The sequence below is a fragment of the Lissotriton helveticus genome, chromosome 3_2, assembly GCF_964261635.1.
Source record: "Lissotriton helveticus chromosome 3_2, aLisHel1.1, whole genome shotgun sequence".
In the NCBI taxonomy this organism is placed as follows: domain Eukaryota; kingdom Metazoa; phylum Chordata; class Amphibia; order Caudata; family Salamandridae; genus Lissotriton; species Lissotriton helveticus.
The window spans coordinates 348,298,084-348,370,172 of NC_136062.1; positions in this window are offsets into that span (position 1 = coordinate 348,298,084).

Genomic DNA, 72,089 nt, shown 5'->3' on the forward strand with positions numbered 1-72,089 from the left:
CGTTAAACCGCAAATACAATATTATGCTTAAATTACTAGCTTTAAATGACACCCTGCAAACTAAGAATCGCGTAAGATAGATTAGGGTGGTGAACGACAAGACAATACAATATATATGTTCCCGCAAGATTTACTTTGATTAAGTATAGGACTTATGACCTAGCGACATGCTAAAGTTGATTGAATCTAAAATTGCATTGAAATATTGGTTGTTTGCATGTTACAAAATGGCCGCCGCCATTTCACGAATATTTACTATGTGCACTAGGGTGGTGTTTAAATAACGTGATTGAATGCTACTAGACGAGCGTGACAAAGCCGTAATGGCGAAACGCGTCGCTGAACTTTCTTCACTTGCCTAATAAACTCCTTGAGGATTGCAGCCCTGGGTGTCTCGTTTTTCATCGGTAAATATTACGATGGTATCGGAGTGAAAATATATATATATATATATATATTACCTACTGGCGATAGCCAGTAGGTATATATAGTTAGGATTTTTTCTCTATGGGATTTCTGAAAATTCTATGTCTAATAACTTTGGCGTTTGTGGACGGAATTGGCTGAAATTTTCAGGAAAATGGCACATTTTGTTTCTGAGCAGCCCCTGAAAATTTGGGGGGCTTTTGTTAAGGGGGGGCCGAGAAAAAAGGGGGGTCCCAAAACGTATTTTTAACATTGAGTTTTCCATAGGGCGGTTGGCCTCACTTTTAGCTCGAACAGCTGAATGGATTTCCACAAAACTTGGCAAAATTGTAGGGACTGGTAGCCCGATGTGCCTTTGCTATGTCTCAAGATATATGCTCCAGTGGTTTTTACGAAAATTAACTTTGAAAAATATATATTGGGCTACATTGGGCTATATATATGTTGGAGCCCAAATGTAGCCCAATATAGCCCAATGTAGCCCAATGTAGCCCAAAGATGGCCACCAGAGACAAAAGAGCCCAAATGTAGCCCAAATATCAGCCAGATGTAGCCCAACTATAGCCCAGTGACAGAATGTCCCAGAGTGTTCTAAAGAACAACTAGAGCGCTAACAGACTTACTTATGACAAAAGTATGGCACACCTGAAGTCATCTTGATTGGAATAAAGTGTTAACACTTAAAACATTTAATTTGCAAAGGAACAAAATGAGGGCGTTCATTTTGCCATAGAAATGTCATATATATATATATATATATATATATATATATATATATATATATATATATATATATATATATATATATATTACCTACTGGCCGTCGCCAGTAGGTATATATAGTTAGGTTTTTTTTTAATAGGGATTTCTGAAAATTCTATGTTGAATAACTTTGGCGTTGATGGACGGAATTGGCTGAAATTTTCAGGAAAATGGCACATTTTGTTTCTGAGCAGCCCCTAAAAATTTGGGGGGCTTTCGTTAAGGGGGGCCGAGAAAAAAGGGGGGTCCCAAAACGTATTTTTAACATTGAATTTTCCATAGGGCGGTTGGCCTCACTTTTACCTCGAACGGCTGAATGGATTTCCACAAAACTTGGCAAAATTGTAGGGACTGGTAGCCCGATGTGCCTTTGCTATGTCTCAAGATATATGCTCCAGTGGTTTTTACGAAAATTAACTTTGAAAAATATATATTGGGCTACATTGGGCTATATATATGTTGGAGCCCAAATGTAGCCCAATATAGCCCAATGTAGCCCAATGTAGCCCAAAGATGGCCACCAGAGACAAAAGAGCCCAAATGTAGCCCAAATATCAGCCAGATGTAGCCCAACTATAGCCCAGTGACAGAATGTCCCAGAGTGTTCTAAAGAACAACTAGAGCGCTAACAGTCTTACTTATGACAAAAGTATGGCACACCTGAAGTCATCTTGATTGGAATAAAGTGTTAACACTTAAAACATTTAATTTGCAAAGGAACAAAATGAGGGCGTTCATTTTGCCATAGAAATGTCATATAATATATATATATATATATATATATATATATATATATATATATATATATATATATTACCTACTGGCCGTCGCCAGTAGGTATATATAGTTAGGTTTTTTTTTAATAGGGATTTCTGAAAATTCTATGTTGAATAACTTTGGCGTTGATGGACGGAATTGGCTGAAATTTTCAGGAAAATGGCACATTTGGTTTCTGAGCGTCCCCTGAAAGGTTGGGGGGGGTTTCGTCAAGCGGGGGCCGAGAAAAAAGGGGGGTCCCAAAATGTGTTTTTAACATTGAGTTTTCCATAGGGCGGTTGGCCTCACTTTTAGCTCGAACGGCTGAATGGATTTCCACAAAACTTGGCAAAATTGTAGGGACTGGTAGCCCGAAGTGCCTTTGCTATGTCTCATGATATATGCTCCAGTGGTTTTTACGAAAATTAACTTTGAAAAATATATATTGGGCTACATTGGGCTATATATATGTTGGAGCCCAAATGTAGCCCAATGTAGCCCAATGTAGCCCAATGTAGCCCAAAGATGGCCACCAGAGACAAAAGAGCCCAAATGTAGCCCAAATATCAGCCAGATGTAGCCCAACTATAGCCCAGTGACAGAATGTCCCAGAGTGTTCTAAAGAACAACTAGAGCGCTAACAGTCTTACTTATGACAAAAGTATGGCACACCTGAAGTCATCTTGATTGGAATAAAGTGTTAACACTTAAAACATTTAATTTGCAAAGGAACAAAATGAGGGCGTTCATTTTGCCATAGAAATGTCATATATATATATATATATATATATATATATATATATATATATATATATATATATATATATTACCTACTGGCCGTCGCCAGTAGGTATATATAGTTAGGTTTTTTTTGAATAGGGATTTCTGAAAATTCTATGTTGAATAACTTTGGCGTTGATGGACGGAATTGGCTGAAATTTTCAGGAAAATGGCACATTTTGTTTCTGAGCGTCCCCTGAAAGTTTGAGGGGGTTTCGTCAAGCGGGGGCTGAGAAAAAAGGGGGGTCCCAAAATGTGTTTTTAACATTGAGTTTTCCATAGGGCGGTTGGACTCACTTTTAGCTCGAACGGCTGAATGGATTTCTATGAAACTTGGCAAAATTGTAGAGACTGTTTGCCCGATGTACCTTTGCTAGGTCTCAAGATATGTGCTCCAGTGGATTTTGAGAAATTAACGTTAAAAAAAAAATATATATCTGTGACAGCGTCCCGGTTAGCGCCCCGGTTCACGTACCAGACGCGTAACGGAACTTCGCGAGGAGAAGCGGATTGGCTCTCCGGTGACTCTCAACATTCTAAACAGTCCGGAGCGGCCACCATCTTGTCTCTCGGTAGGATCGAGAGACAATAGGTGGAAATAAACGAAGGGGGAAATGAATGAAAGGGGCAAGGTAGACCCCTCCTGACCCCCTAGGATTGATGTGGGGGCTATTAAAGGGCCCCGCGGGGCAAAAGAATAAAATACATTTTTTTTCGATTTTTCGCGGTGGAAGCGCTACCCGGTACGCGAACCGGGTAGCTCACCGGTAGCGTAACGGGAGTCCGCCATCTTGTGTTTCGGACGAATTTAGTCACAAGATGGAGGATAAACAATGTTGGGAATGGGTATAAGGGGGCACGGGAGACATATCCTGACCCCCTAGGTTTTCTGAGGGTGGCTGAGTAGGCCCATATATGTAAAAAAAAAAAACACCTTTTTTTTTCAAATTTTCGCACGGTTAGCGCCCGGACCGCGCACCGGGTAGGGTTCCGGAAAGCGTAACAAGGGAAAAACCAAGGGAAATAGTAAAATAATATTTTAGAGTGCTTTGAGGTAGGGTAGCTCTGAATAGAGCTGTTGTGTTGTGTGGGTGATGTAAGTACTAACATGTAGGTACCAATGAAGAGTCTAAAATTCAATGTACACCGTCTCCTCTGTAGATATTTTGTATGGTCTAATATGGGTTATTTAAATGTAAATGTGTGGAAAAGCACTTCATGCTTTAAAGCAATTGTATTTTTGAACTGATTGTTCTTTCCTCTTAGTCCTCCTCTTTGTTTTTTTTCCCCCACACTCTTCTTCAGCATGATAGTTGATAAATTTGTTCCCTCAAAAAATTTATATACATAAAAAAATTATATTAAATAGATATAAAATATATTTTTCCTTTAAAAGAAGAATACATTTTACAGCTTTTGATATTTGCTATTAAAAAACCATTGAAATTCACTGAAAAAAACATAGGTTATAGACCATATATAGTTAGGAATTAGCATTTACAAAACCTTGAAAATTCACTGAAAATACCATAGGTTATAGACCATATATAGTTAGGAATTAGCATTTACAAAACCTTATTTTACTCACACAAAACCATTGAAATTCGCATATATAGTTAGTTGCACTAACTATATATCGCGCACCCGCAATCCACTGCTGATCATGTCACATATTACATCATTCATGACATGGTCAGTGACATCACTGATGACATCACTGATGACATCTCAAATGACATCACTGATGACATCACTGATGACAACATCCAGTGACTGTATGTTTCTGTAAAGTTAAAATATGTCTTACATATTGAAGAATGAGTTGATGTATAAGTGTCTGGATGAAGGATTTAGTAGGTGCATGACTGACTGTATGAGTGAGTGATTAAATGTGTCTCACTGAGTGCATGGGTTAGTGACTAAACTGTTTTAATTTGTGCATCATTATGTCTGTTGTTCTGTAAACTGCTGCATGTGTTGATCAGTAGCTATATGAGTAACTATATGGGTTATTGATTGGTTGCCCAAGTATTTGTATGGGAGACTGAGTGTGTGTGTGGGTGGCTGGGAGGTGTATGACTCTGTGCATAGATGTGTGAGCAGTTGATTCACTAGATGTATGGGTTCAAAAGTGCATGTGGAAACAGCTGTATAGGCGGTTGACTGTGTGCATGAGTGTATTGGTGAGTGAATGGATATCTCAGTGCTACATGTCAAAGTAAGTACATGTGTAAAACACAGTACATGTGAGAGTTGACATATATAAATAACTATGCATAAGAGCCAGTGAATGTGTGAGTGGCTGTATGGATCATTGTGAACTTGTATCAGGGATTGTATAAGAGAGTAAATATGTGTTAGTATATGTTTGAATAAGTAAGGTGTGTATAACTGTATAGTTGAGGAAATGGAGGTGTGATTGATTCTTTGCATGACTGACTAGGTGTGTGAGTAACTCCATGGATGAGTGACAGTCTGTGAGTGTCTGTTTACACTGAGTGTATCTAAGGTTATATTAGAGTCTGAAGAGGTTCATCGTATTATCACATGAATGATGTCATCAGTGATGTGATCAGTAATGTCAAATGAGATGTCATCAGTGATGTCACCAGTGATGTCATTTGAGATGTCATCAGTGATGTCATCAGTGGTCATTTGAGATGTCATCAGTGATGTCATCAGTAATGTCATTTGAGATGTCATCAGTGATGTCATCAGTGATGTCACTGACCATGTCATGAATGATGTAATATGTGACATGATCAGCAGTGGATTGCGGGTGCGCGATATATAGTTAGTGCAACTAACTATATATGCGAATTTCAATGGTTTTGTGTGAGTAAAATAAGGTTTTGTAAATGCTAATTCCTAACTATATATGGTCTATAACCTATGGTTTTTTCAGTGAATATATATATATATATATATATATATATATATATATATATATATATATATATATATATATATATATATATATATATATATTGTTTTCAGACGGTGAGATGATCAGGATTACCTTTTTCACTCATGTCTCAGACAAGTTAAAGCAGCACAGAGATCAGTGCTTGGGGTATTTTTCTGCCCCTGAGCAATGATAACAAAAGGAGAGGTACTGGACGACCTGGAATCGCTTCATGAGGTGCCCCTTGAGCAGGGATTCACCCACAAGCCTCCAGGAATAAGATTAAAGAAAGGGAGCAGCCACCAGGCCTGGATAAGTGTCCCCCTCTCCTACCTAAGGAGATCTTTAATCTTTATGCCCCTCCACTTGGATTGCGGATGGTGGTGGAGGGTAAATTGCCCTCCAGAGCCCATCCAGATTTCAGCCCACATCCTTTAACCCCTTGTGTGCTACGGAGGGCCCCCGGCCGTCCGACGTCACGTAGGCATGTGCTGACAACGGCCCCCGGCTGTCTGAATCCTACCCACTCAATAAAATCCCCCGCACAGCGCAAAAATGTGCGCAGTGTGGAAGGGGTTAAGCCCTGAATAGTCTTTGTGCCTTCCCTGAGGAGCAGATTGAGTGGTTTACCCACAAACGTCGTTGCTCGGGGGGATGGATTAAAAGCCCACTATTCTCCAATGAAGTTTAAATTTGCATAGAAAAAATGATGAGGGCCTGCAACGTTCCAGCATCAGGCTTCAGTCCCCCGTTAAAAAAAACAACACCCTAGGAATTTTTACAAATTCTACAATAAGCCACTCTTTTTTTACAATTCCTACATTTATACTTGGAGAGGTACAAATCCTCCAGGTGAACATCTGTCTTGTTACTACAGATCAGAACATCTATTAAGTCCCACCACTTTAAAAGATCTCCAGCTTCAACTACAAATAATGCAAATTTTTCCTATACTATCCCTGGTGTTTTGAATGGCTTATGCTACGTAGACTCCAGTTTCTGTCTAGCAGAACTGCTCCTCATGTAGCCCCTAGACGCATTTACTGCAATCCCCCCAGCCTTGTCTGTTACTTCTTTCATTCAGACCCGGACCCATCTCCCGTCTCTAGTCCAGGTGTGCCATGGACCTTGACTGCTACAAATACACTTTAGTTGCCCTTCCCAGCCTGTCCTGCTGACACCATACTTGTGCTGGTGGTTGGTCTCCTCTCTTTGCCTCACAACTCTATAGTTTTGTATTGAGGAACAGGACTAGATTAGACAAAATTACCCACCATCAAGATAATCTGATTGGGTTCCTGTAGTGACTGGATGGCTGAGTATCAAACTGGATCTATTGATAATAGCATGAGAGCAGTGCCGGATTGCACAGGGGTCTATGTTGCTGTCTCAGTCTCTTCTGGGACAAGGAAGCAGCGGGATCCAAGGCACAAGGTGGTCGGCAGCTTCAGGTAAGTCTTTTTTTAATTATTATTAAACCCATCCTGCTCCCCCCACCCCTGCAGTCCCTCTCCTGCACTCCCCCTGCAGTCCCCCTCCTGCACTCCCCCTGCAAGTTTCGACCCCCATTCACTCCATCCACTCGCCCCAACACTTTCTGATTAAGTTGGCCGCTACTACAAATAAATCTACTATTTAAAGTGCTATGAGTATTTGCTGATTGTGTTGTATTTCTTTAGAATACTAGAACCTACGAAGTCCACCAAGTCACCCTGTGTATGGTAGGAAAATGCTCGTTAGAGACTCCTTTTTTTAATTATAATATTGCTGTTGCAGGAAAAAAATATATAAATTCACCACAAATAGAAATGGCTTTATCGAAGCTTATTAAAGCTACATTTGGATACTCTTCACCTGGTGGATGCCAGACAGCTGGAGTTTTAAATAGTTTTTGTATTACTCTCATTTCTGAAAGTTTAATTAATAATTCAGTACTGTTGGCATAACAAGGACTTACATTGGCTAAAAATGTGTTTTAGATTCAAAGCTTTTCTGAACAGCAAAATATGTTTTGCCTGGGGCCCCAAAAATATGGTGGAACTTATGTTTTAACACCTGCATTTAATGATTCATTATTAGAATCAAGAGCTCACCCTGGGACACCTCCTGGTAGAAAGCAGGACTAGCACCTACTAACATCCCATCAAAGAAGCCAGAAACCTAGGACTAATCAAGGACAATAAAGTCACCATAGCACCACCTCTTGCTTCCTCATCCTACAAATGCTGCATTGTTATGTTGCTAAATAAAGCGCAACATCTACCCAGCAATGGCCTCCCAGCACTGATAGAAGGAACTAACTGAGACATCGACATATCTGAGGATATTCTCCAAAATGATGTAAAAAGGTACGTTTTCAGTTGCCTTCTAAAAAACGTAACAGATTATTGTTTAACTTGAGCTGAACAGAAAAAGTATTCAACAATTTGGGGGTGAAGCAAGCAAATGAGCGACCTACTCCTCTTGCTCTCTTGACCCTGGGGATGTCAAGAAAGGCGAGACTGTTTGATGTCAACACTTTGGGGGCTATCTGTGGAGTGATATGATGCTGAAGAATATGTGTGCCTGAGGAATATTGTAGCCTATAGCTATGCATAAGAATTTTAAATCAATTCTTTGTTTGAATGGGAAACAAATAAAGTTCTGTGAGCGTCAGATGTGAAGAGTTCCTTTTCACCTGTTTTTTACCACAGATGCTGGGCTTCCAAAATATAGGGAACTACCATAGTCCAGGCGCAAGAGAGTCTTGGATCACCATCCTCCGACAATCCAAGGGAAACCATTTAAGCATTTTTCTAAGGGATATTAACAACCCTAAGCATGTGCCTGATACCCTCTTAGCGTGGGAGACAATGGTCAGGTACTTTTCCAAGGTGACACCAGGGCACTTAACTTCAGGTTTAGGAAGGTGAGGCTCTCCCAAACAAGGGGGCCAGAGGAGTTGGTCCCAAAGCGAGGGATTGTGTCCCACCACCAACACCTCTGTTTGTTCAATTTTAAATGGTTTTGCTGCCTCCCATCTGGCCACCAGTCCCACACATGTGGTGAGCTTCTTAGAGGTAGAAATGGTATCGGGTGACAGCGAGATGACAATCTGCGTGTTGTCTGCATAGGATACCATTGTGCGGCCTTGGAAACAGATGATATCCGAGAGTCGACCGATATATATGTTGAAGAGTGTAGGGCTCAAAGAAGAGCCCTGTGGTGATACACTCTTTAGCTCGTGAATTTTTAACAAAAAAAGGCACTACACTCACTTGAAAACGTCTGTTTGCCAGAAATGAAGTTAGCTGCCCCTGAGATCCCTACAGCCTCCAATCTTTCACCCAAGGCTGGATGTATGACGTTACAATGCATGCATTTACATCGCATGCCTTTACAACGTAAGTATTACAACGCAGTCCATTACAACGCATAGTGCTTTTGGGCGCTGGATAGTGAATAGTTTAATTTACTATTCCAACTCCAGTCCCCGTGGACACTAGGGAAGGTTATTGGATAGTAAATTAACCTATTCCCTATTCTAGAGCGCCCCCCAGAGGAATGCGTTGTAATAGTTTGCGTTGTAATGCTTGCGTTGTAAAGGCTCTGCAATGTAAAAGTTGCGTTGTAAGTGTTGTTCACCCCCAAGGCTACATGTGAGATGGTGCCGAAAGCTGCGCTCAAGTCGTTTAGAATGAGTGCAGCGGACCTGCCATGGTACAGAGTTCTTTTTAGGTTCTCAGTGGCCAACAGGAGAGCAGTCTCCGTACTGCAGCCATTCTGTGTGTGATATAGCAGATTATTGGTCTCCAGATTGTTTGAGGAAAAGCAATTTAAGAACTTATCTAGAATTTTGCATATCCTGGAAACAATAAAATAGGTCTCTAGTTTTCTGGTTTATCAGGGTCCATGTTTCCATGCAACAGGAACACAGCCCACCTCCAGTGAGAAGTTGTATAAGGCTGTTAAGGCAGCAGATATGGTCTCTCCTCCTTTCAGCAAAATGTTCATTGGGGAAGGGTTATGAGGAGATCCTAATGTTATTGTATTTGCTGCTCCTCGTATATCAGAATTGCTCAACTTAGGGCATGATGAGAGGTCTACTGTGGGCTTCTCGTATGTGCCGCTGGATTCCGAAGTGGTTGGGAGGTCTGGCGACCATCTTAGAGTCATAGATTGGTGTGCATTTGCCCAAAAAATAGTTTGTCAGCTGCTCACAACGCTCCATAGAAGGAAGGAGGAGGGCCTTTCCCTCTAACATCAGGTTTTAGGAATGAATTAACAATCACAGATATATCTTTGGCGGGATGTGTAGCCTGGCTGATCTTGTCAGAAAAATTATAAGTTTAGCCCTACGAATTGCAGGGTGATACTTGTTTATTATGGAGGCGTAATTCACTTACCAGTTGCTGCACACGGCCGGGCTCGGCTCCGCTGTGTGTTTGCGGCCGGGCTTGGCTCCGCTGTGGTGTTCCTGGCCGGGCTTGGCTCCGCCATTCTCAGTCCTTTGCTGTAGGTGCTCCTGGTCGGGCTTGGCTCCGCCGGGGGACGCTTTTGACCACAACCCCCAGCAGCCTCATCGCGGCAAGGACGCCGCCGCCCTCGCAATCGGGAAGCGCCGGGAGGCGCATAAAGGAGAACACGCCACTGAGTCCTGTGGGAGGCGTAATTCACTTACCAGTTGCTGCACACGGCCGGGCTCGGCTCCGCTGTGTGTTTTCGGCCGGGCTTGGCTCCGCTGTGGTGTTCCTGGCCGGGCTTGGCTCCGCCATTCTCAGTCCTTTGCTGTAGGTGCTCCTGGCCGGGCTTGGCTCCGCCGGGGGACGCTTGTGACCACAACCCCCAGCAGCCTCATCGCGGCAAGGACGCCGCCGCCCTCGCAATCAGGAAGCGCCGGGAGGCGCATAAAGGAGAACACACCTCCTCGTCCCGCGGGACGCGCGCGGGCGCGCCCGGGAGAAGCCTGGGACAAGGGCGAGACAGTCTATGACAGTCATAGACAGGAAGAGGCAGGGCTGGGCCATACTCCCTGTCCAATTCTGCACCGGTTCTCTTGGACTCTAAAAGACTTTCAAAGACGGTAAAGTGCCCTCTGGATTATTGTTCTATATCCTTGGCTGCATTGTACTGGTTGTATTGGTTGTATCTGTGGCTTTGCCATCATCCTAGTGCACTAGCCTAGGTTTAGGTCTGACTATGCCAAGTTCTAAAGAGAAATTTGTATCGGGGTCAGGGCCTATTGACAATTACCTGGTAAAAATGGTTACCAAAATCAATAGTGATAGAAGGGCCTCCCTGGGAAGAGATACTCTTTCTAACACTACACTAGAGTCACCAATCACTGTGGAGAGCCCCCCAGAGTCTGTTACCCTAGACTCGGTTCCTGGTGTGCTCACTACGGTTACGGCTCAGGTTCATGTAGAGCCACCAGACGTAGACAGACATAGTGTTAGTGAAGATAGTGAGGAAGCACTGCCTGTTGCCAGACCTGTAAGAAACTGCAGGAAACACCAAACCAAAAGGGGAGGGAAACATTAAAAAAAGGGTAGATATCCCCCACAAACGCTCACCAATCCAGATGAGCATAATAATGTACAGATAGCTCTGCGTCTAACAGCTCCTTAAGTACTGACCAATTATCTAAACTACTTCACTCCTTGGAAGCAATGTTTGAAGCTAAATTGGATCAGCTCGTCAACCCCTAGTGCAGAAACTCGATAGTGTTACTGCCGAAGTTAAGAGGTTGGGGGGGTTGCTTTCTAAGCATTTAACAACGGCTGAGAGTCCCAAGGAGGTGGTGATGGTTACAGGGGGGTCTGAGCAGGTATCCAAAGTGGTAATCCAGCAGCGAGATACTGAGGTTTCCAAAAATATTATCCCTACCACAACAGTCCCACATAGCGGAGCGAGGGGAGCTGCTCAAATACCAACAGGGCCTGCTAGTCCACCCAGTTATAACCGGGTTAGGAGAACAAGGTCTACGAACCTACCACCAGCATGTTCCCCCTATGTTGTTGGTTTAACAAATGTTCCACCACTAGAAACGCAATTAGCCCAGTCACATGAGGAATCGCACGAGGCACTTAAAAATAAGACCGTGTCATGGTTAAGCAGGAACTGTGGTTTCCCTACAAAATTTGCCCCGGACATTATTTCTACTAGAAGGGCCAATTGGATCGGGTCTTCTAAAAAGACCTGTAAAGGGGAGTGTATAATTATTAATTTTAGATACCCACAACACGCAGCCACAGTCCTGTCGAGAGCAGCCTCATTGACGCATGATGTCAATAATATCTGGGTGCGTCCTCTAGGGTTCTTTTACAATCATTTAGCTGGGGAGCAGTCATCTAGTGTTAGAAGGAGACCTTACACTCCCGCTATGGCCCAGATACCGAACTTAACCCCGGGACATTGCGGAGAGAACCTTCTGAGTACTGGTATGAGAAGGAGACCCTGTACTCCCGTTATGGCTCAGACGCCGGCTTTGTTTCAGGGACCTGGTGGAGAGAACTACTTTAACTTTGGGCCAAACATTCCTACCCATAATAGATTTGATGCGCTCTCTACCTTGGAGCTGTGCGATTGACGGGACGCTAAAAAGGGATCTGGGGAAGTGTCACATCTAGCCTCCGTCCCTCTGGAACAGGTCCACTCTGGTTTGACCCCGCCGGCTACCCATTGTAACCCTGTAATTTTGTGTAAAGCTAAAGGGGCAACGGTTAAGATGGTAAGCTGGAATGTCGCTGGTTTCCGTTCAAAGAAAGATGACATCATATGGTTAAACCAAGTGAAACAATATGACATTGTGGTTCTCCAAGAAACTTGGGACAGAGACTGTGACTTCTGGTTGGATGGCTATACCTCTTACTTCGTCCCTGCAGTAAAATCGCTGGCGGGGAGAGATAAAGGGGGACTTGTGTTACTGGTCTCTGTTAATGTAAGAGGGACAGTTAGCAGGGTAGAATGTGCCTCTAATAATTTTTTCATTCTGGAATTTAAACTTCCTAATAACACTAAACTAATTCTAGTAAACTGTTACAATTCCCAGGACGGGGACTCCCCAAATGTACACCTGTTGTGGTTATCAAATTTTTTAAACATTTATATTGAAAAGCAAACCACGTTATGCCAACTTATTCTGTTGGGAGATTTTAACGTCCAATTATGTAGTCAAAACTGTTCATTAGCTGACATTGATGGGCCAGACTTCACATCCCCGCAACATTTTGAGCATTCTAGCAAGGGGGAAGCACTGGAGAAACTCTTATCTAACAATGATTTGTTTGAAGCAGAATTTTTTTATAAAAGTTCTCGTGTCCCCACTTTCAGAGGGAGGGATTGTGAAACCATAATTGACTACATATTTCTTTCTTCTGCACTTTCAAAATATGTTGTTTTTTATAATGCTATACCCTCTTGTTTTAGTGATCATAACCCTGTGGCTATTGAATTGGTAAATGGTTTTTTGCTATTTAATATAATCACCTCACCTCCAGTGTTGGCTGAAGTAAAAGTAAAAGACCAGGGGAGGAGGTTAAATTGTAGCAAGGTGGTGCCTGAGGAGTTCTTTAACATCATTACTGTCAAGGCCGCCCAGGACTTAAACATCTGTGGAGATCTCCACTCAACAAGGGAGCAAGTAATTTCTTCTTACGAAGCAATCTGCGCCCAAGTGGCCAAAGAACTCACAACCAATAATCGTCCAGCTAAAAATAAGGAGGTTGCGGGCTGGTTTGATCACATATGCACTAAATCCCATAACCGCCTGAAAAAAGCTCTCCAGGAGCGACCAAGGAATAAAGCTCTGGTTGCCCAGCTCAGAAGTGAGTAGTACAGGAAAGAAAAAATAAAATCAAACATGATGCGTGGGTAGAGCGTATGGACAAAGCAACCTTAAAAGATAGTGCAAAATTTTGGTCCATTATTAACACGCCCCTGTTCTCAAATAGCAAAAACCAAGTTTTAGAAGTAAACATCGCAGAGGAGGACTGGTTGAGCCATTTTGAACAAATTTACGGTAGTCATCTAGAGTTAGAAAACTTTGTGGCCCCAGTCTCAGACCCTTCTGTCTTGCCAGTAAGGTTTCACCTGGAGGAAGTTGTAAAAGCAATTGAAGATTCCGCAGAACGAAAAGCTCCTGGACCAGATGGTGTTCCCACAGACATGTACAAGGCAAACCCACTATCCTGGGCTAGCATCCTGACAAATGTTTTTAACACCTCGGCCCGAGTTGTATTCCCCAAATCTTGGTCCCGATCAACAATAATCCCAGTCTTTAAGAAGGGCCAAAGGGCTGATCCTAGATGTTATAGGCCCATATCCTTGCTAGATTCCTCAATTAAAATTCTGGGGAAAGTGATTCTAGCAAGGATAACAGGGTGGGCCTCAGACAATAACATTCTGTCTGACGCCCAATATGGTTTTAGAGCTGGGAGGAGCACGGAGGACCAATGTTTGAACTTACACTTAATAACAGCTAAGTACACCAAGGCTGCTAGGGGGTCTATTCATCTGGGGTTTATGGACTTGTCCACAGCTTTTGATCTTGTTAATAGGTCAAAGCTGCGGACTATGCTCCTGGAACTGGGACTTGATCGGCCCCTTGTGTATTTTCTAGCCGAGCTGCACAGAGAACTGAACGCCTCAATCAGGATGACAAATGAGGGGAAATGTACGTCCAGTTTTAAGTCCGGCAGAGGGGTGCGTCAAGGATGCATCTTGGCCCCTATGTTATTTACATTATACGTTAACTCATTGGAGCTAAACCTATTACCAGCGACCCCAGACATTCCGCGTATGTGAGGTACACCGGTTCCGGTACTCCTATACGCTGATGACGCTGTTTTGTTGGCTATAACCCCACTGGGCCTGCAAAGACTGCTGGACTCGTTTGGGGCTTTTATGAAAAATCTGGATCTGGTAGTCAATAACAGCAAATCGCACGTGATGTCTCTGGGGCCTTCAAAAAACAAAGTTAAGACCTTTTTTTGTGGCAGTGAAGTAATCACCAGGTTGAAGGTATTTACCTACTTGGGAGTAGTTTTTGATGACAAGGGTTCTTGGTCCCCCCAACTTTCAATCAAGGTAAATTCGGTGAGAAATTCTTCAGCTGCAGTGCTAGGCTTTGCTAAAAGGCTGGGGGGAAACCTTGTGAGGCAATTCTAACAATCTACAAAGCCAAAACCATTTCCATCGCAAGGTATGGGGCCTCAATTTGGGGTTATACTAAACCCGATGCTATCCAAATTGAAGAAAACAAATTCCTAAGGTCCCTCCTTGGCCTCCCTCAATCCACTGCTACCCACTCTGTACACCTAGAATTGGGGATTGGTTATCTAGCAGACATAATTAAAATTGCCCCAATGCTGCTATGGATTAAAACCTGGTTAAATCCGAACCTCTCCCTAAACCATAAGATCTTAAAGGACTGCATCATGCTCGATAATATGTACAAAATCGATTGGTTGTTGTACATAAAAATGGTAGCAACTTATATGGGGCGACAAGAGATCTTTTTCAACCCGGAATCTCTTTGTACGGCAGACCTTGAGTGGGTAAAAATTAACTTTATTAAGTTAAGGGAGGCAGAATGGGAAGGTGCAGAACTATGCAAACCCTTGGTTAGGGGCCATGTTTTGGTCACCCAGTCAATAGCAATGTCACCGTATTTGTCCATTGTGTCAAATTCTTTCCATAGATGGTTATTGACGAAATTTCGGTTTAACCAAATTTACACAGTACTATGGGATCTGGAGGGGTGGAGTAGACCTGAAGATGTTGCCCCATGTAAATGCGATGATTTTTCCCCGCAAGACACTATGCACTTTATGATTTTTTGCCCATTGTACAAAGATGCCAGGAAAAGGTTTATTCTTCCATTGCTGAAAAAGATGAATTTCAATCAGTGTAAACCTGCTTTATTGTTTCTACAATTGTTAGAATCCCCACTAACTATGTTTTGTGTTGCAAGCTTTCTTGCAGCGTCTGTTAGAAGCAAGAGAGTTAGACAGAAAGCTATTTTAGATCTTGAATCCTCTTAAACTTGGATGCTAAGGCCCTGGAAAGATTTATTAACACTTTCCATTGAAATCAATGGAAACTCCATGACGAGTTACCCTTGTCATTAGCATCCAAGTGGTTAACATTCCGATGTTGTATTTCTATTAACTGCCTTAACATGGGAATGATGATATGTGTTTTATTTGACCCAAAAATGTATTTTTATCTTGTATACCATACTTTTTAAATGATATTTTTAATGTTTTGGTATTTGTACAGCATACTTTTATGATTTTAAATAATCGAATAAAGTGGTTTTTGACTTGACTTGACTTGTTTATTATGTTCAAAATGTTTTATTTCCCTCATCAAATTGGCATCTCCATTTCCTCTCCTGTGTTTTACATTCCTTCTTTATTTCTCTTAGTTCAGGTGAAAATCAAGTGCCAATTATTCTAGCGCCTAAGGGTCCACTGGATGCTTGTGGGGAACAAGGTCTCCACTGTAGAGTTTATCAAGTCCCTAAAAGTAAGATAGAATGTGCAAACCTCTCCATCTAGTCTAGGGATGGACTTGCTTAGACCAGCTTGCCAGTTCAAAGTATCTAGTTTCGACCATTGCCTTTGGGATTTTGCTAGGACTCTGTCAGGTTTAGTTATTGCAGTTTTTGTAATGTAGAACTGTACTAACAAGTGATCAGACCATAATATTGGCCGAGGGGTGCATGTCTTCATGGATGTAACATTTTGAAAATATGGGGTGTAAAAAATTACCATTAGGATGAGTGGGATGAGGCACCAGCTGTGTAAGCAGTAATGCCGGGAGACCTTGTATGAAACCATTAGCCAGTGTGCACAAACTATCCTCAAAATGAATGTTTAGATCCCCTAGTGTGTGAAGTTAGCTGTTTACAGACTGTGTCCTGCTATCATTTCAGGAAAATTCTGTACAAATGTTCCTGCAGACTCTGCAGGTCGGTATAAAAGCATATCTGAGAAGGTAAATGTATGAGAGGGGTTTTAATGAAACAAATAGAATATCACAGCCTGAGATAGTGATGGGAGACGATTTGCACTGGAAGTGCTCTTTAAAAATAATGGCCATGCCCTTTGATTTGGCCATTTCTGATAATTGCACAGCCAGGTGGAAGAGCAACCGCATTGTCTGGCCAACTATCTTCCCACAGCGATGTTTCAGGTAGAAAGAGGGTAGCTTGGCGTTGTTCTTCTAGAAGTGTAAATAGCTCCAACTTGTGAGGGCTGTCTGAATGCTCACAAGACTTGAAAATTCCAAGTGAAAATAACCTCCTGGGGTATACTATCGGATGGCTGCAGTATAAACACCTACTGGGCAAAGACATTACGTCCAGTGGATGATGTCATACTTCCTTGGATAACTGCATCATCTGAAGATGTATCATATATGATCCCCCTGGAAAGGACCAGGATTTCTGGCACTTGGCCGGCCATTGACAGGCGCAGATGTGCTTGCTTTTGGCACACATTCAGTGCACCAGCGGCGCGCCCACACACCTGACCTCAATAAATTAGAGCTAGCTGAGTGCTGCGTTAACACGGAAAAAAGAGCTGGACTGTCAGCCAAGATGGCGTCAGCTCAAGTGTTTCTCAGCTGAACTGGCTCAAACAAGGCCATGGAGAACTAGTCTCCAAACACCCTAGAGCACTGTTATCGGGTAAACAATGCCAATGTGAGTCTGCCTGTAAATACCTCCCGCAGGTAAAGAAAATACTCCCTTTTGTTCCCTCCTCCCGATTCTACCCAAGACCTCTGATACTGAGTGGCAGCTTAATGTAGTGTAAATAGCACAGAGCAAACACATTTACAGAAATGTGCAGAGCAGAGTAAATCACTGCAAATAAAATTCAGTAAAATAGTATAAAAATGCATCAAAGTAAAATCAGTTATGCACTTCTATCCACATTAGACCTACAAGTATCTACCCCCAAACTACCAGATGCACCATGACTCAAGCCCTCATGATGAGCTTCCTAGACTATGGTAATGCATTAAGCGCCGGAATCCCAACCCACCTCACAAAGAGACTCCAGACAATTCAGAACGTTGCCTCCAGACTCTTCTTCAACCTCCCTTGCTGCACTCACATCTCCACTCACCTCAGTGAGCTCCACTGGCTCCCTATCCAGAAACGCTGCCAATTCAAGCTGCTCACCATGTATTCAAGACCCTCCACATCACTGGACTTGCTTACCTTAAGCAACTCCTACACTTCTACTAACCCACCAGAAAACTGCAATCTACGTCTCCGTCTTTCTCTCTTGCACATACCCCATGAATCCACAGGAGCAGAGCTGGATGTCACGCTTTTTCCTACATCACTGCCAAGACCTGGAATGACCTCCCTCAAAACATCAGGGCCTCTCTTTCAGTACTAAACTTCCACAGGAAGCTGAAGACCTTACCCTTCTACTAATCCAGCAAATCTTCTTCAGATGACCTGAAGCACCTGGATAACCTCATGGATGACAAGTTCACTTAACAAATCTATTTACCATAACGTAACACAACATAACATGAACACTATCTATTACACGGCCCCACCACCAGAGCTCTTTTAAAGGCCAAGGCCCATTATACAAGGGATTCTCACCTCCTTCCTAAAGCTTTCTAGTGTTTGGTGACAGCCTGCCTTCAAACCCTCAACTGTTGCATTAACACAGATGTTATACATATATAGTATATGTTTTTGTTTTTCGTTTGTTTTTCTTTCTTTTGTTTTTGTCAGTGGATGGGCAGGGGAAATTTGAAGGTTAAGTCTTCTTTCCAGTTTTTAAAAGAAATGCAAATGATATGATAAGTTTTCTTAGATCACATCTATGGGCCCGATTAACAGAACTAACTAAATATATAATCCTAAACTTACTACTTTTGATATTCACAGGAGGCATTTAGTAGTCTTAAATTAGGATTTTGTCTTAAGTTAGGATTTTGTCTTAAGTTAGGATTTTGTCCTAAATTAGGATTTTGTCCTAAATTAGGAGTTTGTCTTAAATTAGGATTTTGTCTTAAATTAGGATTTTGACTTACGTTAGGATTTTGTTTTATGTTAGGAATTTGGGAGCTGTGTATGTCCCTGAGGCTCAGATCAGGAAGCCAGCAGACTATTCCTTTGAGTTACTCTGGGGTCCTGGTTTCAGGAGGAAGTTGCAGGTCCAGTTCTTCTTCTCCAGGCAAGAAGGCAGCGAACCAGCACATCAAGGCAGCAGTTCAGCATAGTGGCAGTTTGTGTAGGAGCACGTCAGTCCATCTTTCTGGCAGAGTGTCCACAGATCCAGAAGTGTATTGATGTTTTGGTGTCCGAGGTCCTTCTTTTATGCATAGTTGTGCCTTTGTAGTAGGGAAACGTTTCTTGAGGCATGTGTTTGAAGTGCACATAAGCCCTACCTTTCCTGCCCTTGTGCCAGACTAACTACAGGTTGTATGCAGCCTTTTATATGGAGACAGGACACAGCATATTCATGTGTCAGTGCAGCTGGCTCCAGCTTCACCCTGCCAGTGATGGTCAACCCAGTCATACCTAAGCTCCTATTGTGTTTCGGACTCTTGGCGGAATATACAAAGCTCAACTGCTAACAACAGCCATTCATGTGACCAAAGACATGCTGGAGGCACCAAATGGCTAAGGCAAGAAAATGGCAAATTTTTAAAGGCATTCTGCACAACAGGGCAATCCAATCTTCCCCCAAGGAACTGGGCACTATAGTGAATATACAAACGTGTAACCAGAGGAAATATTTAGTCATTACTCAATAATTAATTATTCTAGAATATGATCCTATCACATGCCTAAAATCAATTGCTCATAGATTCTGACATCAGACAAGAAACGGGGGGGGGGGGGGCTAACCAAGTTAAAAGAGGCACTTTCCTACAGCTCCATTTGTTGATAAGGGAATATAATCATGGGAACTTTATCCTGTTTCTACTAGATAACGGAAATTGTCTGTACCATGCCTGTCAGAAGCCTTAAATTAATCTGTAGAATCTAAGAAATCTTTGGGATAACACCTCTGGCTGAAATCATAGCATTCAAGATCTTTGTAACCTTCGACATTGCTCTGATGAATAGCTTTGCCTACAGAATATCTGTAATCTGATCGATTCCAATGCTCACATAAACATGGTCTTGGTCATAAGCTTGGCCTGCAAGTTTTTTTTTATTTAACATAAGTGGTAACTTTGCTATCACATGCTTGAACCTAATAAGATATGTGTAACATAAAAGATAGTTTAGATAACTAGGGGCATATTTACAGGGGGATTGCCCCACCCAAACATCCCTTTTACTGGTGTTCTGGTGGTGCAATTCCCTGCTCCATATTTATAAAGTGGCATTTAGCCACTATGGGTATCTTAAAGCCGCTTTGTAAATATTGTTTCCTTTCAAGCAGTTATCTTCGTTAAAGGGCCATGCAATGGGTGTTGCTGTGGGCTTTCCACCCCAACACCCCTTACTTTTTGGCACTGGCCTAGATTTATAAGGATCTACACATCTGAGGCAGTGTCATGACAAAAATCAGGCGTTAGATTAGCGCAACGAGGAGAAACACTTTTATTTCTCTCTGCATTTTCTCTTTCTATGTGTGCTGCATTTTGCAGTACACATAGACAGAGCTAAACACCTTTAAAGATTGTTTATATGCAGGAAGGTGTCCCTTCCTGCACATAAACAATAATTCTGTGCAACACAGACACCCTTGCACCATAGTGCAAGGGTGCTTGAGGTGCAGTGATGATTCCCAGCAATGCCAGCACCCTAGCACTAAGGCGCAAGGATGTCTGTATTGGCGCAAGGTAACTTCTTTTTAGCGCCAGCGCAAGGGAAAAAAACTTAAGAGTGCACCGTATTCTTGTAAATACGGCACATCCCTGCGTTTTTTGAATGAGTCAGTGCAGCACTAGAAAATTGCTTGCAAAACCGCGCTGCATTATTTCCTTGTACATATACTCCCTAGAGTCTTACTCTGTGACAATAATGGAAAAGTTGCAGTAGTAATGTGCAGCTTATCTACTTAAATTCAGATGCTGTGTGTTTGCTCCGCTTTTAAATGCTGGAATCTGTATGCTTTATTAACCCGAGTAGTTTTGCAGACTTTTGACCCTATGTTATCTGTGCTGCTATCATATAACTGCAACGTGAATTGTCTAGAGTATTCAGTATGTTTATGAATATATACATGCAACATAAAGGCTTCCTGACAAAACTGGCATATGCTACACATGTTTGCTGAAAGGGAATTAATGAAACTAAACACTGAATTCTATCATTGACATTTTTTTCCGCATGCGGGTAAAGAATTGACTGTGTTTAATGCACAGTAATTCAGAAGTGCAGTTCCATGTTACGAAATGTGTTATCAGTTGTGTAATTCATATATTTCGATATGTTTATTAGTACAAACTTGTCCAAACTGAGGGCCCAAAAATATTTCCCCCAACGTCATGATCAATGGTCTGCTACTCATCTCAGACATGCTTATTGTACAAATAAAGGTTCAATGTGAAGCTTCAGTGACTTCTGTACATGTAAAATAGCCAAAGCGTGGAACAGTGTTAGACCGGTTCATAGGGACATCTAATTACAGAAACTGGCTGATGCCTGTGGAATGCTGGACAGGCTGAGCCAATTGTATTCACGTTGACCTGCGGGTTTTGCTGTCTTGCATTTCAGACTATTGACCTGTTGTGAAACACTGAAGAGTAATGAAATATGTACCTTTCCCGAAAGGGATGTATCCTTTAGGCCTGAGGAAGCAGCTTTAGCCCAGAACAAGGACGTCAACCTCCTGGAAGGGCACAAAATATATCAGTGCTTCATGAGCAGGAGGCCCTCATCAGGAGGACACAGCAAACAGCATCTTTCTGTGAGGCATTACGGAGAGGCCCTCCACTGCTTCCTATCGTAGCTCTGCTATAGTGGCTGTATGCTGCTGCAGCTGGTGGGCCTGCTGGGCCACGGATAATCGTTTCTACATTCGGCAGGCCCACAACACTTAGGAGAATCCAGCATGTAACCACCAGCATCTGCCGCCTGTAGATGTCCTCTGTGGTAGTACCCTCCCCAACAAGGCTTGGGCAGCCTATTACAGCCTAGGTCCCATTTGGACTGAGCAAATCCAATGCAAGGCCAGCAACAACACGGGCCACCAGGGACAGCTGTCAGACCTCTGTATCTCAAAAGTACTGATTGTGACGGAGTAATGAGGCCGCTCCCCCATTCCAGGTGCCTGGTGCTTCAGCCTCCCACTGATGCTGGGTGTGGATCATCCATACCTCAAAGCCCGTGCTGAGCAATTTAGGATTTGTACCGCACTAACACTGGTCACTACCTCAGAATTGCACCATCTGCCGCTAATGGTGACCACCATAGAAGCCACAACTGCAGCTGCTTGCCTCAATGTTATAGCACACCCTCAGCTAAAAAGAAGCTAAGGATCATGCATGGTAAACAGAGACACATCTAAATGGTCAGAAAAGTACGCTACAGTTATGGATGTGGTAAAAAGAATAGAAAAGGGGAAGGTAGAATGTATTGCCTCTCAATGAACAGAGCCTGATGTAGGGTGCTGTGTCCTCTGTTTGTGCATTGGAGGCTCTAGTGGTCGAAGTATTACATAATCTGTTGGGTGCGGCTGGATGTGGTTAATAACGTTTGTGATGCAGCTGGTTCAGTTAGTGGAATAAAGATGTGCAAACCAGAGCTCTGTATGTGGAATTGTCTCTTACATGCTCTTGGGCTGGGGAGGATGCTATAGAGGATAGGAGTGGAGGAGCAATCAGCTCCTTTTCAAAGTGCAACGGTGGAGAGGAACTATTTTAGATCTATCACAAATGCATGCGCAGTGCAAAATATGAAACTACACAGATCAACAAGAAAACCCTTTTTCTGTATTGTATTTGTATGCTCATGTCTGCTATCACATCTGTCCTGGCTGAATTTTAAGGAGGATCTTGCCAGACCTAAAAAAAACATGTTTCTCTATATAGCAATCTATCCTTCATTCCGTTTGGCTGAATCCAAACCTTGTTTATTTAACTCCAGCTTTCAGAATTCGTGAGCAGTGTCAAGAGTAGCCTGTAAATACAGACAACGCTCTTTCTACAATTATGGACCTATCATATCCAGTTGTGCAAGTTGATATTTTTCCTATAAAACGTCAACATTATGTGAAAATGTGCTGCGCCTGAGAGGATTTATTTGAAAACCCATTGATTTTCCAACAGCAGAATTCATCTGACTAGGTTGATTAGTTATTTGGGAGGCTACAAAGGACTAAAATATATAAAAAAAAGAACCAAAAGAAGTTTCCAGCATTATGATGAACCTGCAATCTAATTCATTGAAGTGACTGGATTTAAAAAAGAAAAAATATGCAACTAAAAATGGTTGATGTATTGCTTCAAAGCAATTTGAAATATATCTTACAAAACGCTACATTGCAAGGTATTATTTGATGTGTTTGTAAAAATGAAAGCAATGTTTATATAAACAGTAAAGGAAATACACATAAACACTGGACAGACGTGTGCTTCAGTAACTTGCTGTTTCCCGCTGTGTTTTCTTTACCTTTAAAAAACAAAGTTATGCTCGTTTTTCAATAAAGCCCTTTCAAGATTTGAAATAAGAACCACAGCAATCCTACTGGGCCCTGCTCGAAAATGTTAATGGCTTTCCATTATTACTCGGTTACGGTTAAGGAGTTCTATTTCAATTGAAGTTGGAGCAACGTGCAGTGGGGGCTCCTCCGCTAAGACGGAGGAGCGTCCCCCCACTGCCAGGAGCAGCAACAAAAGGAAAAAAAAAATGATAATGGAATGTTATTATGATTTTATTTTTTCCACCTGCTGTGAGGTGGGGCAAACCTGCAGGGGAGGAGTGGTTGACACTCCTGTGCGCAGTGACTGTTTGGTCGGCCCTCTCAGGCCGCCCAAAACAGTCATGTGCACTCCCCTGTTCACCATTCAGGCTGCATTACAGCCTGTACAGAGAACATTCCCACCCCTACAGCCCCTGGCTGAGAGCTGTGTCATGGCGCTCAGACCATTCACAATGCTCCATTGGAGCGTTGTGATTGGCTTAGGGGTAGGAGCCTGACTGCCTGCTTCCTGTTCCGACCAGGAGTCGGACACAGGCGACCATGAGAGAAGATGCAGGATCCGATGGGGCAAGGTATGTTTTTTCATTATTTTTTTTTTTAAAGCAGCTCGCGAGCTCTCTCCCCCTTGCCAGTCCCCCACCTGGGAGCCGTTCTGGCAATGTTGGTTCAGTAAGTAACACCCAACAAATACAGTGCTCTGCGTCCCTGTGAATAATTTAGTACAAATAGTATGACAGGGATTCTATAAACATATTTTACATATACTAGTTGTTAGATATGGGGGTCTCTGGTTGGCACAGGTATGCACTTGTGACAAACAGGGACCCTCTAATCTAGTCAGGGCAAAGGACTTACTCCTGGAATTAACCCCTGCTCACCTTCTAGGCAGCGTGGCGCGAACAGACAAGGCTAAACCCCAGGGCGATCAGAGTTAAGCATTTGTAATAACACACGGCAATCAATTGACACACTACAGATGGACACAAGGCTGGTTTTATGTAAAAATATAATTACTTTATATGCAGATTTAAGCAGGCTTAATTACAAGTTCCAATTAGACTTAGAAAAGGTTCCACAATACTAAATGGATTGATGATCGTTTACACCTGGAGGAACATGGCCGCAGGCTGACGTCTGCCGTAAGAGCTCCGGACCGGGAGGTTTTTTCCCCCGAAAGTAACGCTGAATCTGTGGCGCTGAAATGGTGAGGAGCTATATGAGATCCTGCTCTCACTAGCGACCCCACTCTAACTTCGTTTTCTGTTTTTTACACTCTTTTTTTGGTAAATTGACCGCAACTTACGGTGTCTCGAGCACCCCCTGCAACCGGCTCTCAACAGGACCCTGCGGGAGCCGAGGCCGAGAGAAACCATGCTATGGGCTGGAGTAGACACAATCTCTGGTCTGGAGCAGCGTATCAGGAAGCAGGAGAAGCAGCAAAAGTGTTTGCCGGTGCAGAGGTGTGGCGCACTGCAGAACTCGGAAGACGCGAAGGAGACCGGGCGAGTATCTGGCGGTGGTCACGGCAGCTGTTGGCAAGAGTTGGCCTCTGCTCGCCTCTTTGCCGCAATAATTTTTGCCCCATTCGGTTAGTAGAGGGGACACGGGAGCCTGCCTGGGAGGAGGATTGCCAAGCTGCGGAGATTGTTCTAGGAGAGAAGTTTATCCCGGGTGAGTCTCGGATTTTTAGGAGAACTGCTTTGGGTCCCATAATCTCTCCCCCACCTACTTCGGATTTTGTACAGTGCGAGGGGATGGACTCAGGTGCAACTCTTGGCACGGCACTGTTGTCCCCCCTAGAAGCCGATATAGCCTCTTTGACCAGTGTCTCTCGCTGCAGCCAGGGAGGGGAGAAAGGTAATCCCAGGGATAAGGCTAAGGCTCCCCTACACGCAATCCCTGTACCCCCGGCCAGGAACAGGTATCAGCTCCGGTCTAACTTAGAGTTACAAAAGACCGGGACCAGGGGCATGAGTGCCTCTAGGGTAGAGGTAACCCCACTTACCCCCAAAGAAAGGAGGAGGGAAAGGAGAGAGAGGAGGGAAAAAGCTGTAAGATCAGGTGAGGTTAAGAAGCAGCAGTTGTGCTCATCCCTGCCGAGGCCCACACCCTCCTTGAAATCATACTTTAAAATTATGGAGAAAATTGTAGAACCTAAGGTGGGGAGTCTTCCTACCCCAACTTTCACGCCTAATACAGGCACTATAAGTCCTCAGCCGGCGGTTGTTTTAATTACAACTAATACACCTGGAGTGACCAGTGTACCCAGCACATCTCAGCCAGTGTCTCTTGAAAAAAGATACTCGGTCTTAGCAGAGATTGTGGGCACAGAGGATTTAGAGGACCAGATAGTGACAGAAACAGTGTCACCAGGTCAAAATTCCCCACAGGTGGTTCAAGTCAACCCTCCAAATGTTGCAATCAAAACTGTGACCAAAACTGTAGCTAAGACTGTAGCCGGCCCTGGGCCTGATAAGACTGATAAGACTGACAAAACTACATCACCCATTTTAGATAGTGGCATATCGCAGGTTGAGGCACTTCTTCTTAGTCTTAGAGAAGATCTTGTGTCAAAACTAGATGAAAAGTTCTATACATCTGAAGCGAATCAAAGATGCATTCACGAGCAGTGTTCCAACTTGGAAGTTAAGCTAGATGAGGTTTGTAAACGCACGGATGCCTTGGAGGAGGAGGTTAGCCTGCTCACAGGGGCCTCAAAAAGGCATGACAGAGACATTGAGACCCTTAGAATACAGAATAGAGTGCTGCAGATGGATGTTGAAAGACTCAAAATTCACTCCAGAAGAAACAACTTGAAATTCTTAAAGATCCCAGAGGGAGTGGAGAATGGTGATGTTAAGGGATTTATCTGTAAACTTCTGAGGGAGGGAGTTTTGAAAGATTGTTTGGAGATCAATTTAGAGACTGAAATTCAGCGAGCCCACAGAGATCCCTTCAGACAGCGTGCGGGGCGGACAGGCCCGAGAAAAATCCTGGTAAACTTTCTTATTTTCACTGTAAAAGAAATGATTCTAAGCAGGGCACTGCAAGATAAAACTCTTCAAATTGGCTCTGCTCCTTATCTCATACGTTCGGACGTGGGGAAAGTAACAGCACAGCGGCAATGGGAATTGGGAAATCGGATGCCAGAACTAAAGAGTCTGAGTGCACAGGTGCAGATGAAGTGCCCAGCTTTTTTGAGAGTGGTGTGGAGAAACAAAACACACAATTTTACTTCACCCCAAGAAGTAGATGCGTTTCTCGCTCTAATGCGAGATAGCCCCCATTAGCCCCCATTAGTCAGGTATGAACCTAAACCACTAGGGAGATAAGATAACTGTCAGTATAGCGTATAGTACTTTTTTCTTTTCCTTGATAGCTTAGGAAACAGCAAAAGACCCTTAGGCTTAAGCCCTCTGGAAAAAAAGGTATAAGGCATTTTCAAAGGTAGAATGAAAGGGAAAGGGGAATAAGAGAAAAAAAAAACAAAGGGGGAGGACACAAAGAGAGGAAAAAAGGGAAAAGGAAAAGGGAATTTTTTTTTTTTTTAAAAACCCAAAAGGAACTTCATAAAAGTAAGCAATGCACTCTTACTCGTCAAGAGTAGGGGGGAGATTATGCTTAATGAAGGTAAAGTTGGGGAGTACAACATATGAAGTAAAGGGGAAAAAGGGAAGAAAGAAAAAGGGGAAAAGGAAGGAAAAGAAAAAAGTAAAAAAAAGATATATATTTTTTTTTTATTTATAATGCACGAATGCACAAATGTATATACATACATATGAACACATGCACCTAGTTGACATTTGAATTCGATTATGATTTAGAAAATCGCATTTTGGCGCCTCTATATACATCTGGGGAATCACCAACCAGAGTTCCGGTGAGCTCTCAACCGGCGATAAGATCGCCAAAAGAGGTATGGGGGGGTTCCTCATGGGAGGTGGGTAGGTGGGTGGGGGGGGAAATTGGAAAAAATAATCCTCATATACACCAAAATCTGCATTATATTTTTGCTGGGAACAGGCCAAGGAATTATTCTGTAGATAGATCGCCTATCTGGCCAATATGACATGTAAGATAAAATGTATTTGTTGCAATGTCAATGGGCTGAGGGATAATAAGAAAGCATGCAGGATAACTGATTTTTTATATAATTCAGGAGCAAATATCTGTCTACTTGTAGAGACCCATCTAGAGAAAGAGGAATGTAAGTTAGTATTTAATAAATGCAGGTGGATTCAGGATGTAGTTTGTTCAGAGCAAAGCGGCAGTACGAGAGGGGTGGCCATAGTAATGAGAGCGAATACAGGGGTCAGACTCACGAAATTTGAGACGGACCATTCTGGGAGAAGGTTGGTGGCATCTCTAACAGTTGGGCAAACTCCTATTATGTGTGCTGTATATTACGGCCCCAATCAGGATGCCCCTGCGGCATTGACTAAACTTAAAAATGCCTTAGTAGAGACAGATGGTCCCATAATCCTCTGAGGTGATTTTAATCTCATTTTTGATAAAGATTTAGACCGCACCTCTAAAGTCAGATTCACTCCACCACAAAAATCTAGATTAGAACTTAAGAATGTAATGCAGGATTTTAACTTAACAGATATCTGGAGATTTAAAAACCCAGGGAAAAGGGACTACTCCTTTTACAGTAGAAGGTATGGCCACCACTCACGAATTGATTTTTTCCTGCTAGACAAAACCCTCACTTCAGCAGTGGACTCAATAATGTACATCCCGGCAGTTCTATCTGACCACTCAGCTGTTGAGTTGGTGATTCATCTAAAGCAAAAAATTCTGCAAAGGAGGTGGACTTTAGATCAGACACTATTACTTGAAGAGGGGTCAGACAAGACCTTGTGACTCAGTCTGAGGAATTTTTTAGGGTCAATAATGGGTCCACCAGCCAACAAACAGCCTGGGATACATACAAAGCATTTACCAGAGGTGTGCTGACCAATCTGATGATCAGGAGGTATAAACTGAGGAGGGAGAAGGGGGAAGCACGTCTCCTGAAAATTAAAGCAAAAGAAATGGAGCTTCAGAGAGCCTTAACAGAGCAGTCACTGAGCAGGCTCCCCATCCAAAGAGAACTTGACATCCTGCGAGCAGAATATCAAGCAGTGCTTGACAAAGACCTAAAAGACAAATGGGATGTGAGTAAGTTACAACACTTTGCGTATGGGGAGAAGTGTGGCCGCCTCCTTGCGTGGAAAGCTCGAGCTGATAGAATCAGGAATCAGATTGATAGTCTACTTTTGGCAAGCATGGGAGAGACCACGCAGGATGATGATCTCATCAGAGAAGAGGCCAAAAGGTATATGCAGTTCCTGTATGGTCCAAATGCATCTCAGGGCAGGCAGCAGGTGGAAAACTGGCTGAATAACATACAGCTTCCCGAACTATCTGAATCAGAAAGATCTTTCCTCAGCTCTGAGATAAGGGAGGGTGAGGTGAGGATCCAAATTTCAAAGATGGTCAAAGGCAAGGCGGCAGGCCGGTGGAGCTTTATAAGATAGCAACGGATCAAATAGTTGCAGATATGACATCGTTATTTAATGAAATCCTACTTCGAGGGGGGCAGGCTCCAGGATCATGGGCTGAGGCAGTAGTTACATTGATATTAAAGCCGAATAAAGATCCAGGCAAGATAGAGTCATATAGACCTATCTCATTATTAAATGCCGACTATAAGGTTTTTGCGGGGGTACTAGCGACGAGACTGGCTAAAGTAGTAAAATCCATTGTGCACTGCAACCAAAGAGGTTTTATCCCAGATAGACAACTGCACGAATTAACTTTTCAAGTGGTTGCGGCAATGGACGTCGCTAAAGAGAGAAAGTTGCCGCTGACCATTGTGGCAGTCGATGCCGCCAAGGCATTCAACCAGGTAGAATGGGAGTACCTCTGGATGGCCATGGCCAAATTTGGCCTTCCATATAACTTCATAACAGCCATAAAGGCCTTATATTTTGCACCAACAGCTAAAATTCTAGTAAACGGTTCCCTCACTGATCAAATATCTATTGTCCGAGGCACTAGGCAGGACTGCCCTCTATCTCCCCTTTTGTTTAACCTATATATTGAGCCTCTGGTCTGCGTGCTTAGATCAGATCCTTTAATTAAACCATTTAAAATCGCAGACCTCGAGCTGAAATTCGCGCTATACACAGATGATTTGTTGATGTATACCTCGAACCCGGAATTAGCCTAACCCAGATTAATACAGCATGCAGAAAGCTTTGGTGAGATTTTGGGGTATACAATCAACAAAGACAAAACAGAAATCATGGAATGGAACCAGCAGACAGAGACGGTGCGGAGAAAAAACAAAATCAGGTATTTAGGAGTTCATTTAGTTAAAAAAATAGATGACATCCCAAAAATTTATTTGGATAGAGCTATCAAGGATATAAGTGCTCTACTTCACCGATGGTCCTCTCTCCCTTTTAACATCTATGGGACGGTGAACCTACTTAAAATGATTATTCTCCCCAAAATCACGTTTTATTTAACTCAATTCCTTTGTCTTTCCCGTTACCAATAATTAAAAAACTGCAGGGGAAATTGGTATCCTTTATTTGGAACGCCAGAGCCCCACGAATTACCTGGAAAAAACTCAGGAGAAGCCTAAAAACAGGAGGGCTGGCTTTCCCAGACTTACTGCTTTATTGTCAGGAGTTCCACTTCAAACACTTTAGATTAATGGCCGGGCAATTAGACCAATCATCTATGGACCTACTATTTTTTGCCTTACTACAGGATGTCCCTCACGGACCAGACTATTTCCTTTTTAAGTTCGGGGACCCAAAATGTTTAAAAAAAGTAAGGCTGAAGATTTTGGGGACAGCCCTGAAAAATTGGGTATTCATTAGGAATAAGCTGAATATTCCCTACTATGCAACACAGGCCCCGATATGGGACTCACCAGGACTACCAGTATGTCTAAATGACCAATTGTCAATTCCATTGAAGCAGGCAGGGGGGATTTACAGGAGGGTGGACAGCTTCTAAGTTGGGACACGCTTGCCAATCTGACAAGGGGTACACTTACCAGGTTTAAATTTTATCAGCTTTCGGGGTGGTGGTCAGGTAGACCTGTGGACAGTAAAATCCCGAACCCTAAATTCGATCTAGTCACGAGAAGTGGCAGGTGGAAAAACCAAATTGCTTTTTGGTATTCAGCAATGCTTGAGGCTGAGGAAGTGACAGAAGTTGAGCTAAGTAAACTTTGGTGCAACGCGTTCACACTAGACAACGGAACCTTCAGCGATCTCTGGCTTGATTCTTTTAGCACCCTACAATCTGTAGTTAAGTCAGCGGCACTAAAAAGAAACCACCTGTTCACTATGTATAGGGTTTACATAACTCCGAAGAAACTGGCTAAATTTTCTAACCTAGCCTATCATTGCCCGAGGTGCGGCCAGCCTAATGCGGACGACGTCCACATGTTTGCTGACTGTCCCGAACTAAAAGACTATTGGGGCAAGATCAGTGATTTTCTGGACAAGGTCCTTTCAGTGCCTATTATAATCTCTACTGCCACTATAATTTCAGGGTTATGTACAGGCTAAAGAGTTAATGATCTCCTCACTAGATTTGTCTTTTATGTTATTCTTCTCGCAAGGCGTGAGATTTGCAGAGCCTGGAAGGATCCAAAACCCACCATTTTTCCGAGCTGTCTACGGCAAATTATGATTACCAGTAAGTCTGACATGGCATGTGATCCCTCGAGTCTGGTTAAAGTCTAGGGAGCCCTGGAGGCATGGCAACTTCGATGATTAGTTATCCAATGATTTATCCGGAGCCCTGCTGGTTCCCTTGACTCCTAAGTAGCTTGGGAGCCCATAAGTCGGCGAAACGGAGTATTGATGGCCAATAGCAGGGTGGTACGCCTGAACCCTCAAGTAGCCTCTGCTACTTGAGGGTTCAGGCGTACCACCCTGCTATTGGCCGTTTCCAACAAGGGCCGAATCAGGATGACCAAACTGCATCGAGGTGCCTGTATCCCATCAAGAGTTCCAACTACGGTATATGAGGATTACCAAAAAATAAATATAAGAAAAAGCCACAATACTAAATGCAGCATTCCTTTTTTTGGCAATGTTTTTAGAAAGGTTGTGCGCATCGTAGTGCTCCTGTGCGCTTCGTGCAGTTTGAAAGAAAAGGCCTTGCCGATTCCAAGTGCCTCGCGGACACGTTAGTCCGAGGGGCGGTGCGCGGTACGATGCGTACAGCGAGGCCGGTTTGCACAGGGGTACGAGTCGTAGCACTCCCGCACGACTCGTACAGCGTTGGAAGAAAAGGCTTTAGCAAATTGTACGCGCCTCGCGGACACTTCAGTCCGGGGCGCGGGGCACCGTACGGATCGTTGCACAGTACCTTGGGTCTTTGTGAGTTCGCTTGCGACGATGCGAAGGCCAGTCGTCCCACGTCGTGGTGCCTTCCTGGTGCGGTGCGAGCTACGGCTCGAGGGGCTTGGTAGTCACGTTGCTCTCAGGGCAGCAATGCGTTGTAGGGGCAGGCTTTTGGTGCAGCGTACGCATCGACCCTGGAGGGGAGAGCATTTGAGTGGGGTGCGAGCGGTGGTACGATCCACAGGTACGAGACGTACCCAGCCGCAGTACGCACCGCAGCCGTCCACGAACAGCAGCGGGGCGCTTTCAGCAAAGCGCTACATGGGGGAAAGTGAGCACAAGGCGAAGTCCTTCTTTGCGGTGCGGGCTACAGCTCGGGACCAGATAGCCGCGGGGCTTGGACCGGACCCTCCTTATGTTGCGAGCTACGGCTCGGGTCGATAACAGCCACGGTGCTCTGGCCAGGCGGGGCTGGTCGTTACTTTGCGAGCTGCGGCTCCGCGGGCAGAAGTCGCTTTGCTCAGCGGGACGAGGGTGCAGAGTGAATCTTCACGGCGCACTCCACTTTCCTTGGTCAGCGCTGCGGGGCTGGCAGCACACTCAGCAGCTTCTTCTTCAGGGGGGTAGAGCCCAATGTTCCTGGGGCTCAGTTCAGGGGGCCGGCTCACACGCAAGCCCTTGGGGATCGTTGCCAGAGAATGCACAAGTTGAAATCAAAAGTCTTTCTTAGTCCTTTCCTCTCCTTCTTGGAGCAAGGCGCCTACCACAGGCCAGTCTCCCAGGTGAGAGACAGTAGTCCTCCATGCAGCTTTTCCAGGTCCTTCTCTTCGGGCAGAGTTTCTTCTTGGCGCAAACAGGATCTGATTTCTTAGGAGCAGGGCTCCTACTTTTACACACAAAATCCTTTGTTCTTGCAGTCCAGGGGGGCCTTTGCCTAATCCAGTCCAGTCCCTGAGCACATTGATTTGCAGACTGGCTTTTCCTTTCAGTGAGCAGGGCAGGGACATCAGACGCTCCGCAGGAGGTGGAGCCAGCATTGTGGTGACAAGTACAGTCCAGGAGTACTCTGTTGACAGTCTTCCCCTGTCTCTTCATAAGGTGCAGGGCAGAGACATCAGCCGCTCCCCAGGGGGCGGAGCCAGCATTGAGGTGGCAGAGCACAGCCCTATTCAGAGTCATGGGGCACTCCCCCACCCATCCTGGTGTAATCTCTCTATTCACCACCTTTCAGCCCCAGCCTGTCTCCTGGAATTCCCCAGCCCTGTCTCACACAGAAACCAGACAGCAGATACACATCAGAGCAGAGGCGGGCTGAAATGGTTAGGCAAGCAAATACTAACTTTCTAAAAGTAGTATTTGCAAACACAGGATATTAAAATAAACTTTACTAAAAGATGTATTTTATTATTCTGAGTTCAGGCATACTAAACTTGACTTTCTACCATGTTCCCTGTGCCTACTGGGATTATAGAGTGTAATAATTCCAGCAGCCCATTCTGGCCTATGACAACAGGTAGCCTTACAATAGTGAAAAACGAAAATGGCTGTAATTCACTATTAGGACATGCCACACACATCAAGGCGTGTCCTACCTTATACTTACAATGCACCCTGCCCTTGGGCCTACCATAGGGGCGACTAATATGAAGTTAAGGGAAGGTTTAGGGACTGGCAAGGGGGTGCCCTCGCCCAGTCAGCATGACAGTACCAGACTGCACGCAGGTTCTGCAATGTCAGACCCTAGACACACTTTACTAGGCTGCTTCTGTGGGTGGCACAACCAGTGCTGCAGGCCCACTAGCAGCATTTGGATTTACAAGCCCTGGCACTCCTGGTGCACTTTACTGGGGTCTGACAGTAAACAAAATAAGCCAATCATGAAATCCGAAACAATGTACACATTTTATATAGGGAGCACTTGCACTGTGGCACTGATTAGCAGTGGCACAGTGCTCTGAGCAGCTAACACCAGCAAAACACATGAGGCACATCAGCAAAAAGTGGAAGGGAGACTCACCCCAAGGTGCCAGGTCTAACACTAGTAGTTTTATTTGTTTGAAGAAATCCTATAAGAAATGTCAATTATTCAACTGTGGTTCAACAGGCAGTTAGTGCCTGGTTTTGTGTCCCGAAGGGCATTTTGGTGTTGGCTTCAGATACTTGTGTGGCCTGTTCTGTAATATGAATTGCATGGTTGCATATTTTCTGTGTGAGCTCTACCAAAGGGGCTTTCCCTCATTTGCTCCGTGGTGTGTCCCTTGTCGTTTTAAATCTGCTCACACCAGTGCTGATGCAAGCACAAGACCAAAAGGGGTAGCTGGCAGGGGTGGCTACTTAGTTATAGTGGAGGAGCGTCGCCCCACTGAAATGTCCCCATTTTATTTTTGAATGGCAGAAGGGTGGGCTGCCTTTGCACTTCTTTAGAGTACACGTCTCTTTGACCAGCAGTTATGTGACGGCCAGCCAGACATGTGCACTGTAAACTTCTCAACCAAGCTCTGTCATAACACAGCTGGGTTGAGAGTAAGTGCAGGCCTCCAGTGCAATGTGGAGCACTGAGACTGACCGCTCCCTCCAATCAGGGCGCTGCTCTGATGCTGGTAAACAACATGAGAGCAGTCCATGATTGGCTTGGGAGCCTGCCTCATAGAGAGAAGATGATTGAGGATGTCATGCTCTTTGCAGTAATGTGAGTGTTTTTTATTCAATTAAACGTATTGTTTTGTGTGCCACCTGCCACATCACCCTCAGGAAATGCTAGCTGCCACTGGTAGTTGGGCATGAAGTAGTACACAGTCAATGCTCCCCCTGAGAATGCCCATTGGGAGGGAACATTACTGGTTCAGGGTCCCAGCCAGGAATCACACCGCGGCAGGTGCAGTGATAAGCAGCACCACACTGTGGGAGGATACCGCCCCGCTTAAAATTCAGGAGACTGCTGCATAACATGACATGTGTATGCTAGGGAGAGTGCAGAGTTTTTTGTAATTGTATGGATTATTCCAGTCTGAGCCCAGCGCACCCATTTACCGATGTATTGCTGCACAGACTGTGACAGTGTGCCAATTTGCTAAAAACAACATTTGGTGTCTGTAAGAAAATGCTTATGCTGGTGGTTTTAGTAATCTGTATACTGTGACCCTGCAAATCTGACCCACCCCATATCCTACCCATGCATTGTCCCACCATCGTGCCACCCCCCCCCCACCCTTCCCTCTAAGAGAGTACCTTGGAATAGTACTCTGAGAGCTCTTCTAGGCAGATATTTCTAGCAGGCCTGGGCCTCTTAGACCCTCATTCTCAGACGCACCTCACTATATCGCTAATTACCCAAGTTGAATTAAAAAAATGTCCTTACCTCTCGGTGAACTTTTATGTATCCCAAGCCATTTATCTTGTATAATTACTATACCTTCATTCACCCTTCCCTCTTGATTGTGAATAGAAATTCTTTAGCACAATTAATCAACTGGAATATATGAGATCGGCCCTTGAAGAGAACTCTTAGTTTAGATTGTTGAATTATCTCAGCTCGGGCACCATTTTGTTTAAATTCATCTATCAGTCCAACAAATTCTCGAAGTCTTAATGCTGGTAATATGGACATATCTGGGATATTAAATATGAAAAAAGACATCTGAGGGCCACATAGGGCTCCCATCATGCTCCGTGGCTGTCACTTCCAGGGAGGGCGCAAGATGGCTGGCCGATGCTCGGGTGAGGTGTAGTCGCTGCACTGAATGCCCCGCAAAAATCGATGCAGGGGATGGCATCCAAAAGAAAAAAGCTACAGCTTCCAGATGATCTTGATGAATGGGGAATTACGAGGATCAAAGGCAAATAGCCACAGAGCCATAAGGAGAGGGCTGTGGCAGACCAACACTGCGTTTCCAAGAGGCTAGCCTCAGATGTCAAAAAAACTGCCTGCCAGTTGCTGGTCACGAACGCCGCTGCTGCTCATGCATCTCCTCGGCATCTCCTCCCCCGCGATTGGAGACATTGTGTTGCCATTTCATTTCTGGATATCTAGGTTGGATTGAATTGTGCCAGGCCAGAGAATCTGCGAATCGGAAGATGCCAAAGCTACAGCATTAAGGAGAAGCCTATCTGCCTTGGTGAGTCAAGCCATATCTTTTAATAGACTCCCTCTGGGGTGATTTTTGGAGGTATTGCTAATTTATTGCAAATAAAGCAAGAGTGAAAAACTGGGGTGGCATGGTGAGCAAAAGAACGATGGATTTAACCCAGATCTCTTGACTGGGGGTGAATGTATGATTTATCCAGCATACAGTCCAACATTTGTTTGCGTAGCACTTTTCACCCCGAGTGGGATGGTTTTGCCCAGACATGGGTCCCATGCTCTCCACGCCACTGGCGTCAAGTAGTCTTGGCTGAAGAGGGGTGAAACCCCAAAACCGTCCCTAGGATGCTTGTTTCCAGTCCATGGAGAACCTGGCCTGGCAGTTCGGGCTGGGCTGTTCCCATTGGGCACAGGGTAAAGACTGATTTGCATATGGCGGATACAAACTGGAATGGGATTGTGAGCAAAGAAATGATGGATTTAGGCCCAGATCTCTATAGTGTGGTGAATGTATGACAGTGTTCCGCTATCTGTCCATCAATTGTTGCTTTGGCAATTTGTAACACACAACTCTGAGCACAAGGTGATAACACATGCAAAATTGATACAAACGCTGCTTGTGCATGTTATTTCAAATTATTTGGCCTACATGTACTAATCAAGTTCCAAACACTAAAGACTGGTACTACTTCCACTGTTTTGGTTGTGCACCAGTAAATACCACACAAGATTAAAAGGGTGATTTAGACTTTGCAGTCACAGGAGCACTATCACAAGTCAGTGGTGGTCCTGGTGAACCAAACTTGTAGTAAGCTGCTTGTTCCGAATTTGGGGGAAACACGGGGTGTACACTGGCTGTGATTCCCCTGACTCTCCCAATGTGTATATTTGACTTAATGGCCTGACTGCCCCAGGGATTTCAGGGCAAAGTGTAGTTACCCTACCCTAATTAGTTCAGTATCACTACCACTGTTTTGGTTTTACATCTGTTACTACCACGCAAGACTAAAAGGGTGATTTTAGATTCTGTCATCACAGGAGCACTATCACAAATCAGTGGTGGTCCTGTCCACCCAAACTTGTGGTTCCCTGCTTATTCAGAAATTGGGGGAAACACTGAGGGGCATATTCACAAGGAGCTACTGCCAAATTAACTGCACTTTAGCACAGCCAAAGTCGTGATAAATGTATCCCCCCATTCACAAGCTGGTGGTAACAGCACACAGCACCAGTTACTCCGCAAGAACAGCTGCAAAAAACATTGCCACAGTGGACCCCCACAACTATCGCTAATGAGAGGCAGAGTAGGCCTTCTCGTGCCAAAAGCCGCAACAACACCACACCACAGCATTCACTATGACCAGACAGAACTGCGATAAGAACACGAAACAGGTGATAAGGCGCGTTAGCAGCAGGCAATTAACACCTGCTCTGACCTGGTGGGAAGTCGGACCACAGTCTGCACCACAAAAGGGAGCACAGTGTAAGGATCCAGGTGATATTTCTGCAGGAGTGTCCGGAACTGATGACAAGCCCAAGCCCTTCCCCCTACACCTCCTGTGTCTATCAAACCCTAGAACACAAGGGTAATATGGAGAGAAAGGAGGGAACAAAACAAGGAAAGGAGGGGAGACGCTCCTTGGATGGGAAGGACGTCTTCTGGCTGGCAGACTACAGTTACTAAAAAAAAGGAATGTTATATTAAGACAGCACTCAAGCATACAAAGGAATCCAAACACACACTGGTCTATTAGGTCATACCTAGGAGAATACTTGTGGTCTCTCTGCACGTAGATGAAGCCTTCTTCTTTCGTAGTTCTCTCTACATCTGAGTGAGCAACTAGTCTCACCTGCAAATGAAAGGGCTATCAGTAACAACCTCTTAGGTGGTGGTTATAACAAGTATATTCCTGTAGTTTACCCTAATAAACTATCAGATGCAGGTGAAGTCTGAATATCCTTCTAGTAGCCTGCACAACTGTAACATCAAGCAGCGGACAAGAGCTGTAAATGTATGAAGACTGTTATCCCTATATACTTGTATAGTACTTTGTAATTCAGAAAATGTAGCGCTGAGTGCCTGTACCTGTTTTTCTGGTAGTATGCAGCTGCAACGATTGCAAGTACACCAAACTATCCAATGAGTCCACAGATAAACAAAATTGAAGAGGCAAACAAACCAGGGAAGGGTATTAATAAAGGGCAAAGACCACAATTCCCATAATGCCTCTAGCAGGGCAACGGAACTGCCCCAGCCCAAGTCCGGCTGGCCGGCGGAACAACCAGTCTGGCCGGCAAGCGGAACAGAGTGAGGACAGCCCGGCCAGCCCACAGGAACACTCAAAGGGATAGCGTGTCTTACGGGGAAGGTGCGGGAGGAAAACAAACGTGAAGAATGAATCCAGAACAAAGAAACTCCGCCCAGCACAAGCAAGGCTCCTCAAGGTGGGAAGGAGCTCGAGAGCAGCCAGAAGAGTTACGGGGCAATCCAGAACACCGACAGGATCAAGGTGCAAGAATACGGGACACGGGCAAACCCGAAGCAAAATTGGAAAAGAGTGACACGGCAAAGCGGAAGTGACACGGTAGACGCGGACACTAGAACGCGAAGCGCCTTGTCAAAGGGAATTCAGGCTTTTATGGCTGCCTGACCTCCTCGTGCATGCGCGGTACTGGGCAGCCATCTTGAATGGAACATCGGAGCTGGCAATCGTGACACACAGCCCAGAGCCACACATGAAGAACAACAGATGCCCGAGCAACTGAACATGCAGCACAGACAGCCAAAAGTGCCCCAACACCCACAGACACCTCAACCGAGCCCACAAGCCCCCCCCCTCCCCTCGGGCCCACCCCCAACCCCAGATGAAAAATAGTTTGACTGATGTCGCACAAGCAGGATAATCAACATACATGCGTGACCAGAAAATGTAGAATCAGAACATACAGCAATGCAATCACCAACACAAAACACCATTCAAACAATAGCCAAAACAACCATCTGGATGAGTCCTAGCGGGTCCTCACTGAACAATCCGTAGGACACAGCTTGGAAGACTAATTCCAAGAGAAGAAGGTGAGCCATGCGCCCAACAAAGGAAAGAGAGGTTAGAGAGGAGGGAGAGAGACGGAGTGAGATTTCACAAGCAGCGCAAGGCCTTGCAGGGCACCTGGCTCCACATGCCAACATGTGTGTGTGTATCGCCATCCGTACACCATGAGCCCATGGCTGTGTTCCAATCTCAGCGCCAAAGCCACATCACATTCCAAAAACGCAAGTAGTAGTCAGACAAACATCAGGGTTGAAAGCCCCATTTTTCCAATGCAGAAGGCGGGAGGACACCTGCACCACTGACCTTGGTTCAGAACATGCCTGGAACACCCTAAGAGAGATGCCATGGCAGATGTGGTCGACGCCCACACCACACATTGTGCAAATGAAGTATCCGACTTATCCACACCCCACACACAGAAACCCCTGCCTGAGGGACCCCCGCATGGGATGCCCTTGACATTCACGGAAACAGCAACCCATTCAACCCAATGTTGCACACACATTCAAATCATTGCCCAGAGCTGTGGCATATACTCCACACAACTGCCGCAGTTCAGAAGAGTGCACGAGACGCACCAAGGCAATGGCAGGCCATACCAGGCACATGCACAAACCCGTCACGTAGAACACTACTGTGCACGTATGCTATATTTACTGGGCGCAGTGCCACCAGCAGTGTTGCAGATCAGTTACCATCTCGCTTTCTGCATTGCCTACGTCGCCTGCGTCCAGCCCTGGTTCCACTGCCGAAAATGCACATTCGAGTGTCCCATGGAAGTCTGCCTATCCAACACAACCGTAGATGAATTGGACTATGACTTGTGTCTTGCCTCCTGTTGGATCACAAACAGGAGTGTAACATAGACAGCTGTTCATGGAATGCCTTGACATACTGTGTATGTAGTGGCAGCTGTGCATGGGATATTGCACAATTCCTCGTGTGCAGTGACCACATTGAGGCGCTCCCCTATTTGGCTATGTTGCGGATTGGTGAAACGGCGTGGGCTGAGCACACCTGCCCAGACCAGTTATTGGATTGGCTCACCCTGGTGTTCCTTGAACACGACAATGACGTACCATTGGAAAACATTGCACATGAAGCTGCGCGTGCATTCATGGATGAGTAACTACGTTCCTACAGCCACATCCGATTGTTACCCACAGCACAGGTCCCAACAATATGTTGCATCCAGGGGGGATGCTCACATATCCCACAACAACAGTGAACATGTCTGCCATCGTCCGGGCTCTGGATACATGTGTGTGGACCAACGCCTGTGTACACACACCTGTGCAAGGTGATGCAGGCCCATGGTCGGAACAACACAGCGTTGTTTTGCAACGTTGTCAATTCGGACACACTGGTGGAGGAGAGCACACACATGGCAATCTAACACGACATGTGAACCTGTTGGACCCTTTCACCTGATCACTGTCAGCAGAGCAGACAATCCGCACTCCGGGGGCGGAGCATTATGCAGATACCATGGGCAGTGAGTCGTGCCCCCTCGCACGGGGCAATGGGCAGACGCCAAACAACACATGACTCATCCAGCAAGGCAAGATGGGGTGGGGCGTTGCCATCCATGATGTTTGTTGTCCATTTTCACACCAACAAATTCTGAACCTCGACATGTAACATGTACGTGGCGTGTAAGTGTCTTAAGCATGTCCCTGCCTGTTGTGGCCGTTGCCTCGTCCGTACCGACACGAAATGCCAATAATGTCTATGCCACCCCACTGGTGTCTAACTGTGAGGTGTGTTGATTAGATTGTCCATTCGTGTGCCACAATGAGCATCATCCCTACACAGGGAGGAATTGACTGATGCATATGCAATGGGGGTGTATCCCTTTTGCAAGCTCCACCGCTGAGAGCCAGACATGGTTTTGGGATAGGTGCTGGCCGACATGTGCACTTAAGTGACTTCAGTAATGTGAGTATGGTGTGTAACCTCTGACCATGTGGAGCAATGTCACATATACCAGATGTGTCCACACAGATGTGTGTAAGTAGGTATGCGTGGTGAAGTCTGTTGTCACATGTGATGTAGGGCCCCACTCCTGGCCTTCTACCGATCTGGTCACTCCTGTACACAGCCCTATTCAACACATTTTATTTATTTATTTAATGCGAATTTATATAGCGCGAACATTACCCGAAGGTGTCAGAGCGCTTTAGATAAGAACCAGTTGCGATACATAAGGATTTAGGATTACAGAAGTTACACAAAAGATACAAACAGAAAATAATTGCAAATGTACAAGTTGTAAAGTCACTCAAGGAAGAAATACAAATGGATAAACTCTAAGAGTCACATAGGAATGGTAGAAAGTACAATGGTCTACTACATATAGTAGTGGTTAGAGTTATCTCTGTATACATATATATATATATACAAATAGTATGTTTTCTCAGGTCAAGACCCAAAAAACCAGGAGAGCAGAGTTCCATTAAGTGGGGTCGGAGGGGGGACGCAGTCACAGCTCCAAGGGAGGGTGGGAGGGATACAAGGGTTTGGAGAAAAAGCAAATCAGAAAAAGGAAGAAACATTTGAGGATCGTCAAGGGGGAAATGAGATAAAAGAGTAAAGGACGAGGGAATGGACAAGATGACGGATAAGGGTCTGGAGAAAAGCAGCCGACAACAGCACCAAAATGGCGGGCAGGACAAAAGAAAAAGAAAAAAGTAAAGAAGTTCATGAGAGTGACCCAGTGAGTATGAATTCAAGTGCCAGAAGAAGTCAGGGGGGGCACACAGTTCAAAAATCCACACGGACATGGGCCTACGTTGGGGGGTCGTGAGATTGTTTTTGATATGCAACGGGGATACAGCTAGTACTCACCTTCACATTCATCCAATTTTCTATGTGTCTCAGGGATACACATGCACACAAACGTCAGTTACCATGGTGTACCTTCTTGTGTGCAGTCATTGTCCCTAATTCTAGCCATAATACATACCTGAGTGAACATAGTATTGACAAATCTGTGTGATTTAGAATGTTTTATTCACATTCAGGTGATTGACGGTGCTGCAGCGGTACATGGCAATCTAAGCCCACATCACATGGAAGCCCAGAGGAGGCCCAACCAAAGACCTTTGGGAATTGTGAAGTGATTAGGAAGTGGGAGAGTGCAGTCCGCAGCAGGATTGCTGTGTAATTGGCCAGCAGTGATGAAATGGGAGTCCGTGTGGGGGTCTGGGTGAATGTCGCAGAGTGCTCTGGGGGTCTGTAGGAGGTATTTCCCAGGGCATGATGCATAAGTCATTACCAGGCAGGGACAGGGCATATGGCGGCGATGGATGCTACTGCCTCCCTCCTCACACAGTAATTGTCATTCCTTTCTTACTCCCCTGACACAGGTTCTGTGTCCAGTGTGTCCGGTGTGTGTGGTGGAGTGATGGCTGCATTACTGTGTGCCACTGACACTTCAGGGGTAGGAGCAGTGTGTGTCGATATTCCCGCTGCAGCCATCTGGGAACAGCTCAGTGGCACCAATGGCAAAATGAAGTACAGCAGGGAATTGAAGTTCCCAGATACTACTCCCTGGTGTCCAGCCATGGCAGACATACTTCCAGCCTGCATCTGCCCCATGGTCTCCATTAACCTCCGCTTCTGTACCAACTCTGTGCTGTAGTTGCTGGTGCCTGTCTGACCAGACAGCTTTTGTATTCGATTCATGGCCCCAGCGAGATCCTCCAAGGTTTGTCACGGAGCATGGTGCGTACAGGGAGTGTCCAATAGGGACTGTACGTGGTCCCTGATGGGACTCAGACACCCACATATGGCATCAAGTTTGGCTGCCACGAGTTCGAAACCCACCTGCAGTGTTCAGCTAACTCCACCTGGCAAGCCCACACACATTGTTGGAACTCCATGTATTGGTCGGGGGTGCTGGGAGACAGCTGTGATGATTTGTGTTTCCTGCTGTGTGGTCTGTGCAGGTGGTGGGCTCACCTCAGGGCAGCCGCCTGCCCTGCTCCTTGGGATCGGGTGCGGAGGCTGTCCATTATCCGTTGGAGGGTGTCTTGACATATGTGCAGGTTGTCCTCTTCATTATCAATGATGTGAAGTGTGGTGTGCCCTGCAGGAGGTGTTGTTTGTCCCTCTGCAATGTGAAAGGGGTGATGCAGGTTAACAGAGTTACACATATATGTAGAGGATTTGCAGATGTGTACATTCAGACTGCATGCCAATGTACATTGTCAATGTTTTGGTGGAGCTGGCTATTTGATGGCAGTCAGTGTGTTTTTCGACTACATGAAGGATGTGTGGTAGTACCCGTGGATTATTATCACACAGTGTCAGGCAATGCCAGATGTGAGTCGACAGTTATTCCGCATGTGCAGGACCTGTTGTGAGCCGTGTCCTATGGTGTTGTTGTTGCACTTTGTACCTATTGCCGTCATTACTGATGTTTTGTGGTTGCTATGTGTGTGTGCTGCATTGTGGGTGAGTTGCCCCTTCAGCTCTGATTTTGTATAGCCTTCTCCCTTTGATACAAAATGTCTTTGAATTGTGCGCTTTTTGTGGCCTGGTTTGTTTTTGACTTGGGTCACATGTGCTCCCGGACAGATTTTGTGGCCCGGTGCATTGTTCATCTGCTGCGTGTATTGTACGGAATGGGGTGGGTGTGCACGTGGACATGTCAGAGTGTGACCTGCTCCTTTACAGATGTGATCCGCACTGGGCAACCTCCATGGTGATTCATGGGCCATCTCATGTTTTTGGGCTGCTGCCATGCTATCAGGCATGCAGGGTTACTTGCATAGTCAGTGTGGGTCACAGAGCCGCTGCTTTGTTGGATTCAGCACATGTGCATGGGTCGGTTGTGATTTTGGTGATATTGAGGGGGGCCTACTTTGTGCACATTGTGGACGGGGGCCTACTTGGTGTTTCTATGTGTGCTGCAGTGTGCCAAGGCTATCAGTGACATGTTCCACTATCGTTGTGGGTGTGCAGTGTGCTACACACTATTGTGCATGTGTGCCATTGTGCCCATCTCCCCGTCCCTGGTCATTACTGTTGCAGTTGGGTCCGGTTGTATTGTGCTGTGTTCAGGCCCTCAATTCCTGCCACCGTCTTCACACTGCTGACTGTGGCTACTATTTCCTCCAGCTCATCAATCTCCTCCTGTGTCTCAGGATTCCCAGCTCCAGTCGTCCTTGTTGACTTCGTGTTGGCGGAGAGCTTCTAGTTGGTTTGGCTGTGCAATTCATGCCAATGCCTCTTGACCTCCTCCAGTGACCTCCTCGACACTTCGACTGCATTGACGTTGGTGACGAATGCCTGCCATATTTCCATTTGGGTTGCCAGTGCCGCAGTGGAGGTGCCGGACAGTTGTTCATGGTGTTCTATCATCTCCGTGATGATGATCCAGTCTTACTGCGGACTGCACCCCGTCTTCCTCTTCCTCTTGTCTTTGCCCTTCCCCGAACACGGGGTTCCTGGCAGTACCTCCGTGGGGTTTGTGGAGTTCGGCTTGTCCTCTGCACTCGGTCCGGGTGCATCCATGTTGCAGCGCAGTTTGAATTTTTTTTTTTTATTTCTTTCTTTTATAGTGCATTTTCCCGCCAGACGTGCGTGATTTGCAGGCCTATGGCTAGTTTTCTCAGATTTTTGTACCGCGATTGGCATCATCGCACGTTTTTCTGCATTCGCGTGGTTTTTTTGCAGCGTGGTATTGATTTTCACGCAGACATTTGATGCGTTTTTGGTGACTATTGCCTGCTTCCGCCTTGTTGTGAACTCCACTTTGACACAGGGTTAATTTCCCGCGATCGGCTGCAATTTTGAAAGTTGCGTTACACTACTCTTGCGGTAGTTATCACACATTCTTGTCAATATACCCCTTGGTGTACACCTGATAACTAACTCTACTAACTTTCCCAGTGTATATATTTGACCTATTGGCCTGACTGCCACAGGTCTCTCAGGGTAAATTGCAGTTGCCCAATCCTAATTTGTTCAGTCAACAGTCATATGCTTTCACTAAAACCCAGCAGGAAAATGCATAACCAGGTAGGGACCTACATGTGCAGAAAAAGACCTTCCTGAAGGGCCAATGTCTTTTTTGTTTTGAAGAAACTAACTCCCACTTTGGGGGGTTGTTTATTGAAACAAAAAAACATTGTTGAACAGGTGCAAAAATTGCAGTGTCTGCTTGACCAGCTGACCTTCTGAAGGCACTGAGATCCCACTCTGCTTAGCAAGGAATTCAAACTTGGTGAGCCATCCCTGCCAAAAGCAGAGGAGATCATGGCCTATGCTGATCTGGACGACTGGAAGGCCACCTTTTTATGGTTTAAATGATTCCTTAAATAATGCTAAGGGAGGAATAACCAGTTATGTTGTTGGTTAAATGAGAGCTTCACACACTTTTGGCATGTTTTTGATATGCTGATATAGCATTGTTTGAAAGAGAATAAGCTTTGTTGGAAATTTCCATCTATTACATGGCTTAGCCCTAGATGTTTTCTCTGACTGTTTTGGTAGGTGGTAGAACTCTGTACACTTTAAACCTGTCAACCAGGGTGGTTGGTGGTGGTGCCACTATTATCCATTCTAACTTTCAATTTTTGCCTTTGTCTTTGCCTACAATTGCAGCAGTAGATTACCTTGTCATCCGTTCTACCTCTACCACGGTCCCTTTAACTTGTGCCCTTTTTTATCGCCCACCGCAGTCTATGCCTCTTTTTCTTCAAGCAATCCAGGAACTCTTGGACACGTTGGTGGTGAATAACTCCTGTTTCCTGGTGCTGGGCGATTTTAATTTTTGGCCATCTGATCCTCAGGAGGATTCCCTCTCTAAGGAATTTACTGATTTATTGCAATTTAAACATTTCTCAGCATATACATTCCCCGTCCCACACCCATGGCCATATCCTAGATCAGGTCTGGTCAATTAACTGCCCCAGTCATTAGTTTATGCCCTTGGTCTGATCCCTCCCTTATCTCATTTTCTTTTGACTTAGGGCAGGTCAGCAAATCTCCATTGCCATCCAACACCTGGGCCCGAAATTGGGGTCGAGTGGATCTACCTTTGCTTTGCTCCACTCTCTAATCCTCACCTCCTAATTTACTCGACCTCTCCCTCCACTCTCAGGCCATCGTTATTAACAGCTGGCTCTCTTCAGCCTGCGATCAGTCGGCGCCCTTAAAATGTCTTAGGACACGGCGCCTTACTGATTCTAATAGATGGTTCACCCCTGAGCTAAAATCCAAAAAACTGGCTGTCAGGCAGGCCAAACGACACTGGAGGTTGAGGTATTGTACGACTCTAAAATCATTGTATCTTATTTTACTACATGATTATAAGAAATCCATCTTGCAGGCCAAAACGGATTATTTTACTGCTAAAATTCTTTTCTCGGCCAACAAGCCTAAAGATATCTTTTCTATCGTCCACGATCTGTCCACCTCTGATAGAGTTGCTCTCAAACCATCCCCTTCACAAGCCCTATGTAATTCTCTAAACGACTATTTAATTGTCAAAATTATCTCTATCAAAATCAACATCCCCCCTCCTTCACTTATTTTTTCCTGTCCTGAGCCCCCCTCGAACCCTCCTTTTTTGGAGCAGCTCCCCTTGATTTCTGGGAAAATATTCTCCTCCTTATTTCCTAAAGTTAAATCTGGGTCCCCCTCTGATAGTTGCCCTACACACTTACTTAAAGAGATTTTCTCTGCTTGTCCTGCTCCCCCGTTATTGCTTCTTAACAATTCACTTCTCCAGGGGACTGTTCCCGACCTCTTCAAATCCGCAAAAATCATTCCCATCTTGAAAAAGGCTGGGACCGATCCTTCTTCTCTTTCTAATTTTCGTCCTATTTCTTTGCTCCCTTTCTCAGGGAAAATTCTGGAAAGTCATGTTACTACACGTCTTAGTTCCTTTATTGAGAATACAAATTTTTTAGATCCTCACCAGGCAGGTTTTCGTCCAGCACACTCTACAGAGTGTGTCATCCTTTTGGTGCTGGACGAGCTTAGAGGCGGTGCTGACGTCAACTCTTCTCAGACCCTGGTCCTTTTGGACCTGTCCGCTGCCTTTGACACGGTCGATCATACCATCTTGATCGATCGTGTCAAGGATGCGGGCATTCGGGGATCCGCCTTGGCGTGGATTACCTAGTTTTTAGAGAATCGTCAGCAGGCAATCCAGCTGGCGGGTTTCTCCGCCGCTCTGCGCCCTATCAATTGCGGTGTCCCCCAAGGGTCGTCTCTTTCTCCTCTTCTTTTCAATCTTTATATCTTTCCTCTTATTGCTGCTCTTCGGAATCTAGATGTCACAGTGTTTAATTACGCCGATGACCTTCAACTCATTTTCTTCTCCCTCTTCTGCTATTAATGTTCGAACTATTATGACTTTTATCAGTGACTGGATGAACCTCAACCACCTTAAGCTCAACCCCGATAAGACCGAGTTGGTGCTTACTGGCGGGGTCTCCAGTCCCTGGTCATCTTCCTTCTGGCCCTCTTCTCTGGGCCCTTCTCCATTTCCTTCTGCCTCTCTCAAGACTCTTGGTGTTAGAGTTAGCAGTGATCCTCCTCTGCTGCTGGTGAAAGAATGTTGCACAGCTCCTCTGTGATCAGCTGCCAGAACATCCTTTTGTCCAGCTCCCCAGGAGTCAAGGTCCTTTCCCTCAACTTGTGCTCGGAGTCATAAGGGGCCAGCACCACTGGCCTTGGAGAGACTGATATTACTGCTGGGGGTCTGTTGGAGTCAACGTACTTAGTCCATACTTGCACGGCATCAGGTGGCTGCTCCTTCCAACTATGCAACCTTTCTGCCATCATTGCCTTCCAGGTCCACGGCATTTCCCACTGTCTGTCACTTGTATAGTAGTTTTTAAGTGGGGATGGAAAGTTTGCAGGCAATCCATTTTTTCTAACCCCTGAAAAAGTGTAAATACTTCTGAATTAATTTTCTAGATATTTAGCAATATAGCCCTAGCAAGAAATCTTCAATAGAGGTACAACTTTTTTGGGGGGGATTCTGAAGTGTGATTGGTATAACAATTTTAAAAAGTTCAAAATAACTCAAGACACTTCACTGTGCAAAAAATATAAATATGCACAGAAACACGATTTTAGCATGTTAATATTTGAGCAATACAAAGTTGAGCCGTAAAGCTGCATTTTGATACAATTTAGGGGCTATTTCAAAAGCCCAATTCAATCAGAAATGACCCCGATGTAAAAGGCAGTGCGCTAGCACAACATGCTTTATCTATTTATTTTTGGCAATGTAATGCATAATTTGAAAAGCAATTATTTCTGGTGCCTATAGTTTTGTATAGAAGTCCTTGGCTGGCTATACAGAATGTTGAGGGCCACAGATACCAAACTTGCCTACTCTTGATTCTATCTCATGTCTCTTTCATCCATTACCAGACACTACATGCCTCTATCTCTCTTTTACAGGATCTTTTTCATTCCTATTTTCTCCCTTTGTCACTGTTTTTACATCTTTTTTTTTATTCTCCCTTTTTGTGTTTTCCTCTCTCTTGCTCTGGGTCAAAGTCTGATGACAAAAACATAAGTTCTGGGCCCCAAAAATGAGGTACATTGGGCCTCACCTGCACAAAATGATTCTCGATTAGGCAAAATGTAGGTACTTATCAAAATCTATTCACCCACCATTTTTCAGTCGAATGGATGTGGCTCTTTTGCTACACTTAGTGTAACACCAAGAGGCATATTTACTAGGAGTTAACGCCACCAGAACTTCACTTTTTACGATGTTGTGGTGGCATTAACTCCTTTGCCTAATTTGCAAGTTGGCATTAGGCCACTTAACATAGCTTCACGCCGCCTTGTAAACAATGACCCTATTCACGAAGCACTTAGCGTGAAAGAGCGTGCAAGAGGTGTTGCAATGGGTGTTCCTCTGCAACACCCATTGCCTTTTGATGCTGCCTCATATTTACGAGGTATGGGGCATCAGCTAAAATACTGCCAGGGAACACCTGGTCTTTCGCAGGCTATATTTAAAAAGAAACGACTAGGTGGATCTCGTTTCGCCTACCTTGCCCCTAAAATTTGGAACTCCTTTCCCCTGTCTATTCGGAACTGCACTAAGCTAGTAGAATTCAGGAGAGCCTTGAAGACCTGGCTATTCATACAAGCGCACGGCTAGAGCATTGTTACCATCTGTCTCTTTAGTCACCATCTGTCTCTCAGCACCATGAAACCTCTGGGTGTCCGTGCGCTTAACAAATCCTGAATAAGATAAGATAAGATAAGATAAGATAAATGATGAGACATGTTTTCGTTTTTCCTCATATTTTGCTCTCTCCACATGTGCTGCATTTTACAGTACACATAGATAGAGCAACTTGCATGCAAAGGTTGTTTATGTGCAGTAAGGTGTCCCTTCCTGCACATAAACAATTGTCCCTGCAGCGCGGGCACCCTAGCAAAATGGCGCTAGTGTGTCTGAGCTGGAGGTAGGCAACTTTGTTACTGCCAGTGCAAGGTTTAAAGCCGGGGAGTGCAGCATTCTTGTGATTACGGCGCATCCCTGCATTTTGAAACTGTCGAAGTGCGGGGTTACCAATTATGGCGTAACACCATGCTTTGCCAGTTTCTTGTTAATAGGCCCCTTGGTTTTTTCACAGCTACTTTGACTACACTCATATAACATTAATAGCGCACCCCCGGGAGGAGCCAAGATGGCGTCCGGGTAGGACGCTCAGTCCCTCGGCTCCGAGGGTCATCTCCGCCTTTGTTACTATCCTGCCGTTTATCTGGCCCGCCATGGCAGATTGGTGCTGGAGACGACGTACGGCGACCGGTGGAGAACTTCTGATGCGGTACCGTTTTCGCTAGCGGGAGAAATGCTGGATCGCAATATGCGGCCCGCAGCGCTTCTCGGACCGGGACCTCGATTGGATGGTGAGGCCGGCCGCTCGGTGCTCGACTTGGGAGGCCAGCAACCGCTGTGAGCCGGTCGGCATTTTTCCTGGTGCGGGGTACCCGAATTTCAACACGCATGTCCCGCTCTCCTGCAGGTCCGGATTGAATCGTGCCTGGCGCTTTGTTTGAGACACCGCGCGGCGCCCCATGCCCTAACTGCTGGCTGCCGTGAAACGGCTTTTGTGGAGCGCCGGACTCAGCGGGAGGCTCCCGACTCTCTGCTCCCGCTCACTTTTACCCGTCTCTCTGGGTCCTCAGTTTGTTGCAACGTGTGGGCGCTCTGTGTGACCGTTATATTGATTGGAACTCTGGCTTCCCACTTTGACTGCCCTGACCTGTTTCATAGTGTCTACCCTCACGCAAACGGCGGCCATGATGGAACACAGCCTGGGGAAGTCGGTGCTGCAGTGTTATGGCGGACGTGTAGTACAAAGGGACACACTCGAAGGGGAGAGTGGTGTAGATTTGGGGAATGGCGATCTTCTGGCTGCTATCCTCTCCCTTCATCACGCTCTGGCGCACTCTGCTAAAATCCTGATCGGCAAGGTGGAAGATATCATGTGTGCCTTGGGGAGCTCGCAAACGGTTGATTCGCAGATACATTTCTACTGTTCTCGTTCCTCGTCCGTCCCCATCAAGATGGCTGCCCTGTTTCACTATGGCGGATCCGAATCTCCGGACCTCGGAAACTTCAAGGCTGCGGATGTTACGTGCCCGGGGCGATGTGACGATTTTGGACTGGAATCGCGGTGGGAGTATTTGCCCCTAGCCATGCTCCCTACTGCCCGGGGGTCACCTCGGGAGTTGTTGGATGTTGCCATTTTTCCTCCTGACTTGGCTCCGCGTTGTGACATGGGGATGGTTCATTCTTTGCCCGGGATGGGGTCATTGGGTTTGAGCATGGCTGCCATGCTTGGGGGGTTGTACCGACTTACCGATCCTGGGTTGCTGTTTGCGTTCTTTTGGGACACTTTGGTTAACAGTGGTGCACGTGAAAAAACGGGACAGGGATGAACGCTTCCTATTACTGACTGATGGGTTACCCGTTGCTGACCGAGCCAGATTTGTGATGTGCTGATTTCTTTTACTGTGCACTGTGCCGGCTTCGTGCCTCGTGAATTGCTCTGCTGGTATTGTTTTTGGCGCCTGACTCTGCGTCCTTATTGTTGTTTGGGAATGTGATACTGAGGGCAGACATGTGGGAGGTGGATCACTCTCCTTGCTTATGATGTGGGTTGCCATTGTGTTTCCGACTTCTCTTGCTTGTAATGCTTGCCGCCGCCGGTCGTCATGTTTTGCGCTGTTGCCCTTGCGGGTGGGTGGAGCCGAGGGGACGGGTGGTGGGCTCCTCCCCGCTTTCCCTTTCATGGGAGATTAATGGGGCTGTTCTTTTCTTTTTCTTTCCTTTTTTCTCTTTTCCTTCTTTCTTTCTTGTCTATATTTCGGGTTCTTTAGTGGGCGACAGACACTCTGCCGGGGGGGGGGGGGGGGGGGGGTAGGCCGTAGCCTCCGCGTTGCTGTAGGGTGGGGGGAGGGTTTTTATTTTTCTCCATTTAGTTTCTATGGGCCTTATTTTTATCTTTCTGCGCTTTCTTCTCCTGTTTCTGTTCTGGGTCCGTGCTGGGGGTTAGTGGGGAGGGGGTGGCGCTGTTGGTAGTACATACATCCTGGCTGCTGATTTTGTTGTTTTCTTAGTACCGCCATATTGTCCGATGTATTCATTTCCTTTGTGGTTTTTAGTGATGATGCCTCCCGCTCCTGTAATGATGCTACTCTATGGACTCAGTATTCTTTTGTTCTTATTCTTCATTGATTTATGTTTCGTACAGAAAATTTTAAAAATTAACCTTCAATGCTCCTTCTCCCCGGCGCCATGTCTCGCTCCAGTGTGATGTTTATTGATTATTGCTAAACCACCTCTTGCCGCGGGGGAACTGTTTTATTTGCATTTGTGCTTCAATGTATCGTGTCCGGCCTGACGGTTGTGGGCCCGTATTTGTTCTTTTCATGCACAATAAAGGTTTTAAAAAAAATAAAAAAAAAAATTAAAAAAAATAGCGCACCCCCACTTTGAAAACTGTTCCGGGAACTCTGGCTTCCGTAGATAAATGCTTAGAAAATTCAACACCAGCAGATTCACCCATGGAGCAGACTAAATTTAATTAACGTAGAGTGGTGTGGCTCACTGGTAAGAGGCGGCAGAGAACGACCCGAGACCAGGGTTCAATTCCCGACGCGGCAGGGTCTTGGACCAGGATCAACAGACTCGATAATTCTCGCCTCAGTGCCTACTCCAACCAGGGAACACACTCGGCAACTCTGGGCATTAAGCTTGCCTCATCTCTACAACGGCCCCACACAGATGCCGGGGATGCCTGGTTTCACCCTGGAGATACCCAGAAAGGGATCATCCCACAGGGAAAAGCAGGACGGGTTCCCCAGCAGTCTACAGCGCCAGGACACTCAGGTAGAGTAACAGTGCGCTTTACAAGAATCCCATATTTATTTACATTTAAATTTAATTAACAAAATACTATTATGCATACACTAGGAAATACGCACTTGAGCGAACAGATAAATGAACCTTGTTTACCCTTAGAATACTGAAACGGAGCGGTATATACCTATTCAGATCCCAAGCTCTGTTTCTGTCACTGCTCGAAGTTGGTGCTAATTTTAAACAATTGTGTTGGTAAGTATTAGAGGAAATGGGCGATGGTGACACTTCTAATCAGTCTTGCCATATTTACAATTGCATTATTTAATAAATAGGCAGCCCTTTGTTTGTGATTTATTGCTCGGCTGTACATCAGTAGCTATGCAAATCCGATTTTAAATTCCAGAGACAGGATACAATTATGACCCGTTGACACGCAACAATGTGGTTGATTGCAGGACCCTAATAAATCAATCAGACAGGTCAGATGCATATTTTCCTGGGCTGCATTGGTAAAACACCCATTGGCAATGATGAAATGTAGAATGGGTAATTGCTTAATCGTCCCCAGAAGCAGAATTTCATGATTGATTGCCCTCTGAGGTTAATGAGAACAAGCACGAAAACATGTGTACATGTCACCAGGTCTCCCTTTTCGACGGAGGTTAGAAATCCGCCATGCGACCCAGAAACGTGTTGTCAAATCACAGTGAATGCATGCATCACAGAACCTGCTTTTCAATACGCATTCAATAACGTCAAACTCTGTATCTCAGCTTTACACTCCGGTGGATGTATTTGTCAATATCAGAGAATCTATAAATAATGCAGCCTGCTCTGCTGAAGTAACCGTGTTAGAAACAGTGGTAGAAATACATGCCTCTATTCATGGAAACCATTCAGGAAACCGCAGGGCATATATACAAAGAAGTGACAGAGTGTGGCCTTAACCTTCTTGGCTTAATGCTGTGCTCCGCCACTTCTGAAATGCAGGGCTGCACTGTATTTACATCAATACAGTGCAGCCCCGCATTTTCCCCTGCACTGGCACTACATTTAGTTGCCTAGCACCAATGCAGGCAGCCTTTCACTGTGATTGGATATGTGCAGTGAGGTGTCCCTTCCTGCACCTAAACAATCTTAAATGGCGATTTGTAACTCCAAGGTGAGCTGCTTTGTGCAGCACACACAGAAGTTGCAACTCGGTGTTCCTTCCTGCACATAAACAATAATGCATGGCGTTTTTCTGTTTTTATGTTTGCTGTGAAATGCAGCACACATAAAAACAGAAAGAACGAGGAGAAATAAAGCATTTCTCTTTGTTACATCCAGGTTTTCTTTGGTCTTAATTTTGGAGCTGTCCCATATTTACACCACTTCTGTATAAATGGGCAGCGTCAAAATCAATGGGAGTTGCAGCGAAACCCCCACTGCAACACCCATTGCCCACCCTTTCACGCTAATTATAGCATCAAAAGGTGCCTTATTTACAAGGAACCATTGGCTTAACACGATCTTGTAAATAAGGCAAAGCCTGTATCGCCACCAAAACGTTAAAAAAAGTGACATTGTGGTGGCAATATGGGCTTGTAAATATGCCCTTGCATTTGCAAATCTACGACCACACACAACCATAGATTTCAGAATGGTTGGGATTCTCAAAAGCATTTTAGAGTAGGCCTGGAAACATGGTAAAGTCATGTTTGAGGCAGAACTCCTGGACAATTTCGGCGAATTGGCACTTGTGACTAAAGACAGCCCATTTCTATATAGAGCACAATTGCACATGAGGATTTGCAAATAGGCTTTGCACAGTGCCATTTTTAGGTCTGGCTAGCCTGACGTATTGTTAACAATTCTTTAAACTATGCATAGAGTAGAATTTGGCTCAACTTGGAGAAATATCACCCTATCCCTAGAAGCTATTGGCTGCATGTATTTAATTCCACCTGCTTCTGAGTGTGTGCAAGCCAGAAGTGCTATATCATGCATGAAAATACTTTCAAAAGTAAATGCAATATATGCAGAAAGCTATCATTTTTTTATTCGAATAAACAGTTTTTAAATGATTTTGTCAGTACTTTAGTGAGATCCTGACTTTTATATTTTTACACAGGTCTACATCTATTAGGTCATCCCCTCTATTACTTTCACCATCATTACCACCGTTATATTAATCATTACTACCAACTACACTACAACCCTATTCCTACCTCCAGTACTACCCATAAAACCACCACCATACTAACACAATTACCATTACCTCTAGGTATTTTCTCCAATGAAAAACCCTTCCGTAACATCCTCACCAACCACGGAGGTCTTCATTCGCCATTCAAACCCTGGACGGGGCTTTACTCCTGCTGTTGACAGGACAGAATGCTGGATTATTACCAGAGTATGAATGGGTAATGCTTTTTGAATGGTCTAAAGTGCAAGAATTTGTGGATTTCCCAAACCTTCGAGAACAAAGCTTTCCTAGAATGGCCATCCCATCACTGCTGTAGTATTTACTCCTTCACAATATTACATGATGGTGGAAAACGTTAGATTATCAGATTTGCAAAGTGTTGCAAATACCAACAGGGAAACCTGGTGTTAGAAAAGGAAGGGGAATAGAGCAGAACATGGAAAAAAAGGATAAGGAAATTCCTGGAGAAGACAAGTTTTTAGGTTTTTCCAAAATGGATACGGTCAGTGGTTGTCTTAAGAGAACTAGGTAGTGTGTTACAAAGAAAGGCAAAACGGTATTAGAAGACTCGGTCACCCATATGGGATTTTTCTGATGCAAGGGACCACATATAGCTTGGTAAAGTTGGAGTTCATAGTGCAATTTGGTTGGTAATAGCAACATTTATTCCGTAGATAGGTGGGTCTATAGTTTTGCAGAGAGCCCATGTACCTGGTAGAGGGCTTTGGAGTAGGAGCTGATTTTGATGGTTGACAATGAAGGTTTTGGGGATGGAATTAAACAGAAGAAGTGGATGGAAGATTCAGGACCAGGTGAGCTTCCGTGCAGGGAACAGTCCAAAGATGGTGGATAGACAAGAATTCCAAGGTATATGAAATTACCCTAGTCAAGCAGTAACATAATAAGAGAATGATCTAACATTTTTCTTGCAGAGACTCGCATTACTGGGAACATTTCTGAGCATCCTCAGAAGAGAGGAATACTCCAAGGTACTTGGCTGATTTGTTTGGAGAATAAAAGGTCACAGTATAGAAAAAAGTTGAGGTTTTATGTAGATCCTACTGAAACAGGGGAAGGTCTGAATTTGGAAGGCCACAGTTTTGGTGCCCATTTAACTGGCTGTTGTCCAAAACAACAGTACTTCAATCTAGTAATGTGTTGAAAACGTCCCTTTCTGCAGGGTTATCCCCAAACTTTTCCATCTGTACACTGATTCCTGGGCTGGGAGAGAAGGAGGCAGGAGCTCTTATATAGGTATAGGCTGTGTCTTGTCCTCACACAAAGGGTTGATTTGCCCCCTACTGATGTCTAGAGCCAGAGCTGGGGTTGAAAGGGGGTGCTGTACACTTGAATGCTTTTCTTGGAAGTTGCCACTTGAAACAAAGACGGATCACTGAAATAATATTGAGGGACAGAATATCGACCATCAAAAATATCGTTGACAAAATATCGACAGTCAAAATATCGAGTTTCTATCTACAAACAGGTAAGTACAAAAATATCGAGTTAAAAATATCGTTTACAAAAATATAGTTGTAAAAAATATCGTATTTACTAAAAACAGTGTTAAATTAAATTAATATTAATAATTAATTACTAAAATATACTTAAAATTACTTAAATTAACTTATAATAATTAAATAATTAATGAAAGTTAAATAAATATTTTTTTATTTCATATTTATTAAAACATATATATATAGTAACAAAATAAATAATACCCAAAAACTGAAAACTGACCCTGAACCCTAAAAATACCCCTTTACCCAAAAACCCAAAACTGACCCTGAACCCTAAAAATACCCCTTTACCCAAAAACTGAAAACTGACCCTAAACCCTAAAAATACCCCTTTACCCAAAAACTGAAAACTGACCCTGAACCCTAAAAATACCCCTTTACCCAAAAACTGAAAACTGACCCTGAACCCTAAAAAAAACCCTTTACCCAAAAACCCCAAACTGACCCTGAACCCTAAAAATACCCCTTTACCCAAAAACCCAAAACTGACCCTGAACCCTAAAAATAAAAACTAATTTTTTTACTATCTATATTATATACTACATATTTTCACTTTCTATATTATTTACAGTCGATATTACTTCACTTACCTTAAAAACGATATTTTGGCTGTCTATATTCTGTCCTGTCGATATTTTGTCCAAACGATATTTTTGACTCGATATTCTGTCCAAACGATATTTTGGAGTCGATATTATGTCTGTGCACCAACAAAAACATGTTTTAGTATAAGTACAGGGGCTCTGACTTCATGATTGGTAGAGCACTTTTGGAACTGGGACTGAACTTCTGTCAGAGGAAGTGCTGTGCTCTACAAAGTACTCATCTAGACTGCTCCTCTAATGTTGCCCTGCTGCCAGCTGCACCCTGAAACTTTTCTACAGAGGCACTGTTGTGTTGCCAGGAGAAACCACAATTACTGCTACCTACTACGCTTGGCTTATATACTGCTTGCCTGCGGTGTGACTGCAGAAGGAACCACCACTTTTTCACAGGCATTGATGAGCTGGCCTGCCTGCATGTTGTGTGCCCCCGCCAGTGTTCTCAGCATCTGTGATGTACTTTTTGCTAACCAGAATCAAGTGTGTGTGGGCTCTTTGTGGCAGGCTCAACTCCGCACTTTGATTGACTCATGCTGCATTGGCAAAGCCCCTGTACCGTTTCTGAATGAGTCTCTGAACTGCCTTTGTTAGCGTTCTACCCTCACCAGCAATGGGGAGAGTGGGAGGAGCACTACTGTTTCAAAAATCCAAGTGCGGGTTGAAGTGCTTAAATTTGTAACCTGTGCGTGTTTTCAGGCACCACTCTTTAGCTGTGCCGAACGAAACCCGGGCTCTGTAGTCCTGCGTCACCTTGCAACACCAACGTCACCCAAGGGCGGGGACCAGTGCCCAGAGGAGACTTCAATGACAAGAGTGGTGCCCAACAGAGATTTTGTTCCATGTTTTGCCCCAGGTTCTACAGCTGAAGTGAGGGAGCATGGCTGCTCATCCTCCAATGTGTGTGTTCAGAACAAACTGGTGCATGATATGCAGCATTTACCTCCCGGGCCAAATGGGACCACAAACAACTTACCCCTTAGTTATTCACTTGCCGCATTGTCATCATAGCTATGAGGGGCCCAAACTGAGTCACTGGTTACCCTCCAGCACTGCATTGCATTCCTGGTCCTGGTCTAAATGTGCAACAATTAAATTGTAACCAAGAACTTTCTCTCAGCACAAGGCCCCAAGGGAGTATAATCTTATATTGGGTTTTTCAATTACCATAAACCTCCTAAAAAGATTATAGGCCAACTGTGCTCTATCACTTGGGTGTTAGATCCCACCTTCCTTACAAGCCTCTTACAAATTGCCATAGTTCCACTAGGAGGAGTGCCAGGATTCCTGTACATGTGTTGGGGTTCATGTCCTGATGGGTGTGTAGTGACCTTTTGTGATTTAGGTGCTACAGTGATGTTTGATGAGTTATGTATATTTTTGTTTGTTTCATTCAGCCAATCGGCTACATTTCATGCCAGGATTTTCTAATATATGTCATTCTGCCTTTCATTGTCAGGATAACTCAGGATTTAAATAGTATGTTCAGTATTTATGGTCTATGTCATGTTGGTCTATGTTATATACACAATAAATACAATAATTTTGATATAATCCTGTGTAAAGTCTCTTTTGCGATGTATTGATAGTGTTGCTGGTGTTAGTGTGTTGCGAACAAGCTTTACATATTGCCTCTGGGAATAAGCCTGACTGCTTTGTGCCAAGCTACCAGTAGCTGAGCAGAGGTTATCCTGATTAGAGTGATCGGTTCTGCCTGGCTTCTGCGCATACCCTAGCCAACCAGAAAACCCATTTCTAACATCATAGTTGAGTTTTCCACAGTTTCCGTTCATCCAGGAGATAACTGCACTCATTCAAGAATGAATTTCATCCCTGTGGGGCTACAAGTGAGGAATGAGCCCGCTATTTTTTGTTGATAACCCGCAGTTCAAAGAGAATTTCACTTTTGTTTCCAATAATTGCTCCAGGCACTGGATGGTGCTTGGTCCTGAGACTGCCTTAGAAGACCTAGAACTTGTGATAAAGGAGTTAGCGGAACTCAAGAAAGAAATATCTGATGATGAAGCACTTATCAATGCGAAGGAGGCCTTAGGAAGGCTGGAAAAAACTAACAGGGACTTTGATGTGTACACACAAACCAGCAAGCTAAATAAATTAGCACAAGATATCAAGTTCTCTGAGAAGAAGGCAATTTATCCCTATTTACAAGAAGGATATTACATGAAGGACTCGCAAGGAATATTCTCAACCAGAGGCAGGGGAGGTTTTGGAGATACTGTTTGAAAAGATAGGGGTACCACTGAGAGAAGTTCCTAAATCAGGGAAATTATATAGTGTGTAAGTATCACCATTTAGGAACCATGAGAATATAGGTGGACCTAGGCATAAACAGTGTACATCATGTACATGCAAACCAGTGTAATTATATCAAAAATATTTTTAGTATTATTTGTTTTAGATTTATAAATATGTATTGAGAACAATAATTACAAAACAATCGAATAAAACAATTACATCCTTGGATATCATTCATTGGTTCTGACAATCACATTACTACTATTTGACATCATAATGTTAAAAAAATGCATATATTAAAATTATCGAAAGACAAAGTGATCATGTCATATATACAAATGGTTGTCAGACATGGCTAATGGGAATCTTAAGTTTAGGAGATACACCACCTTCTGCAGCTAGTGGTCCGATAGTGAGGCATATAGACCAGGTCCCAGCTCAGGCACACACAATCCAGGCCAGTCATACACAGAACAACATCCTTTTTTACTGGAAGGGCCATTGTGGGAGCACAGCGGGAGAGGTCAGCCCAGGGGAAGACACAGGCCAATGAGAGAATCCACCTGGAACAGGGCAGAGGGAGAGCCAAGAAACAGGTACACTTCCCACAGGAGACACACGGGGAGATACAAACCTGACGCCAACATTACAGGTGGTTGAACACACACCAATCAATCCTACAAACCCCATAGTGAACTTATCAGAATACACCTTGAAACCAGATGAACAAAAGATCCTTGAAAAAAGTGTAACATTTGTACCCACTTCACTGCCCAACACATTTAATCTTAAGGTTGAGCTACATCCGTTTTTTAGGAAAGTACGCCTCAAACATTATTTCAATAAAATTCCCTTTCAATCCACTTTCTCTGGGATTGGCCTCCGACCACCACCAAAATTGAATACTTTAATTAATTCAGTACTATGTAACAGTGAGCTGATTTTTTGTATGCTCCGAGTCTTGATTGAATGATAGGATACTTGGCCGTTCCAGCTGGATTGCATATGACTGGGTCTAAACTAGGGTAGCGAGTACAAGAACGAAGGATTAAACCCAGATCTTTGTGACTAAGGGTGAATGATTGCATTGTTCAGCATTCCGTCCATCATTTGCCTAGAGCACTCCTTGTGCTATACACCTAAGTAGCTTTTTTACCAAGGTCATGGCTGCCATTGCAGAGCTTGTATGTGCAGTTCTAAACTGTAATTTTGACCTAAAATTATTTTTTTTAACACGATAATATAATATAAGACACCCTTGTGGTAGACCCTGGATAGCCCAGAGGGCAGGATGCAGTGTACTCAAAAAGGTAAGTTTTACACAGGATAACATTGGGATTATCTTAATATATTTTATATATTAATTTCCATATGAGAAGATATAACTAGTTCAGGTTTGGTGTCTCTGGAATCACAATTTAAAATGCTATCCTTTGGTGAAGTTGGATTTTAAATTGCAATTCCGGAAATGCCACTCTTAGAAAGTTTGCACTTTCTTGCTTGAGCCATTCGGGCCTGTAGCCTATCTCTGATCACATGACTGGGTGAAGTTGCCAGTTGTACTTTGTGTAATCCTCCTAGACAGCCACACACAATGGGAGTTTAGATGTGCCACAATGGGCCATCTCTGTCACAATGGGAGAGAGTAACTGGACCCAGACTAATTTTTACCAGAATAGGCAGTGTCCTGTTCCCACACAAAGGACTGCATAACCCCCTGTATTGAGTCTGGAGCCAGGGAAGGCACGGGGGACCTATCTGCACTTCAACTTTATGTCTGTGAACCCTTCCCCACTTCTAAAGCAAAACTGTCCATAATTACTGGACTTCAGACAACAGGACTGCTGTGCTGCTGAAGGACAGCCATTCTGCTGGACTGCTACTCTGGTGGACTCTTGCATTGCTGTGCTGATCTGCTGGCATTCTGCCCACCTGCCTGGTTGAAAAGTACTGGAACTGCATCACTTTACCCCAGAACCCAGAGTGATTCCAAGGCATAGTTAGCGTACCTCCTGATCTGGAGCCTCAGGGACATAGCAGGCTTCCAATTCCTGCACCTAAACTCTACCATCTGGGCGTCTACCCTGCCAAGTAGTGCAACCCTAGTACTGGACCCTTGGAAGCGGGCCTCAGGTGCTTGACAGTGGATGCATCTCTCTGTTAGGCGACACATCCCGGTGCATCTCCTTGGCTGTGCGCCACATACCAGAGCTGAAAGGAATATCTCCGCTGTTGCATGGTTTGGACCTTTCGCAAAAGACTCACATCACCTCCCCATCTTGGGACTAACCATAGCCTTCAAAACCACTTCTGTGTGAAGCTTTTCCTGGTGCAAGCTCCTTGCATCCCTAGTTAACTGCAGCCTTGATGGCAAAACTCTGCATTGCAGCTTCACTGATTATTGGATCTGATGCAACGGATCAAACATATGTGCTGCAACAAGGGTTTAGATGTCTAGCCCTAATTTTTTTAAAGAAACAAGTGTACTTCCTAATTATTATGAACAATAGAGCATTAGACAGCTATGCAAGTTATTTTTTGTAGCAATGTGTATTGCAAGATGATCAAGTAAACAGCATGGGAAAGAGGTCGGGGAAAATTATCGAAAGACAAAGTGATCATGTCATGTATACAAATGGCTGTCAGACATGGCTAATGGGAATCTTAGGTTTAGGAGATACACCACCTTTTCGGACATGTCTGCAGCTAGTGGTCCGATAGTGAGGCATATAGACCAGGCCCCAGCTCAGGCACACACAATTCAGGCCAGTCATACACAGACCAACATCCTTTTTTACTGGAAGGGCCATTGTGGGAGCACTGAGGGAGAGGTCAGCCCTGGGGAAGACACAGGCCAATGAGAGAATCCACCTGGAACGGGGCAGAGGGAGAGCCAAGAAACAGGTACACTTCCCACAGGAGACACACGGGGAGATACAAACCTGACCCCAACATTACAGGTGGTTGAACACACACCAATCAATCCCACAAACCCCATAGTGAACTTATCAGAATACACCTTGAAACCAGATGAACAAAAGATCCTTGAAAAAAGTGTAACATTTGTACCCACTTCACTGCCCGAAACATTTAATCTTAAGGTTGAGCTACATCCGTTTTTTAGGAAAGTACGCCTCAAACATTATTTCAATAAAATTCCCTTTCAATCCACTTTCTCTGGGATTGGCCTCCGACCACCACCAAAATTGAATACTTTAATTAATTCAGTACTATGTAACAGTGAGGTGATTTTTTGTATGCTCCGAGTCTTGATTGAATGATAGGATGCTTGGCCGTTCCAGCTAGATTGCATATGACTGGGTCTAAACTAGGGTAGTGAGTACAAGAATGAAGGATTAAACCCAGATCTTTGTGACTGAGGGTAAATGATTGCATTGTTCAGCATTCCGTCCATCATTTGTTCCTTTTATTAGTGGGCCTAGAGCACTCCTTGTGCTATCCACCTAAGTAGCTTTTTTACCAAGGCTCATGGCTGCCATTGCAGAGCTTGTATGTGCAGATCTAAACTTTAATTTTGACCTAAAAAATAACATTTTTTACACCATAATATAATATAAGACATCCCTGAGGTAGACCCTGGATAGCCAAGAGGGCAGGATGCAGTATACTCAAAAAGGTAAGTTTTACACAAGATAACATTGGAATTACCTTATTATATTTTATATATTAATTTCCATATGAGAAGATATAACTAGTTCAGGTTTGGTGTCTCTGGAATCACAATTTAAAATGCTATCCTTTGGTGAAGTTGGATTTTAAATTGCAATTACGGAAATGCCACTCTTAGAAAGTTTGCACTTTATTGCTTGAGCCATTCGAGCCTGTAGCCTATCTCTGATCACATGACTGGGTGAAGTTGCCAGTTGTACTTTGTGTATTCCTCCTAGACAGCCACACACAATGGGAGTTTAGGTGCGCCTCGATGGGCCATCTCTGTCACAATGGGAGAGAGTAACTGGACCCTGCCTAATTTTTACCTGAATAGGCAGTGTCCTGTTCACACACAAAGGACTGCATAACCCCCTGTATTGAGTCTGGAGCCAGGGAAGGCACGGGGGACCTATCTGCACTTCAACTTTATGTCTGTGAACTCTTCCCCAATTCTAAAGCAAAACTGTCCATAATTACTGGACTTCAGACAACAGGACTGCTGTGCTGCTGAAGGACTGCCATTCTGCTGGACTGATACTCTGGTGGACTCTTGCATTGCTGTGCTGATCTGCTGACATTCTGACCACCTGCCTGGTTGAAAAGTACCGGACCTGCATCACTTTACCCCAGAACCCAGAGTAATTCCAAGGCATAGTTAGCTTACTTCCTGATCTGGAGCCTCAGGGACATAGCAGGCTTCCAACTCCTGCACCATCTGGGCGTCTACCCTGCCAAGTAGTGCAACCCTAGTACTGGACCCTTGGAAGTGGGCCTAAGGTGCTTGACAGTGGATGCATCTCTCTGTTAGGCGACACATCCCGGTGCATCTCCTTGGCTGTGCGCCACATACCAGAGCTGAAAGGAATATCTCTGCTGTTGCATGGATTGGACCTATCGCAAAAGACTCACATCACCTCCCCATCTTGGGACCAACCATAGCCTTCAAAACCACTTCTGTGTGAAGCTTTTCCTGGTGCAAGCTCCTTGCATCCCTAGTTAACTGCAGCCTTGATGGCAAAACTCTGCATTGCAGCTTCACTGATTATTGGATCTGATGCAACGGATCAAACATATGTGCTGCAGCAAGGGTTTAGATGTCTAGCTCTAATTTTTTTAAAGAAACAAGTGTACTTCCTAATTATTATGAACAATAGAGCATTAGACAGCTATGCAAGTTATTTTTTGTAGCAATGTGTATTGCAAGATGATCAAGTAAACAGCATGGGAAAGAGGTACAACCACCAACCTTTCATCACTGGATGAAGTGTCTTTTTTCTCTGTTTAATGTATCACAAATGTTTACATTTTTCTCTGTAAAAAGTACTAAATAAATAAATATTTGTATACATACACGTTGATAATACTTTCTTTTCATCTGTAGTTGATTATGATTTCAAGTTTTCATGAAGAATAAAACAACGTAGGTGGGAATTGATTTATTCATAAAAATGGGAACTAACAGAAACTTTGAGCAAGAAGTTCATATGAGATAAAAACTGCAAAAACAACAAGTGATGGACTGAATGTGGATCAATGTCACACACTCCCCCAGTCAAAAGATCTGGGCCCAAATCCATCGTTTTTTTGCACTCCACACCACCCTGGGTTAGACAATGGCGATATGCAAATCAGCTCTGACCCTGTTGCCCCATGGGAACAGTCCAGTCCGAACTACAAAAGCCATGTCCTTCCCAGAACGGAATCAAGCATCCGAGGACCGGACCGGTTTCGAGGTAACACCTCTCTTCAGCCCGGCTAGCTTGACTCCAAGTGGTGTGGAGTGCCTGGGACCCACGTCTGGGCATCCCCAGCGCACTTAGGGCGGCAATTGCAAAAACAACAAGTGATGGACTGAATGTGGATCAATGTCACACACTCCCCCAGTCAAAAGATCTGGGCCCAAATCCATCGTTTTTTTGCACTCCACACCACCCTGGGTTAGACAATGGCGATATGCAAATCAGCTCTGACCCTGTTGCCCCATGGGAACAGTCCAGTCCGAACTACAAAAGCCATGTCCTTCCCAGAACGGAATCAAGCATCCGAGGACCGGACCGGTTTCGAGGTAACACCTCTCTTCAGCCCGGCTAGCTTGACTCCAAGTGGTGTGGAGTGCCTGGGACCCACGTCTGGGCATCCCCAGCGCACTTAGGGCGGCAATTGCAAAAACAACAAGTGATGGACTGAATGTGGATCAATGTCACACACTCCCCCAGTCAAAAGATCTGGGCCCAAATCCATCGTTTTTTTGCACTCCACACCACCCTGGGTTAGACAATGGCGATATGCAAATCAGCTCTGACCCTGTTGCCCCATTGGAACCGCACCAGTCCGAACTACAAAAGCCATGTCCTTCCCAGAACGGAATCAAGCATCCGAGGACCGGACCGGTTTCGAGGTAACACCTCTCTTCAGCCCGGCTAGCTTGACTCCAAGTGGTGTGGAGTGCCTGGGACCCACGTCTGGGCATCCCCAGCGCACTTAGGGCGGCAATTGCAAAAACAACAAGTGATGGACTGAATGTGGATCAATGTCACACACTCCCCCAGTCAAAAGATCTGGGCCCAAATCCATCGTTTTTTTGCACTCCACACCACCCTGGGTTAGACAATGGCGATATGCAAATCAGCTCTGACCCTGTTGCCCCATGGGAACAGTCCAGTCCGAACTACAAAAGCCATGTCCTTCCCAGAACGGAATCAAGCATCCGAGGACCGGACCGGTTTCGAGGTAACACCTCTCTTCAGCCCGGCTAGCTTGACTCCAAGTGGTGTGAAGTGCCTGGGACCCACGTCTGGGCATCCCCAGCGCACTTAGGGCGGCAATTGCAAAAACAACAAGTGATGGACTGAATGTGGATCAATGTCACACACTCCCCCAGTCAAAAGATCTGGGCCCAAATCCATCGTTTTTTTGCACTCCACACCACCCTGGGTTAGACAATGGCGATATGCAAATCAGCTCTGACCCTGTTGGCCCATGGGAACAGTCCAGTCCGAACTACAAAAGCCATGTCCTTCCCAGAACGGAATCAAGCATCCGAGGACCGGACCGGTTTCGAGGTAACACCTCTCTTCAGCCCGGCTAGCTTGACTCCAAGTGGTGTGGAGTGCCTGGGACCCACGTCTGGGCATCCCCAGCGCACTTAGGGCGGCAATTGCAAAAACAACAAGTGATGGACTGAATGTGGATCAATGTCACACACTCCCCCAGTCAAAAGATCTGGGCCCAAATCCATCGTTTTTTTGCACTCCACACCACCCTGGGTTAGACAATGGCGATATGCAAATCAGCTCTGACCCTGTTGCCCCATGGGAACAGTCCAGTCCGAACTACAAAAGCCATGTCCTTCCCAGAACGGAATCAAGCATCCGAGGACCGGACCGGTTTCGAGGTAACACCTCTCTTCAGCCCAGCTAGCTTGACTCCAAGTGGTGTGGAGTGCCTGGGACCCACGTCTGGGCATCCCCAGCGCACTTAGGGCGGCAATTGCAAAAACAACAAGTGATGGACTGAATGTGGATCAATGTCACACACTCCCCCAGTCAAAAGATCTGGGCCCAAATCCATCGTTTTTTTGCACTCCACACCACCCTGGGTTAGACAATGGCGATATGCAAATCAGCTCTGACCCTGTTGCCCCATGGGAACAGTCCAGTCCGAACTACAAAAGCCATGTCCTTCCCAGAACGGAATCAAGCATCCGAGGACCGGACCGGTTTCGAGGTAACACCTCTCTTCAGCCCGGCTATCTTGACTCCAAGTGGTGTGGAGTGCCTGGGACCCACGTCTGGGCATCCCCAGCGCACTTAGGGCGGCAATTGCAAAAACAACAAGTGATGGACTGAATGTGGATCAATGTCACACACTCCCCCAGTCAAAAGATCTGGGCCCAAATCCATCGTTTTTTTGCACTCCACACCACCCTGGGTTAGACAATGGCGATATGCAAATCAGCTCTGACCCTGTTGCCCCATGGGAACAGTCCAGTCCGAACTACAAAAGCCATGTCCTTCCCAGAACGGAATCAAGCATCCGAGGACCGGACCGGTTTCGAGGTAACACCTCTCTTCAGCCCGGCTAGCTTGACTCCAAGTGGTGTGGAGTGCCTGGGACCCACGTCTGGGCATCCCCAGCGCACTTAGGGCGGCAATTGCAAAAACAACAAGTGATGGACTGAATGTGGATCAATGTCACACACTCCCCCAGTCAAAAGATATGGGCCCAAATCCATCGTTTTTTTTGCACTCCACACCACCCTGGGTTAGACAATGGCGATATGCAAATCAGCTCTGACCCTGTTGCCCCATGGGAACAGTCCAGTCCGAACTACAAAAGCCATGTCCTTCCCAGAACGGAATCAAGCATCCGAGGACCGGACCGGTTTCAAGGTAACACCTCTCTTCAGCCCGGCTAGCTTGACTCCAAGTGGTGTGGAGTGCCTGGGACCCACGTCTGGGCATCCCCAGCGCACTTAGGGCGGCAATTGCAAAAACAACAAGTGATGGACTGAATGTGGATCAATGTCACACACTCCCCCAGTCAAAAGATCTGGGCCCAAATCCATCGTTTTTTTGCACTCCACACCACCCTGGGTTAGACAATGGCGATATGCAAATCAGCTCTGACCCTGTTGCCCCATGGGAACAGTCCAGTCCGAACTACAAAAGCCATGTCCTTCCCAGAACGGAATCAAGCATCCGAGGACCGGACCGGTTTCGAGGTAACACCTCTCTTCAGCCCGGCTAGCTTGACTCCAAGTGGTGTGGAGTGCCTGGGACCCACGTCTGGGCATCCCCAGCGCACTTAGGGCGGCAATTGCAAAAACAACAAGTGATGGACTGAATGTGGATCAATGTCACACACTCCCCCAGTCAAAAGATCTGGGCCCAAATCCATCGTTTTTTTGCACTCCACACCACCCTGGGTTAGACAATGGCGATATGCAAATCAGCTCTGACCCTGTTGCCCCATGGGAACAGTCCAGTCCGAACTACAAAAGCCATGTCCTTCCCAGAACGGAATCAAGCATCCGAGGACCGGACCGGTTTCGAGGTAACACCTCTCTTCAGCCCGGCTAGCTTGACTCCAAGTGGTGTGGAGTGCCTGGGACCCACGTCTGGGCATCCCCAGCGCACTTAGGGCGGCAATTGCAAAAACAACAAGTGATGGACTGAATGTGGATCAATGTCACACACTCCCCCAGTCAAAAGATCTGGGGGAGTGTGTGACATTGATCCACATTCAGTCCATCACTTGTTGTTTTTGCAATTGCCGCCCTAAGTGCGCTGGGGATGCCCAGACGTGGGTCCCAGGCACTCCACACCACTTGGAGTCAAGCTAGCCGGGCTGAAGAGAGGTGTTACCTCGAAACCGGTCCGGTCCTCGGATGCTTGATTCCGTTCTGGGAAGGACATGGCTTTTGTAGTTCGGACTGGACTGTTCCCATGGGGCACAGGGTCAGCGCTGATTTGCATATCGCCATTGTCTAACCCAGGGTGGTGTGGAGTGGAAAAACGATGGATTTGGGCCCAGATCTTTGGACTGGGGTGAATGTGTGACATTGATCCACATTCTGTCCATCATTGTTGTGTTTGCAGGTACCGCTCTAAGTGTACTGGGGATGCTCAGACGTGAGTCCCAGGCACTCCACACCACTGGAATCAAGCTAGCCGGGCTGATGAAAGGTGTTACCTCGAAACCGGGCCGGTCCTCGGATGCTTGTTTCCGTTCTGGGAAGGACATGGCTTTTGTAGTTCGGACTGGACTGTTCCCATGGGGCACAGGGTCAGCGCTGATTTGCATATCGCCATTGTCTAACCCAGGGTGGTGTGGAGTGGAAAAACGATGGATTTGGGCCCAGATCTTTGGACTGGGGTGAATGTGTGACATTGATCCACATTCTGTCCATCATTGTTGTGTTTGCATATGAGATAAAAGGCACAAATAAAGGCAAGAATCAGAGGTTCATGTTTTAAGCCCTAAGAAATATGATGAAAACAATGTGGATGGTTCAAGTGTTTACATCGAGGATACCCTTGGTAGAATGAATGTAGAAAATGATGATAATGACAGACAGTGTTAATTATTTAGGGTGTATACATAGTTACATAATAGGGGGATTCAATGTTTCATGAATTACTATAATTTGTTAGCTAAACAAAAAAGGTACTGTGTTAACAGAAAAAGGATGATTTATTTGTTTAAGTGTTTCAACTAAAATAGCATACTTTGCGGTACACCAATAGCGTGATTTCAATTGAAAATGAATAAATCACGAATATGATTATATTCTATAATATTTCAGGGGAAATTGCAATTTCTTCACTGCAAAAGGTGAGGTTTGTAGAAAATGTGAGTGCATGTAGACTATGAACTATACCTATTAAGAGCAAACAATGTGATGTAGTGAAGAGCATGAGTGAGTTTTCAATTTTACACATCTCTGAATAATTGATTCACAACTTCCATCATTTTTAGCTCATCTGTAGCATTCAAAACAGATTCAGGCTCATGAAATTTAGCCCAGCCAAATGGAGATCTGTAGTTCTAACAGAGCTGCAAAAAAGCATTTGAACCATCCTTTATTATCATCTAGCCACCTGCTTCTTTTGAGACTGGTGACTTCTCTAGTGTCTACTAGCACCAAGGAGTCACTGGCGAATGTGCAATGATAAAACATTCATTCAATCTACATAGAAGTGAAGTGAGTAGGTATTTACATAAATCTAGTGTATATCAGCCTCAGATGGCCTTGTTCGTGGGCTGTAGCTTTAGTAACAGAGAGCAAGGAATCCAAGTCTAGATACTCATTCCAGTTAAACTCTACAATGACTCAAAACGGTATGAAAATGTGATGCTACCTCTAATTTCTTAGGAATACCACTGCACAGGATGTCATTCATTTCCAAGCTTGCCTTCGCCATCATACCACAGGACGAATCTTATGCAATCTGGAAATCCTCTCACTAAAATGTCTGACTTGAACTGCTAGGTTTTATTATAACACTAAAGAGTACAAAAAGGTAATGGGAAAATGTTTGAATCTCAGCCACTGGTAGCTACTCAAGCTGCATCACAACCCATCATTATTTTTCACACCATGTCCCCTCAGTTTAGACCCAGCTATATGCGAATCAGTCTTCACCCTGCTCTCATCGGAAAGAGTCCAACCCGAACTGCCACACCATGGAACACAAGAAATGCAGGACCGGTTTCACCCTAGTGAGGGGCTCATCAGTCAGATACAGCTTGGTTCCAGTGACGCAGTGTGCATGAGACCCACGTCTTGGCAAACCCATTCCACTTAAGTCAACGCACAAAAGTATACAAAAAAGTGATGGATGGAATGCTTGAATTTATCTCAGTCACTGATAATTACTCAGGGCAGCATCACTATCAATTGTTCTTTTTCACACCATGTTACTTCAGTTTAGACCCAGCTATATGTAAATCAGTATGGACTCTGCTCCAGTTGGAACATTTCAGCCCAAACTGCCATACCTGGTCCTCCCTGAACTGGAACACAAGGAAGCCAGGATTGGTTTCACCCTAGTTATGGATTCATCAGCCGGGTACAGCTTGGTTTCCAGGGACACAGTGAGCATGGGACCCAAGTCTGGGCATACCCATTCCACTCAGGATCACACACTAATGTATACAAAAAAGTGAAGGATGGAATGTTTAAATTAATCTCAACAATTGGTAATTACTCAGGCTGCATCCCCATCTAACAATATTTTGTACACCATTTCTTTTCAGGATAGACCCAGCTATATGCAAATTTGTCTTGACCCAGTTACAATCGACACAGTCCAGCCTGAACTGCCACTCCAGGTCTTCCCTGTACCGGAGCAGAAGCAACTCAGTGCAGATATTCTGTGACTCCCAGGAAGGTGGCCTCCATACTGTTTCCAGATCTAAAACTCGATTGAGAGGAGTGAAGAAGTTGCTGGGCTTCCACAAAAGTGGTGAGCCAGGAGTTTACGTGCTTTTCCAGATTTTTGGAAAAGACAGGCAGCAGAGAAATGGGTCTAAAATTAGCCCAATTAGTTGGATCGAGATTGGGGTTCTTTAAAAGTGGAAGGATTATAGCTTTACTCTAGTTATGGGCTCCTCATCAGCTCGCTTCCAGTGACATAGTGTGAAGGAGACTCACACCTGAGCATACACACCCACTTAGGGTGACACAGTAACGGATACAGAAAAGTGATGTTTGGAATTCTTAAATTAAACTCACTGGTACTTAATCAGGCACTTTCTCAATCCATCATTATTTTTCACACCACGTCTTCACAGTTTGAGTCTAGCAATATGCAAATCAGTCTTGACCGTGCTCCAATCGGAACAATCCAACGCAAACTTCACACCAGGTCCTCCCGGAGCAGTAACACAAGCAATCAAGGGCCGGTTTCACCCTAGTTATGGGCTCATCAGCCGGGTCCAGCTTGGATCCAGTGATACAATGTGCATGGTACCCACGTCTGGGCATACTTGTCCCACTTAGGGTGACACACTAAAGCATACTGACAGTGGGTCCAAACTGAGTTGACATGTAGTGCCCCAACAGTGAAGAGCTTTCACTTTCTAGATTAGAGGTATATTTTCCACAATCAGTCATAGTTATGAAATTAAAAGTTATAAAATCCCTTTCACCGTGTAGACAGAGCAAATTCTAGAGCAGTCGAACAAGTAATTGTCATCTAATAGTGAAAGTAAATGTGAATACCTTTAGTGGAAAAGTAATGCTAGAATAGGGGGAACAGTGTTTACAATGCAACTTTTACAACACAGTACCTTTACCACGCAACTTTTACAACGAAAGTCGTTACAACGACTTGCGCTGGGGGGCGCTCTAGGATAGGGCATAGTTAATTTACTAAACAAAATCTTCCCTACTATCCACGGGGACTGGAGTTGGAATAGTAAATTAAACTATTCACTATCCAGCACCCCCAACGCAAGTCGTTGTAACGACTTGCGTTGTAAAAGTTGCGTGGTATAGGCATGCATTGTAAAAGCATGCGTGGTAATGACATACATCCCTGGAATAGTGTGCTTTGTGCTGCCTGAGAGAAAAATTGGCCCACAATTGGAGTGCTGCACAGCCATGCTTTCAAGCTTGTAATTTGATTTAATCCTCAATATCAAACACAGGGCCTAAGGTTTTTGGCTGACATTTACCCACTGGAAAATTATGGTTTGGCATTGGCAACAGGAAGGTAGCAACAGTGGCCAATTATCAGGGAGTAACTGATCGAGGACGGGCAGGAATAAAAAGGCATCAGCAGGACCTCACAGCAAAGGTATCTGACCTTGTAGAGCCTTACTCAGCTACAGCTGCCATCCTTACCTGCTGATGAATTTCAAGAACCAAAAAAGATTGTGAAGTAGCTACTCTCCTCTAAAGCCACCTAAGCAGTTATAGAACCCCTGAAGTACTGGTTTTTTCAGAACCCAGCGGTGCCAGGGGTACACCCTAAGACTTCGGGTCCTTCCTGTTTCCTGTTTCAGACTACAGAAACTCAGAGTCTTCTAGGTGAAGTCAAAGATCGAATTTATTGGCTGCAACCAAGTAACAGGCGTCCTAGAAGTACAACACGGTGAAAAGAAAGTATTCTCAGGAGACTGCTCAATCTTACAAAGCCAGCCTTCCCTTTTTATACAAAATATTACGCTTTAGGCAAACATTCTTTGTTTTACAGTTGATCATTCACATATTTCCACTACAAAGAAAAGGCAGACTCATGA